General features: G+C 54.3%; 1 protein-coding gene across 11 annotated transcripts; it reads left to right on the top strand.

The window, feature by feature from the left end:
- The first annotated feature begins 567 nt into the window (after positions 1-567).
- On the top strand, positions 568-58,763 carry GTF2IRD1 (GTF2I repeat domain containing 1). Of its 11 annotated transcripts, none has more exons than XM_040532909.1 (28): positions 568-655; positions 18,613-18,741; positions 20,689-20,830; positions 23,824-23,970; positions 27,571-27,754; positions 28,962-29,272; positions 29,756-29,845; positions 30,646-30,729; positions 31,480-31,663; positions 32,695-32,720; positions 35,044-35,164; positions 38,159-38,196; positions 39,385-39,465; positions 41,101-41,190; positions 41,558-41,617; positions 42,123-42,188; positions 43,251-43,434; positions 44,353-44,411; positions 44,611-44,676; positions 45,557-45,640; positions 46,430-46,613; positions 47,264-47,292; positions 51,577-51,624; positions 54,811-54,888; positions 56,191-56,383; positions 56,729-56,766; positions 57,719-57,855; positions 58,516-58,763. In XM_040532909.1, the coding sequence occupies exons 2-28, from the start codon at positions 18,619-18,621 to the stop codon at positions 58,588-58,590; spliced, it is 2,922 nt and encodes a 973-aa protein (XP_040388843.1). In that variant the 5' UTR covers positions 568-655; positions 18,613-18,618; the 3' UTR covers positions 58,591-58,763. The 11 variants fall into 11 exon arrangements, with proteins under 11 accessions (XP_040388843.1, XP_040388839.1, XP_040388845.1 ...); XM_040532905.1 differs by having other exon boundaries at positions 41,555-41,617; XM_040532907.1 differs by lacking the exon at positions 568-655 and adding an exon at positions 1,054-1,229 and having other exon boundaries at positions 41,555-41,617.
- Positions 58,764-60,943: the final 2,180 nt, after the last annotated feature.

The following is a 60,943-nucleotide window of genomic DNA, read 5'->3' as shown; positions in this document are numbered from 1 at the left end:
CGTGCCGAGCCGCGCCGAGCCGTGCCGGCACCAACAGGTGGCGACAGGCACCCGGGGATCGGCCCCGCTGCCACCCGCGCCCTGCCCGCGGCTCCCCGCAGCGCTCTGCGGGCACGGCCGGTGCCGAGCCGAGCCGAGCCGAGCCGAGCCGTGCCGAGCAGAGCCACCCACCGCGCCCCCGCCATCCCCAGCCCGGCGGGTGGCTCAGGCACGGCTCGGCACAGCACGGCGCGGCTCGGCACGGCTCGGGTCCCCTCCCCCGGCCGGTCTGCGGGCTGGTTAATCCCGTATGTAAATGGCAGCCAATGGATGCTGCTGTTGCGCGGGGCTGGGATTAGCGGCGGGGCGAATGGCTGGCACTCTTACTGGGATTACAGAACAAAGAGCTCTCCGCGCCCGAGCAGGGCGCCCTGCCCGCCCCGGCCCGGCCCGGCCCCGGCCCGGCCCCGGCCCCGGCCCCGGCCCCGGCCTCGGCCCGGCCCGGCCCGGCCCGGCCCCGCCCGAGGGGAGGAGGCGGCGGGAGGCGGGCGGCGGGAGGCGGCTCTGCCCCGGCCCGGCCCCGGCCCCGGCCCCGGCCCCTGCCCCGGCTCGGCACGGCCCGGCCCGGCCCCGCCGCCCGCCCCCGCCCGGAGCCGCCCGGGGAGGCCGGAGCGCGGTGAGCGAAAGTTTGGGCCCTTCCCCGGCCGCCCCTCCCCTGAGGGGGGCTGGGGGGCGACGGGGATGGGGGGTGCGGGGGGTCGGGGATCGATTTTGGGGGGCGTCTGGGGAGGGCTGGGGGGGGTGGAGGGGGTGGAAAGGCGGCGGGGGTGGGCTGGGGGAGCCCCGGCACCTGGGGACGGAGCTGGGGGACCAGCCCTGGGGAGAGAGCTGGGGACAAACCTGGGACCCGACCTGGGGACCCGACCTGGGGGACCCGACCTGGGGACAAACCTAAGGACCAGACCTGGGGACACACCTAGGGACCAACCCAGGGACCAGAGCTGGGGACCAGAGCTCCTCTGCGGGTCCCCGGGCCGTGCCGGGCTCTTGCCGTGCATGGGGATGGCGACAGGGATGGGGACAGCCACCGGTGCGATGGGGAGAAAGTTCCTCCCCGGGGAGCCGCTGCCCTTGTCCTTCCAGCGCGCGGGGCTGGTGGCGGTGGGTTGATCCAGGATAAGCCGCAAATCGGAGCGATCCCATTACCGCGTCGCGCTGGAGCGAGCCCCGGACCCGGCGGTGCGTTGCAGGTAATCCCGGGTGTTCGCGGCCGAGGGTCGCCCCACGAAGCCGGGGATGCTCGGGATCGGTCGCACCCTTGTTGAGCTCCGGACGGGTGGGGATGTCGGTGCGGAGCCTCTCGTGCTGGGAGCCCCCGCTGCGGGGTGGCTGCTCCCTGCGGTCCTGCAGAGGGGCTGCAGCCGGAGGAGGACCCCGCGATGTGAGCGCCGTCGGTTCGGCAGGGTCCCGGCTCCGTAGATCCTCACCGGAGGATCCATCACCTGTCCGAGCCGGGAGAATTTCGTGCTTCTGTGAAAACCACCGCAGCGCTCGATCCCTGAATGAAGAGGCGATGCGTGGGCTGCCCGTGTCCAACTGGAGCTCTCCAGCTGCCGCGGGCATCGAAGCAGCTCGGTGTGTCCCCCGGGTCCCATGCCGGAGCACAGAACCCTTGCATGCCTGTTTGTGCCACCGAGATACCGCGCCCGCTCCTGCACCTCTCCCTTCTTCCCTGCTGACGCTGCCTCAGTGGCCACCCGGGTCCCACTGGGTGCTGCGGCCCCAAGGGGACGCCCAGGAAGGTGCCAGACAGGACACGCACCCCTGGGGACGTGCTGCCTGCCCGTGCTGGCCCTCCTGGAGGGGTTTCGTGTGTCTGTGGGGTGCTGGCGCTGCGGCGGGGCTGGTACGCCTTCTGGGCTCATGCTGGCCTTCGGGAACCAGCATGGGAAAAGGGGACACCAGGAACGCCGGGCACTTCCCACACCCCCCAGTCTGTGTCCTGGGTGGGGGAAGAAACCCCCCGATAAGGGGCATGGGGCTGTCCTGGGCAGGTCCGGGTGCCACCATGCATCTCTGCCCATGCATCGCCGCTTCGCTTCAAGCCTGGTGCTGCTCCCGGGTCTGATCCCGAAAGCAACCCCACATTTGTGCTTCTTCTCCCGCGCCGCTCGTGCCGGGGAGGAGAGGCGCGAAGGTCCCCGGCGCCTTTGGGTTTGCTAATGAGAAGCTGGAGAGGAGGGAAGGAACCTGCTCAGGGACGTATTTAGCAACTTGCCCTACAAGCCCGGCGTGAGGGACGCCTTGCCCTTGCTCGCTGTCCTGGCAGCCTGGCACGGGGAGGCAACTTGCAGGACCTCACACGATGCAAGAAGGGCCCGTTTTTAGGCTGTTTCCATCTCCCAGCACCCAGAGGACAGGCTGGGCTGTCCTGCACCGGCACCTGCATGGACGGCGCCACCTCTCAATCGAGCAGTGCTCGGCTGAAACGAAGGGAAAAAAAAACCCAAACCCCAAAACCCCAGACCATAACAGTGGTTGGAGTGATCTCCTGCTGTTGGAGCTAATGGGGGATTCCCATCTGCTGTTCCCACAGGAAATAGCTGGGATTTTTTTAGGCAATTATCAATGCCCTGTACTTCCTCTGGGAATTTCATCGGCTGCACCCTGGCGGTCAGGCTCGGTGGAGGAATGCGGAGGGACGGCGACGGGGCCCGGGCTCGTTCCCTGCCAGCCGCGGTGCGGGCACAGGACTTGGTGCCAGCCGTCCCCGTGGCAGAGGATGCATTTGCTCCGTTTGCTGCTGGAGCATAGGTTGTAGCTGGTGGTGGTCATAGTGGTAGTGGTGGACGTGGTGGTGGTGGTCATCACAGATACTGAGGTGTGAGTGGCACCACCAGAAGCCTTTCCCTTGAGGACGGGAAGGAGAGGACCTACTGGGAGCCTCTTCCCAGGATGGAGATGTCCACCAGGAGCTAAATTTTGTATTTTTAGAGTTTCTTTATTGGCAAGTTCCCAGCTGAAAGCTGTATGGAAGGGTCTCCTGGTATCTCCTGGATCTTCCCACCTGGAGGTTCATCAGAGCAGCAGGGCTTGAGGCAGAAAGCAGGACCATTTCTCAGGAGGTGAGCGGTTGTTGCAGACCAGGGCAAGGTTTCCCAGAGAAATTGCTCTGCCCAGGTGCAGCCTTTCACTTTCCACTGTGTGTTTTATTTCAATCTCTCGAGACATCATCTTTAAAAAGAGGTTAGGAGCCCTTGGTCTGGTCAGAAGCTGTGGGAGACTCCAGGCTGCGCAGTGGCTGTGATTCAAGCAGACCTTACAGATTGTGGGTTTGGGGTTTTTTGCTTATTGTTTTGGGCGAGGCTGCAGGTTTAATCCTTCCTTCTGCACCGCTTAACGTGACCCCATGGATCGAATTTGCTTTCAGCGGCGCTGGGAACCCTGCCTGGTCGAGGTCCCACCTCCCCACCGGCTGTGTCCGACCGGGAGCCGCGGCCCCAGGCTGGGTCCCACCGGCTGCGTGCCGGGACTTGGCGGGGGGCTCTGGTCTGAGACAACCCCACGGAGGAGCTTTATCAGCTGGGGAGGTTCCGTGTTACATGCAGTGCAGGTGGGAAGACCTTTATAGGGTCTTGTGTTTCCAGAGCGGTCTTGGCTCACGATCTGCTGCCAATCGTCGCTTTTCAGACGCTTTGATGGTGATTTCCAGGGGGCTTACCTACACCATCAGGAAGGCTTTCCCCATCGGGTAAATGTTATTAAGAAAAGCACTCAGTGCAAGAATTGCCTTCTTAAAAGCAGATTGCACCTTGGTGGGATTTACATTTGTATATCCAAACAGCTTCTGTTTGAATTTTCTGGCTTTTGTGGCTTTGTCTCTGCTCAGTGCTGTGATGGCTGTTTTAAGAAGAGAATTAACTTCAACTAGATGAATAGTAGACCGGCACAGACTATTGCTCTGCCTTTGCAAATTCACAGCAATCTAATCATCCTTTACCAGGACTTTCTTCCTCAAAGCTAATCTCCACCTTTCCCTTGAATTATGAGGTGCCTCCATCTTCATCTCCTCTAAACCTGCAATATCAAAGGGAGCAAACCCACACGTGGAGGCTCAGAGCCTCTCGGGAGCTACTCTACTGTTTGCTCCAGAAGCTTGAAAGGGACACAGATGGATGTCCCTTGCGTGGATGGTGTCCTGTGTGGGGTCTACAGGGGTTTGGTGCTTCGCTGAGCCACCCCAGCAGCTGGGGCTGAGCATCAGGGATCTGAGATCTGCTCCTGGAGCCGGGGAAGCAGGGCAGCTGCAGGGGGTGGGAAGGTGCCCCGGAGCTTCGGTCGGTCTGAAGGTGACAGAGGTGAAAATCCTGTGGGAAGGAGGCTTCATAACTTTTTTTTTTTTTTTTTAATATGTCTTGTACTTTCTCGCAGTCTGGTTGCTGCCAGGTGCTGCGCTTCCTGCTTAGCTGGGGGGGAGCATTGATGTTCCTGGAGAACAAACCTCCCCCCCCATGACACACGTGAGGGATTTGCACACTTCCAGGAGAAAGGCAGTGCCTGCCCCGTAATAATCAGGAGCTTCATGGTGTAATTTGTGGGGGAGAAATCCCTTTAAATGAGACGAGGAGGTGTGCAGCCAGGTTGGGGCAGGGGATGCACCATGGGTTGTGTGGTTGAAAGATAAGTGGTTGAGGAGCCCTTGGCTTCCTCCTTCCCTGACAAAAAAAAATGGAAAAGCAGAGAAACCTCAGAGCTTTCCCTCTCTCAAATGATGACCAGAAGAATTTAGAGGTGGTTGTTTTGCCCTCGCGTGGAGGATCGCGCCCTTCGGTGTGCCCACCGCATCACAGGCCCGAGTCTAGGCCGCGCTCTGAACTGTGGCCATGGCTCTGCTCCCCCACACTGTGGAGCCTCGTGGTCAAAAGGCCGAATCACAAATCTTTTTTGGTGCCTGTGAGCTGCCCATGTTTTCCTGTTGCCTAAATCAGTGTGTAAATGTGAGCTCCGGAGTGGTGGGTTTTAGTCCTGCAGGCACTCGTCATTTTGCCTTGTTCTTTTCGGCACCGGGGCTGCTGAAGCCCAGGGATTGGCTTCTGTCTCGCTCTTTATTGTTCAAGAAATACAATAAAGGAGTCTCGTTAGGTAAATATAACGATGTTACAACCCGCCATCTGCTGAAGCGCTGCGTGGAGTGGCAGCAGCTCCTCGGTGAGCTGCTGCTGGTGGGGCCGGAGAGATGTCACCTATTTGGGGCCGCGCACCTTGTGGTGGAAATGGGGTGGAGAAAGGGCTTTTCCTTATGGCTTCCTTCCCCTTCACCGGCCTGGGGACAGTTAAATCAGACTGTGACAACTGATTGCCATAGGAGCAGGATGGGCTTGTGGGGGGAGACTCCCTTGAGGGTCATCAGCGAGTCCCCCAAAAACCAGGCGTGCTGGTGCCGCCTTCCTGAGCCGGAGCCTCCGGTTTTACTGTAAGGAGATGTGCTCGTGCACCGGGACATCTCTGGGGGTGCGGGGCTCTGGGGGTGGGTGGGCACAGCCTGGTCTGCAGGGATGCCCCCGAGATGCCACCACATCTGTGGGAGCTGTGGACATGCAGCTCTGCTCTTCCCCCGCCGTCGTCCTTCCTCCCGTGGGGCAGCATCGCGGCCACTCAGGGCTGGGAGCAGCGACAGGGGTTTTGGGAGGGGGGGACACCCACGCAGGCGCTGGAAGCGCTCCCGCAACCTCCGGAGGCGAAATATGTTAGGAACTCTGCTTGTTTAAAGAGCCTTTGGGGTTTGGGGCCTTAAATAAACATCCTGGTTGGGGTTGGGGTTGGGGATGGGGATGCTCAGCCCGCGGGAGGCCGGGGGGGCAGGGAGCTGTACGGGTGCCCGGAGCCTGCGTGCGCCTCCTGACAAGGTTATAAATTAGCGCCATTAGAGGAGGATCACCGAGAATAAATCGCTCTGCACCCTTTCGGGCCATTGCTGTGCTGTAATTTCATCTCGTCTTTCTGGGGACAAATGCCTAGAAAGCCCCTGGATGAAATTACAGCCACCCAGCCCGCGAGGGGGGCACTGCGCCCTGACTTCCAGCCGGGTGTTCTTGCCCCCATCTCACCAGGAAGATTCAGGCACCCCAAACAAAGCTCTGATGGAGGAGCTGAGCACGGTTTGCATTGAGAACCCCACAGGGGTGGGAACAAGGGATTAGCAGGGTGTTGCTGCAGGGGTTTGGGGCAGGTTTTGCCAGGTGCCCGGTGGCCACGCTGGCCCCGTGCCATCGCTCACCGTGCGGCAGTGTGCCCGACCCGAAACCCCGGCCAAACAACACTGCTAAAACCAAGCAGCCCATGTGCTATTAATACGAATGTGTGGCTAGAGCAGGAGGCGGGCGACCTTTATCAAGACATTAAACATTTATTAAAACCATTAGGATTAGCATCAGGTTATATTTATTTATTTTCTTTCATTTTACAAAAACTGGAGCACGTGAGCCCCGTGAGATGGCCACACTGGTGCAGTGCATCCCCCGGCTCTGGATGGGTCCGGTGCCCAGCGCCGCTTTGCTGGAGCCAGGGGTGGAAAAGGGCGAAGGGCGGCGTTAGTTGGCTTTTTCCCACCTGCCCAAAGGTATTTATTTCCCTTATGATGGGACTGGCGACCGGGGGATTATTCTGGGCTGTGGGCGAGCTCCCTGCATCCCTCCTCGGGTTTTCCCAAGCTGCTGCTCCGCAGATTACGCGCGCTCTTGAAAACGTCTTTGTTTTCCGATGTTTGCTATTGTAATTTATGTATGATGCTGCTGCTTGTTGAAAAACAAGGTCTTTATCTCCGTGGGAATTACACCTGCATAAATACAGCCCATCAATGGCTGCGTGCGCCAGGCACGCCGTGATAAAAGCCGGCTCCGGCGCCGCAGCAGCACTGCAAAAGTTTCCCCCACTTCACCGCTGCTTTCCTCCACTCCTCACACACCCCGGTGCTAGAATGCTCCTTGAAAGCGAGCTGCTGGTTTTGTGGGCGCGCCGCCCTTTCATTTTCTTATTCCCCAGTTCTTCCTCCCCTAGCATCGTAGGTATTGCTTAGCATCGTAGGTGTTGCTTCTGCTGTTGAGCATAAATATTTTTTTGGTTCCCAGTTGATTTTTTGGGGGCGAAACGAGTGTTTTCGCGCTCGACGACCTCCCGGTGCGACGGAGCCGTCGGATGGAGCCGCGAGCACGAAGGGGCTTCTGTGGGCGGCTGCCGGCGCAGGACTATTTTTAACACAGCCGGGATTTTACCGCGTTGCCGCTGATGCACGGGAGCACGTAGGCATCCTTTCTCATTTTTAAACCCGATAATTAACGTTAACGTGCGGGCCGGCCCCGCTGGGGAGAGGCGCTGCCGACGATGCTCCGGGTTGCCGGGGACGGCAGGCAGGTGGCCGCCGGAGCCCTTCGGAGGCGCGGGTGCTGCAGGACCAGACAAGCAGGAAGGGAAATCGCTGCCGTCGGGGATCCGGCCGCGGGCGTGGAGAGCGGTGGCGGGACACGCTCCCCGTCGGCACCACCGGACGGACAGACGGACGGCTGTCTGTCCCCAGCCTCCTTGCCCTGGCCAACCTTCCCCCAAAGTGGAACGGAGGTGGTTGAGTGCATGGTGGTGTCGCACAGGTGGGAGCCAAGACGTGGGTGCCAGCAGCTCCCTCCTCTTCCTCCTCCTCTTCCTCCCCACAATTATTCGGTCGTGGTCAGGTCGGGGGGTGCCAAGCCCCTGCACACTCCCCACCTGGAACCTCACAGCGATGCCGGTGCAAAGCCTTGCAGCAAACGCAGCTCTTCTCCAACTGATGTGCTGCGGGCTTGTGAAGGGTTTTTCTTTCTCGTTTTTCTTTTTCTTCCTTTTTTTTTTTTCCCCTGCGCTAACCCGCTTTTAGCCAGCGCTGTTACAAGGCGTTTAAGCCCAGAACGTTCCTTCTCGGTATTGATTTTGCTTTCTGCTTAAATCTCTCTTTATTGCCCTTGGTATTTTGAGGAGCTGGAAGGAGAGCGGGGAGAGCTGAGCTGCCGCTTCGAAGAGTTTTGCCTTGCATGGGTGGAGGCTGAGGGAGAAATCCCTGGCGATGGCAGCTCCCCAGTCCTCTGCCTCCCGCTGTGGGGTGAGGGCTGGGACAAGCCCTGGAGGTGTCCCCGTCCCACGGCTCCGTGTCAGCCGGGGTGCATGGAGCAGGCTCCGAGGATGTGCGGGAAGGGCTCTGAAGCCTCAGGTGCCTGATGCCCAGGTAGCACCGGCACCCAGAGGAGCCGTGTCTCAGCTGGGTGAGCATCCCAGCAAATCCCGCAGCTCCTTGGGGTCTTACATAGGAGCTCAGCTCCTGTGTGGCGAGGCCGGGAGCTCGGGGCGGGCTTCGTGCCCTTGGTTCAGGGTGCGCTTTGGAGCCGTGAGCCCGGTGTGCTGCTTCTCCTGAGGAGGTCAGGAGGTGGGCAGGGGGTGCAAAATAAGGCCCAACAGCCCCGTTCCCAGGGAGAAATGTTCTTGGGGTGGCCGGCTTGTGTTCGTTCCTAGGCTGTAGTTTGGACCAGCTTTGTCCCCGTGTTCCTCCCTGCGTGGTTGGTCGTGATGGAGAGCCCCGCTCTCGGGTCCCCCAAAGAGCTTAACGTGCCGGTGTGATGATGGCACGCCGGGATTTTGCTACTAATAAGCAAATAAACCTTCTAATGAGCTTTTTGGACTCCTCCTGGCTCGGGCTGGGCGCGGGGCAGAGGGCAGGCACTGGAGACGTTTCGGAGGAGGAGGTATGGCAGCGCACAGCCCAACTACAGCCTCTTTAAATATTTACCTTCCCAGCACAAGGCTGCTCCGCGCTTCCCCGCCGCGCGCGGCAGGTCGAGGGCTCTCCAGCGCCCTGCTCCGGAGGCAGCTGCTCCGATTGCCTAATTGCTTGCCGCCCATTTAAGGGGAACCGATTAAGAAATTAATTCAGAGTCTTAGGCGGCGCAGAGCCCGATTTGAATGCTTTGATCGCCGCGGAGCAGGGACGGATGCGGGCGAAGGCGCTGCTCGCCATCCATCTGCGGCGGGAGGTAATTAAGGTACGGCTGGCGTTCGGGTGGTCACGGCTCCGGCGCGGGTTTACGCAGATGTGGTCGGGCTTGTTTATATGTAGGTTGTCCTTTTTTCTCTGGGTTTCACCCCAGAATAGCCCGGAGATACCCTCTGTCAGTGCAGGTGAGCCCAGAGCCCTGCTTGTAGAGAGGGATGCTGGGGATGGGGAAAACACTCTTATTTTTTATCGGTTTCTACAAGTTTTGTGGTGTGTGGGCACCAGGGGTTTGGGGTGGGGATCCATGCTTGGTGCTGGCCTGAATGTGGGTAACCGAGCCTCTCGGCACCGTTTCCTTGTCATCCCCACACCCATGGGGGGCTCCGAATCGGAGACGCTGCTTCGGTTTCCACTTCTCTGGGTGCTGGCAACCCGATTAAACCATCGCAGCGCTGCTTGGAAGGGAAATGTGCCATAAGGCAGGTTTGCTTTTTGCAGGATTAAAAGCAAATAAATATTTATACAGTATGCAAAGCAGGCTCGATAAGATATGCATATCAGTGAGAATTTGAGGCGGTTTAGTTTTGGGTACAAGATTAAGGGGTGTGCGTGTCGGTGCATTATGTAGTTTTAAAGGGATGTTTTCCTCCTGCTGCACAAAAATAAAAATAGGAAGAGCGAAGAGCGGTTTGCGCTTCTCGGTCCGCTCTGGTCTTGGGTTTCACGATCTCCGTGCATCCCCATATCTTTAACTGCAGGGATGGAAGAAAGCCAGGGAGAGAGGGCAGTGCAGGCTGCATTTCGTATGCAAATATCATGCTGGCCCCGTTCCTAATATTCGCTGTGTTTACACGTAAATGCAAACAACTGTTGACTTAGTTTCAACAGATAATGTGTTTCATAACACAATGGAAATTAGAATTAATCTGGAATTTAGCAGGGGCTGTGTGTGTTTCCGCCAGAGCTGAGGCTCCATGGGGGCTCGGGACGGGGCTCGGGTGATACTCAGCACCCCCAGCCCATGCTGGGCAAGGGGGGGGATTTCATTTCCCCTTTCATCAGTTCTTGCAATTTTTTTTGTGGAGTCCCTCCTCGCTCCTCTTGATGGGGGGACCCGTCTGCCACTGATTTGCCGTGCTAAACCAGCCTGAAGGCGGTCCGGGCGCCGTGGGAAGGACGGGGGTTCCTCTGCAGGATGAGTGAGCTGAACCGGCTGGGAGTGCACTCGGGGACAGCGTCCCCCGAGGTGATACGGACATGGGGTAATGTGGGGACAGCTCCTCGTGGGGAGCGAGGTGCTTGTGGGAGAAACGTCAGCGTCCGCATCCGCCGCGTCCCCCAGGGCTGGGTGGTAGCGCCCAGGTCACCTTGTCCTGGTGGTGACTCCGCGTGGAAGCATCCAGGAGAGGCCCCGGCTGCGTTTTAGGGCCTCATCCTGGCCTCCTCCGGCCTGGGGCAGCCCTCGCTGGGCTCCCAGCTCTCTCTGAGGCTTCCTCGTAGCCCCGGGGAGGAGCAGCATTGCCCAGGAGCCGATCATTTGGGAGCAGCGTCATCGCCGTCTCAGGGCGTCTGCCTGTCCCCGTCCATCTGTCTGCCCATCCCTAGTAATTTTTAGCCGACTGGCTGGCTCCCACCGGGCGCCGGCTGGAGGAATTGGGATGTGTGCTGGAGGAACTGGGATGTGCCATCAGCCACCGGCGGATCTCCGCGGGGACAGGTGGCACCGGTGGGGATGTCCCGGCCCGGAGGCGTGCGGTTTTGCGGCCGCCAGGGCCCCCGGGGATGTCCTGCCCGTGATGTTGGGGTGTAGGGGAGCCGGATGCGTCCCCGGCTGCTCCTGCTGCCCGCATGGGACGCGCAGGGTAATTGGATTCCTGCCCGGGCTGGGTGGGGGCCGCGCGCACCCGGGGCTGTTTGTGTCCCGGAGCCGGCGGTGATGCGGCACCCCGATAGCGCCAGGTAAGGGCAGGATCGCTGGTGTGGCGGTGGTTTTTGGGGCTGGGGAGGGAAGCGGGGCTCCCATCCCGATGCGCACGCTCAGCATCGCCCGCAGCTCCTCTGTCAGCTCCTCTGTGGGTCTTCCCCTTAAATAAGTGGAAAAAAGGACGGAGCAGGATTTAGGAGCAGTGTGCTCCCGTGTGTCGGTGCTAACCCCCCAGGCTCCAAATTGCTTTTCCATGTCCTGTGTGTCGCTGACGGTTGCGTGTGGGGGCTGCGGGGCCCCGAGCGTCCTTTAATCCCCGCGGAAGGCCTATTTCTTTAGTTATTATTGAGCTTATTTATGCGGAGCGGAGCCAGGCACAGGGTGGCAAGCAGCACGTCCTGTAACAGGGGGAATACTCGCTACTGAAACAACAATAACCAGAGAGCTGAAATATCAGCGATAAAATTAAACCGTAATGAGATTAGGCAGTGGCTCTTCTACCCGAGCGCGCCTCGCGTGGAGATAATTACCCGGGAAGAGCAGCAAGCACGCTGCGGGCACGGCCGCGGGCTGGGATGGGGACAAGGGATGGGGACGGGCACCGGGGCTGCTCCTGGTAGAAAAGGGGAACGGGGCTGAGCCCCGAGGAGCTGGACAAGGTGCAGACCTCGCCAAATTCACCGCCCCAACGGGAAGGCTTCGGCTGCAATTTCGTGCGTCGCTGGCTTGAAGCAGCCCAGCTCGTGTCCGGGCGCAGGAGCCGCGGCGTTTTGTCACCGGCGGGTGGGATGGGGCAACAGAAAACGTGCTGGGGCTGGGACCTCGTCGGGAGGGATTCGGTTTGGGGGTTTCGTTTCTGCATCCCCAGGCACGGGGCATCACCTTCACCCGCACGCGGGATTTGCCTTTGATGAGGAGGAAAAAAGGAAGGGGAAAAAAAATAAATCCATGTGGCTGTGTGATATAAAATCTGAGTTTAGATCTCAGTAACTGCATGGAAAACAACAGGCTTTTTATGTTGGCTCTCGGGGTAGGAGGAGAGCAGGCTAGAATAAAGATTTACAGTGTTTGGGAGATTAAAGGCCCTTGGTACATTGTTCAAATACCACGAGATTAGTTTCCAAGGAGACGGATACCAGTTGCCATAGGCACCGGGGGGCCAGGAATTAGGATTGCGATTTTTTATCCTGATCACGCAAACAGTAGCTGAACGCTGCTAAAACTCCGGCTTTAAATAACACGAGTGTTAGCTTACATACCAAGAAAGCAGAGTCTGGAAACTGGATCCCATCCTCTCCCCGCTCCCCATTGCCCTTGGCTTCTCGCAGGGCGCCTCGGCCGCAGCCGCCCTGTACCGCGTTGGACCCAGGTTTAAAAATTCGGGTGCCGCAAAGCGACGTGGGGCACAAGCCCCCCGTAACACCAGGTGTCCACCACCAAATGTTGGATTTTGGCCCCGTGTCGCTCCTGATGCAAAGCCCCGTGCGTGATGTTGGGGGGACGATGCACGGCACCGGTGTGCGCCTCCTCGCCACCAGCCAGATTTCGGCTCCTGCTCACATCACCCCGACGTGCAACCCAAATCCCTGGTGCAACCCCAATCTTAGCCCCGACGGCTCCGGGGCTCCCGGGCCTGTCTCATCTTCCTAACGAGGCTTGCTCTCTTTTCGGGCCGCCCCGCAGGAACTATTCGTGGGCGGCAGCTGCAGCGGTGCAGCACCAGAGCGAGCTCCCGGTGCCCTCTCCTAATTTTAGCTGCTGCGGGCCACCCGCTTCTGGGAAATGCAACCCGAGCCCCGGCACCGCCGCAGCACCCATCCCTCGTGGCCCTGCAACCTGGGCACCCCGCTCTAGCATCGGGTGCTCCCCATCGCGGCGCTCGCAGCGTCCCTTCCCTGCCACGGCGGCGACGCTCCGATTAACGCTTTGGGTTTCCCCCCCTCCTCCTTTTTGTTTTTTTGTTTTTTTTTTTTTCCTTCTTTAATAAATGAAGAGGCAGTTGCTCGAAGCTAGAGCTTCTGCGCCTGCCCGTCGGGAGGTTGCGGCGTGGAAACTTGGCTGCGTGGGGATGCTTGAAACGCGCGGCGGAGCTGGAGGGAGCGATCCTGCCTGGCTGCGGTGACATGGAGGCGTTATCGGGGAGGGCACCCCGACTTCCAGCCGCCGCTTTGCTCCCATCTCTCTCTTTGCCCTGTGCAGAAGCCCCACGATAATTTTCCTGTTCGTCGTGCGTCCGCCGAGATCGGGATTTAGAAAAGAAAGGTAGCGGAAGAATGAAACGCTCGGATTTTGATTTCCGTAGGAAAAAGCTAAATTCCTGCTGCGGAAACGTCTCCTGGCTGCTCACAGGAGCCTCGGGTTTGTTCTGCGCTTGTTTGCGGAGCGGGACGAAGCCGCACCGGGTGAGAGATTTGCCGTGGATTAGCCGGGGCAGCGGCGCTCCGGCTGCGGTGCCTGGGGATGTTTTCGGTTCTGTGCCGGCGCGTACGTGAGGAGCTTTTCCAGCAGGTGCCCTGATTTCTGTCGGTAAAGTAACGCAGGGGAGGAGGTGTCTCGTGGCCTGAAGCCGTTCCTCCCAGTATTATCCAGCTGGAAAGGGTTAAAGAAAACCAACAGACTGGTTTGGTTTGGGGGACCCCTCCCGGCCCAGGTGCAGGGGCTGCTGGCACTGTGGGGGTGCAGGCGCAAACCGTGCGCGTGGTCAGGGTACCCCAGACTGTGCCCGGGGGCTGTCTGGCCCCCGATCACCTTCATTTTGGGACTTTTGCGAACAGGTGTAGCAAAAAAGGTCTGTGGATGTGGGGAGAGGTGTTTCAATGGGGCGGTGGTTATGGGGCAGTGGTTGGACCAGGTTATGGGGCTGGGGGCATGCAAACCTGGCCTTGTTGTTCTCGCACTGGACACGTTGGCAGGGCTACGTGGGTACCCCAAAAATCAAAGCCCCCATGCCCTCAGGAGGGCTGCGCAGCAGCCTGGGGGTGAGATTAGAGATCTGGGGGCTTTTGGGAGTGTTTAGACATTTGAGAATGTTGATGGATGTTTTGTGACCGGCAGGTATGGTGGTTATTCGCTGGAGCTGGCATCGGCGCCGACCACGCGGCTCACCAACCGCCGGCGGGGCGGACTGTGCAGAATTAGGCGTAGGGGATTACATTTTAGCGGGTTATGGGATCGCCAGGGCGTGCGGAGCAGTTACTTCTCTGCTGGCAGGCCGTGCAGTTGGAGCCTTTTGTGAGCCCCTTCACGGTGCGAAGCAGTCGCTTGCCGGCGTGCGAGCAAGCTGCCCGTGCCGAGCAGACATCCCCATCGTGGTGACAAAGAGCGGGGCCGTGCCGCGGTGCTCCCATGCCCAGGGCAGCTCTGGTTGCATCGTCCGGCGTTGCTGCTGCTGCTGTTTGTTCCAGCACTCGGCAAAACCCCTCGCTGCAATTCAAGGCAATGCAAGTCAAGCCAAGGTTCTCATCACCGCCAAAAGACCCCGAAGTCCCCAAAATGTGTTGGGGTAGATCAGTGCCGTCGGTCGGCGTCCCCTCCCTGCAGCCAGGTGCTGCCCTGGCTGCGGCTCCTGCCCCAAGCCCGTGGGGACATCGGGGACGCGTCGGAGCCGGGGGCCGCGGGGACGGTCCCTGCGCCGGGAGGGCGGGTGCTGTCCCTGGGGGGCTGTGCCCAGCCAGTGCCATTAATTGTCCCTGCAGCTCATATCGGGACAGCTCATGATGAATTTTAAAACGCGTTTAATGATAGCTGGGGCTAATTACTTAAATGTCCTCCAGGGCTGGTGTAATTTCTAAAAATCCCCTTAAATGCGCCTGCCCAGAGCAGAAGGCAATTACACCCCGGATCCCTGCCAGCTCATCGTTACACACACGGACGTGGCTCGTGGGCGCCACGTCCCCCCGGCCACCAGCGTTTCGGGTGAAACCTCCCGAGTGACTCAGGAGCCCCAGCACCATTTTCTGAAGTCCTTTTGATTACGTGCAGGCGAATTTCCCCCAGCAGTGCTCCAACGCCTGCCCCAGGCCGTCCCTCCTCTCCCCCGGAGGGGTGAACGCCCCGTGAGCCTATCTCAAGACCCACCCTGATATATTTCTTTGAATATTTATACTCAGTATGTTTTGATATATATACGCTTCATGCAGTAAAAATGGCCAGGGCTACATTTTTATAGACCTGCAGGAAAAAAATAAATAAATCACTCGATTTGTTTAAAGCTGGTATTGGTAGGGAACAGGACGAGGAGGCGATGCAGAAAGTCCTCGGTCCTGGGCACGCGGCTGTTCCCGTCCCGCAGCATCACAGGTCCCCTGCTCGGCACGGGGCTGAGCCAGGGATAATGCCCAAAAAAGAGGTTATTGCCTTTTTTTTTCTTCCTTCTGGCTGCGGGACTTGGCTTTTGATGCCGCCGTGCATCCGTTCCCTTTGCTTGGTCCTAACTGAACCTGTTTATAATTTGAAAGTTACAACAACGCCGTTTTGTGCTTGGAAATTTCCTTTCGGGGGGGGCTGTTCCTGCTTTGTTTGCCTTATTTTGCTGTTTTGTTTGCTCGGAACGCTTTGGAAATGGTGACGCAGCGCGCCGGGCGGGCGGATGTTTATTTTCGGGAGGGATGCTGCGAGGCGGGCGCGGAGGCGATGCTCTGGCTTGGCGTGGGGATTTTGGGGACCAGGTCTGTCCCTGTCCCCAGGAGCAGGCAGAGGGGGCAGGATGGGGCTGGCTGGTGGTGGGGACGCAGCAGCACCTGCAGGAACAGCTCCTGGTCGGCAGCTGGGACTCGTCCTCGGCGCCCGGACCCCTCGCTTGGGGATTTCGCCGGGCCCCCGTCCCACCCGCAGCCAGCCCTAACTGGTGTAAGAATGGTTTACCCCAGTTTCCCTAAAGCTTAGTTTCCCTCTGAGTAGACAAACAACTTCAAGCTGTACATCTTAATTTGATTTGAATAAGCCTATCGCTTGCCATGAAGTCTTTTTTTTCCCTCCCGTTTATTCCCCTTCTCCCCTTCTAAATCCGCTGTCGCTGCTGTTTGTGACCATAAATGATTAAAAGATTTACAGGAATATTCCTCCCCGCCTGAGATGAAGACCCAGATGCATCAGTTGGGCCACATTTGTGCTTCCCCTTGGGGGGAGGCAGAGGGACGAGGGTGCTGCAGCTCGTGCTCACCGCAGGGCCGCCACCAGCCTCATCCTCTGCACCATCAGCTGCAACGACCTATCTCTAATAGTAGCAGTATATAATAATAATTAGGGCACTCGTTGCTCAGGCAATGTGATCAAAATAAGGCTGTTGTCCACCAGCGCTCCCAGGAGGGTCAAGCAGCGAGCGGTGCTGCGTCCCCGGGCCGCGTCCCTTCCCGGCGGGGCCTCCGGGCGATGCGCGGTCCGAGGCCGGTGTCCTGGCTGGGACATCGGTGGCATCCCTGCCCGCACGGATGTCGCAGCTCGCGGTGGCTTTGTGGCACCGAGCCGCTCGAGGGCTGCCTGAAGCCTGCAGGTGGCACGGCCCTTCGTCCCCCAGCCTGCAGGGCGGCGCGCTTTTCGGCTCCCCGCTGTGTTTTTGGCGAGCCTTTTGGGTCCCCTCCCCAACGTCGTCCCCGGGGACAAAACTCCGCCGTCAGCTTCGCTCGGGCAGGCAGCGCTGTTAAGAAATGTCAGCTGCTTTTAAGAGGATTTTTCTGGGTCAGTGTTGGCGTGGTGCAGCAGAAGCGCTGGCACTCATCGCTCCGCCGGCCAAAAGCGCCCGCGTGGCCCCAGCGCGGCCCCGCTGTCCCCTGCCACTGTCCCTGCACGAGCAGCCGACCCAGGGCAGGTCTGGGACGCAATTTCTGCAGTTTGGTCGTTAGCATTTCCCTAACGAGGAGTTGTCCCTGCCCTCGTTAGCCTGTTTGGTGCCCTGCTGAGTGCGCTCGTCCCTCCCGGGCACCGGCAGAAATGCCCCCATGGAGACAAATGGGCCAAACCCCACTTTTCTCCCCCCAGTTTATCTGGCACAGATTTGCCTGCAGCTAATTCCTGCAGGTCGGATGCAGGCGTGAATCAGAGCAGGGCGGTGAACCGATTCGGTTCTCGCTTTGACTTTCCGCCCTGGTTTTGAGCACGGTTTAATCTCGGCCCAGGAGGCACCGGCACCGTGCGCGGTGCTGCCGGGCGGCTGCGGTTTTTGTCTGCGCAGCAAATCGAGTTACGCGCAGGCAGCTTCATTCATATTCCTCGGCTCGCCCTGCCCGGCTCCTTCTAATCTCGCCTCATTAGAAATTCCCCGGCCCCTTTTATCTGCTCGCAGCTTCAAGCACATGATTCACGGTCTGGTTTGAATGGCTCGCCGGCGTTCTCCTCTCCTTTTGCCATCCTTTATTTGCAGCTTTCAAGCCGGGCAGTGCCGTGTAGCGCTCTGCATCTCCCCTTCCCCACATTTTTGGGTGCTGCGGGCGCGATGCTGTGTGTGGGATCCTGGTGTGGGAGCAGACAGCTCGGTGCGGGGCGAGCCCCTGCCTCAGTTTCCCCTGCAGTGTCGGCATCGCCCTGGGTCGTGTCCCGTGGGTGGACCCGTGCGTGGAGACCTGGCGCTGTCACTGCACGTGGGGCTGGGTCCAGCTCAGAGCTGTGTGGGGACACCAGGTGTTGGTACTGTGGGATGGGATGTTCCCCGTGCTTATCTCCGCCACCTCATCCCAAGTGGCTGGATGCTGTGGCGTGGCTCGAGCCAGTTCAATTTTCCCTCTTTTTTCCCCGCTGTACACCGAGGGATGGAGCTCCTGGGGCTCAGCTCCTTTTTGGCTGCAGGGTCCCTGCTCCCACTGGCTTTGACCCCCAGGAACCCAAACCTTCTCCTGAGCGGCTGTTTGGGTGACACCCCATTGCCTTAAACCCCTTTGAGACCAAAAAAAAAAAAAAGGAAAAAAGAAAAAAAACTAACGAGACTTTTGCTTTCTCCCCCAAACTGAGCTTGTTGGTGATGACCGAGGTGAAGGCAGAGCACCCCGTGGCTTTGGTGCATCCTGAGGACACCTTTGGGTGCCAGACTGTCCCCTCGGCGTAGGGAGAGCCCCTGGGTATGGGGAGCGTGGGGTGGCTGGCACGGTGTCCTCATGGAGACATGTGTGTCACCCGCTCCCTATCCGCTCAGCATCCTCCTGTTTGGCACAGCCACGACCCCCTTTGGTCAGGGTGTCCCTCGTGGTGGTGACATCTGCCCCGGGATGTGTCCCAGGGCTGGAGGTGACCCCGCTGGATCAGCCGGTCCCGGTGCTGCCGGGGCGCTTGGCGCTGGCGCCGGGGTTCAGTTACGGCTTGGCAGCGTGCGCGGTTATCTGCTTTTTCTGCTCCTGGCAGGGATGAGATGATTCGCACGTGGGTGTCTTCCGCATGCCTTTGATTTTCTGCTTCTCCTCTTGCTTCTACCCACCCGCGTGTGGGGTGGCTCCACCGGAGAGATGGGGCCGGGGGCGTGGGCTGCCCCAGCCCCGTGCCGTGCCTCAGTTTCCCCTGGCATCGTGGTGGTGCCACATCCCTGTGCGTGTCTGTGGGGCAGGAGGGACCCAGGAGGAGCAGCAGCACTGACAGCAAGCTGAGTGCTTGCTCAAAACCCGTTTTTCTTTTTTTTTTTTGGCGACTTTCATCAGTTTTTTTGCCGTGAGGGGCACGCACCGTCAGCACTCCTGTCAGTAACACAATGCCTTTTTTTTTTTCCTGTTTTCAGGTGAATATGGCACTGGCAGGGAAGCCTCTAGACGTGACCCTCAGCAGCTCCAGGCCTGAGCAGTGGAATATGGTTTTCCCCCAGAAAGATGAAATCATCACCAGTTTAGTGTCTGCCTTAGACTCCATGGTAAGAGGCCGTGGGCACCAGCGCGCGGCGTCCCCATCCCCTCCCTCCCACGTTTGCCATTTCCACCTACTGAAGGCACCGCTGCAGCCCGAGCAGGGCTGACAGCCCCGGGGCTTTCAGGAGAGGGCAAGGAAGGAAAAACCTCCATCACGGAGCCGTCACGTTCCCCTCTGCCGCGGTAAAGCCCGCGGAGCTGCAAAATGCAGCACGCGCCCCGTCCCGACAGCCTTGCGGACGGGGATCAGCCCCAGCTCATCCCAGCTGCGCCTTGTTTCCCCATTAATATTTATGTCGGTGTCAGCTGAATGTAGGGGCTGGATTGTTGTTTTTTCTTTCTTGCTGTTTTACCGATGTTACCGTGAGCTTTTACACAACGGGAGAACAATGGCTTTTATCTGGGAGAACAAAGAAAATAACTTTCATATCTTTTGACGTAGAATTCCCGGTGGAAGCCTTGCATAAGTCAAGCACGCTTACATAAACAAGATAACTGTTGGGATTAATTCTCGTGGACCAGAGCTAATCTTATTTTTAACTGCGAGTGTGATCAGGAAGGGAAAGTGCATGTGTGGCAACAAATACCTAATAAAAAGCAGTGTGCTAAGTAGCCCTCCCCTTTAAAGCCCAGCAGTCAAGGTATTCACCTCGAGTGCATCTTCAGCTCTGTGCAGGTAGGCATTTTTCCCCCAGACAGCAATTTCCTTCTTTTTGACCACCATCACCACATTAAAGAGCAGGTTCCCTGGAGCTGACGCACCCCACGTGGCTTTGATGATACCCGTGCGTGCCATCCTGTACAGCAAATCGTGGTGTCATAGTCGGGTGCCTAATGAATGCACGTTCCACAGCCTCCGAGCCTCACCTCCCGCTGTAGGTTTCATAGTTCCTTCTTGCACGTTGGGCTTTTCTCTCCCCCATCCCGGAGAGGGAGGGGGGAGGGTGAGCGAACGGCTGTGTGGTGTTTGACCGCCAGCCGGGCTAAACCACAACAGCAAAATACTTCAAGTTATGTTGGGTTCTTGAAAGGAGGCTTCTAAAACCCGTATATTTTGGTGATGTGATTAAATACTCCCTTCCTGAAGAAGCTGAGCAGGAGGTAAAATGGCAGATAGAGTCTGCTTTAAGCCCGAGTGAATCAAAATCACTGTAAAAACATGTGGGGGGACTGGGAGAAGGTGGTGGCTGTGGTGGAGTTTGGTCCATGGGTAGCTGCTTTCCTGCTCCATCCCTGCCTGCCCTCGACTCGCAGCATCCTCCAGCTCACTGGGTCATGCTTTGGGTCACCTGCACTCACTGCTTGTCATCGCTTAAGGATGGAAGTGGGAAAATTCCCGTTTAAATTCCGAGCCGTGGCTGGTGTCCTCATGGCGTTGGTGCTGTGGCTTTGGGGAAGGGACTCAGGCTGCGGGCACTGCATAACAATCATAACGAAAAATAATAATAAAAATGCATATACACGTGTGTTATGTATAGCAGGAAACACACGTTACATAAAATGGATTAATGGAGGAAGTTCTTTTCCATCTCTTTAATGTTTTGCATAACTGTACAAGAAGAATCACTCGGCTAATCCAGACTTTGACCATATTAGTGTTCTGTAGCCGAAATAAGATTCCCGTGCTCCTTATTATGTTAGGGTTGGTGGAAAAATACAAGTCGTTGGGTTTGCTTTTTTACCAGGGATGTTTTCTTCTAAAGAAATACTATGAGATGGTTACTTTTAGGGGAGGAAAAGTAGAAGCGAAATGCTTTCAAACCAAACCAGCTGCTTTTTGCATATCTAAGCCACGTACCTTTATGGAGTCGTAAAGTTGCCAAAGTGTTTATAGAGTAGTGGGTGCCATAAAAACCATCATATTTGGATCAAAACAAGAATATCATTGATGATGGATGCGGGTAGCTGACGCGAGGCACCGCTCCGGCTCTGACCCGGCCGCGTCTCCGCAGTGCTCCGCGCTGTCCAAGCTGAACGCCGAGGTGGCCTGCATCGCCGTGCACGACGAGAGCGCCTTCGTGGTGGGCACCGAGAAGGGCAGAGTCTTCCTCAGCGCCAGGAAGGAGCTGCAGGCCGACTTCCAGAAGTTCTGCCGTGAGTATCCCGGGTGGGAAGGGGGAACGTGGTGGGGCGCGCTTAGCTGCGTGTGCGGGCGATGCGCTCGGGTTCCTTAATTGTGTGTTCAAAGACGCGCCAGTTGCAGGAGCTTGGTGCTCCGTTAGCTCAGGACCCCAAAATTGCACAAAGAGGCTGAGGCTGGGGGAATGGGGTGGATGGGAGCCTTTTTCAGGGATGGCACCTCATGCTCTGACTCCTTTCCAACGCATCCTTTGGTCAGTGAGGTCTGGGGCACGGCCATCTTGGGGAATTAGCAGACATCGGTTCTTCCAGGGAACAGCCAGGAGCCAAGGGTTTTCTTCTGCTTTTGGAAAGACAGGAACAGATTTGGGGGACTGGGAGTGCTGTTTGTGGGGATGTTTACTTTTGGGGGGCCAACAGAAATGGAAGGACACCTTGAGTGTCCCAGGTGCCACCACCCACTTTGCCCGGACGTGCATACGCTGTCCTATATGTAGGCCCTACAAAAACAAACCGAGAGGCTAGGGGAAGGCAGGAGAACCTGTGGTTTGGCATCATCCCTATCAGGCCAGCTGGAGCTTACCCCCACTGGTGGGAAGGGAGGTGGTTTTGGTGGCGCTGGTGAACCCCAAGCTGGGGAGGGGTGGCCCAGAGCCGATCCGCTGGTGCCCAGTGCCTGCAGCGAGCGCGGCCACCACGCGCGGTGGGACGTCAGTGGGGGCAAACAGCCTGCGTCTGCGTGCACACATGGCCTGGTGTTGATGGAAACCATATTCGTGCTTAATCCGTTAGAGAAATTGCCCAAGAACGGTTCATCCTAGTGAAAACATGAGTGCTGTAAAGCTGCCAGGGTCACTGTCTGCTTGGATGATCCGTTGCACATGTGCCGGGCGAAGCGGCACTGCTCGCCCGGAGCGGTCGGATTTGCAGCACAGCTTCCCCGAGCGCCTCGGCTCTCCCGGCCCTGCTCCTCCGTCCTGCTGCGGATGGGAGGCTGACATTTCTCCCCCTCTGTTTGGAGCCAGCAAAGCTGCCTGCAGTTATTCTCCATCTTGATGCATTTCATTCTGTGTGCAATTTTTTTTTGAACAGAGGCATTTCAGGGAAGTTTCTGGGGGTTCTGGCTCCCCACCGCAGGCAGAAGGCAGGAGAGAAACTTAGTGGGCAGTGCAAGGGAGCAAAACCTTTAAGTTAAAGACAAACTGTGTCACCCCACAGCTCTCGTTAGCTGATGACTGTCTGCAAATCTCACTTTTGGAAACAGCCACAAATGTTCTGCTCGGTGACCTCCAGCTGTCCTGGGGCAAGCCTAAAGGTACCCAGGCGCTCAGCGTCGGGTCGGAGTTCCCCTCGCCTTCCGTTTAATTTACACCTTTGTGAAAATGGAATTGTAACATCTGGTACAAACCATGAAATCCTGATGGTGGGGTTCTGACAAAGCGGCTGATACTCGAGACAGGGTGAAATGCGATAACTCTGTCTTGAATTATAAATGGCCGAGGCTCAGCTCCACTACATAAAGCTCTTACAACTGGCATGCATCGTAAAGCATCCCTGGAAATGCCTCTGATTTATAGTCTAGCTGCCCCCTTAGAAAGGATCTGAAATAATCTAAACCAGACATCACCGGGAGATGTAAGAAGCCTCTTATCTGCCGAGCTGTGCTCCTCCGGGCTCACAGACCTCTCTCGAACGCTCTCGTTTATCTGGAACTCTGGCTCAGCCTTTCCTGACGCACAGGGGGACTTTGACAATTATAAAGATTGATGCTAATGGAGGGGTGTTTGCGCCTCGACAGGAGGGAGAGTCTTGGAAGGTGTGAATTTGGGTGGATTTCACCATGTTTGTAAATTACCCAGGGTCTCCTCCCCAGCAGCGTCTCAGTGCCCCATCCCTCTGGCTTCTTAAAAATAATAAATAAATAAATAAATACATAGGGGGGGAATTTAAAAAGGGTCAGGGTAGCAGGTGGAGGTCTCCACTCAAGTCAATGATGGGCGGTCGAGACACTTTGCAGCAGGGAAACGAGGTGCAATGTGAGAGCAGGGACGAGGAGGGACAGCGTGGGGGTGACATGGGGACACTCCCCAAAGCCACCCAACAGTGGCGGAGTAATGCGTACAGTGATTTGTTTTAATTATTATTATTTATTCTAAGTCACTTGTGCCGGGTATCAGGAGAAGCAGGACACGAGCCAGCTCCCAGAGCTGGGCACAGGGCAGTCACCTGCCCTCGGTGCCGATGTCCAGGCAGACGTGGCCGTCCTATTTCTGTGTCCCCGTGTGCCAGGAGGGGTGGGCGAGCTTCTCCTTGAGCACCCACGCGGCAGCCAGGGCTGATCGCTGGTGAGAGCCTGTCGAGGATGATGAAGGAATTAGTCCTTTGCCACTGAAAATCCCTGGTGAATCGGTTTAGCTAGAATGGCAATAATGCACTTGTAGTGTTTAATTTTCTGTGCATTTAGAGACGCAAGGAAGTCGTTGCCGAAGATATGCTTTATTTGAGGTTTAATGGGGGAAATTAGCAGGAAATAGCTAGTATTACTGAGGTACGTGATGCTGAAGGGTAAAAAAGCCTCTGAGAAAGGCGGATTTTCTTTTTTCAGAGAGATTGAAGGCTAAGCAGATTGAAACCAGAGAAAAGAAACACACTGGCCAATTAATCACAACAGCGTCGGCGCGGCTGGGTGTGTAAAATGGGGGTGCTAGGGCACACGATGGCACTGCTGCCCGTGCCTGCACCTTTCCCTGCATGTCTGGGGCTGTCGTGGGCACCCCTGCTGCTTAAAGGATTTTGCTGACACCGGGGTCTGGCAGGGGGTCCAGTGCCTGTGGGACTACGGCTTCGTGCGTTGGGTGGGCAGGGATGTGTGCTGAAGCAGGCGGTGCTCAGCCAACTGGTTTCGTCGTCTCATGCGGTCACTGCCAGGTGCTTTGAGGCTGCTGGTGGTGTTGCCCGTTGAACCTTTTCCCACCGCAGCATCTCCCTTTTCTTCTCTCCGCCCGCAGGAGTCCAGCAGCGGAGGGAGCAGGACGCAGAGGCGCAGAAGAAGGCAAAGGAGTGCGGGCGAAGCGTGCTCAGGGTCTCCCCGGACCAGGGATCAGACGTGTACCTCCTCAGGAAGATGGTAGAGGAAGTGTTTGATGTGCTTTATAGTAAGAACCTTCACGATTCCATTTGGGGATTTGGATGGCCCCGGGGCTTGCTGCGCTGCCAGCTCCAGCCCGCCTCGGCGAGTGTGCCCCTGCCCGTGGCTTTGGGACCGGTGGCCCCCAGCACGGTGGCACCTGCTGATGTGCAGGGTCTGCACTGTGCTGAGAGCAGGTCCAGCCACTGCCTCGTCCCTTTGCAGGCTGGCAGTGAAAGGGGCTGTGCCCCAAACGTGTAACACCATGTGCCGCAAAAAAAATCTCCCCTCTTGGGGGGGGGACCCTCCATCAGGCCAGCTGAAGGCTCTGCCGAGGGCTAAATGGGGTTCTCACGTGCACCTTCATCCCGAACGCTGCCTTACAGCATCTCCTCACCAGCGCGTGTCGGGGCTCTGCAGCGCCTCGCTCTCCCCTTTCCGTGGCAGGCCTGCTTAAAAGGAAAAAGATGACTTTTCTCGCAGGCGGCCCCACAGCCTCAGCTCCGTGAGATGAGCTGGTGCCATTCCAGCACATGCATCATCCCCAGCAATAAAGCTTCTGCAATTAAAATGTAGATGACCATATGGCTGCTGCTACGTAGCCCAGTGGGTTGCAGAGCTCCCTCTGGGCCCAAGCTGTGGATGCTGGAGCTGCGGCAGTGCCCACTCCGCGCTCAGGACGTCCCCGATTGGGGATCTATGGGGTTTGCTCGCAGCATTTTGGGTGTTAGCAGTGAGGATCAGGCTCCTCGTTGTTGTACAGCTCCACGTTTCAGCGCCTGCTCCTACCTGCACGCAGAGTTTGCTGCTGTTTATTTGAAGCTCGCCCCGCCAGTGTGCACTGCGGGCTTTGCAGAGGGAGGGGAGGCAGCATCGCTTCCCCCGGCCAGGACAGTTGGGATCAGAAGCTGAGGTTTTCTAAAACCACTTAAAGAACTTGGATGAGGTATTCCCATTAAAGGGGGTGATCAGATCCTCTCGCCGCCTTTGAAAGGCTCAGCCCAAGTCATCAGGAAAGGGAAATGCAGAAAAGCCAAGAGAATGAGCCGGGGCTGGCGTTGCAGCGTGGACAGAGCCCCACGCTGAGATGCAGGCTTCGTTTTCCTGCTGCTGCAAGAAAGCTGGCCTTTAAAGCCTCCGGGGAATATGGCAATAATCCTTATATAATGTAAATACCTATTATATGAGAAGTTTGACCAGGGTGCATTGGCATGGTGAGGGACAGACAGAGGCCAGTGTGTTAGGGCGAGTTTGGAGATGCAGTGTGCAGGGTTGAGGCGTGGTGAACGTGTGCGTGGGTTTAACGCAGAGCCCCAACAAGTTGGACACATCCCTGAGCAGAGGGGTTTGGCCCCGGCGTTACCACACAAAGATGTAATTCTGGCTTTGCTGCTAATTCAGCCGCAGGAGCTGTTTCCATCCCCACACCTACCTTGAGTCTCCATCTAGGGAAATCTGCCGGGCAGATGCTCGCCCTCGGCAGCTGCTCGCTCAGCAGAAGGAGCTGTGGCCTGGGTAACATCTGTTGATCTGGGGGAGAAACGCAGCTTGCCAGCAAGGCAACCGATGGAGCCATCATTCCCGGCGCACCCACGGTCAGGTTTTGCACTGGGGCTGTGATGGGGCTGTGCTCGTGTAGGGAAAATCCTCTGCTGGTTGACCAGGGAGAAATAGCGCAGAAGACAGTAGGTGTCCCAGGGTGATTCTGTTCCTAATACCGACAGGAGTGTTAGAAATTAGCAGTTATCTGTCTTACTCTTTTTTTTTTTTTTTATCCTTTCAGTTGCCTCCCATCAACAGGGATTGGAAACAAAAATCTTAGAAAATGCTCAGTCAAAAAGATCGCATATTCCCTCCAGAGCTGGGTAATCTCCACACCAACAGGATGACTGATTACCGCCGGCTTCTATTAAACAGGCATTAATGATGATTATTGTCTCTCTTTAGCTAAACCATGAGCCTCTGCGTGGCAGCGCGAGGCTTGGTGAAGGTCACTTTGACAATAACACATTCCCCATAAAAATGTGTTTGGGGAGTTGTCGAGCTCTGAGTTGATAAGGAGCTGCTTGGGCATGGGGAGCGTCTCCCCCCGTCGCAAAGAGAGGCAATGGTGGGAGGTGGAAAGCCGCTAACACTGGCGCATCGAGGCAGGGAAGCTGCCGGTGCCTTCCGAGCCTGCAGAAAGTGTTCTTGCAGTGTTGTGGTTCAAAGGTTTGGTTCGAAACTTCTGTTATTGGCTTAATTAAAACATTATCCATCTCGGCTATAAGGAACCTTGATGGCTTGTGCAAGTCACACATCATTAGTTATCATGCTTTGCTTCAAAGAACATGTTGAAGAAATCACTTTTAATAAGGACTTGCTGACAGTGCCACAAGATTTCCAGGGTTTCTGTAAGATCTTTTGTGTTTATTTTTATTTATTTACTTAATTTTCAAAGAGAGAAAAAAGAAAAGATTTTAAAGAAAATCACCAGTATAAAATCCCAACACTCTTTAAATGTCCCCCAATCTCCCCTGCTCGGTGCTGTGGCCTGGATGGAGACCCCATGGGACTGGAGATGGAGGAGCGAAACCTTGCCACGCAGCCAGATGTTGTGCATCTGGACGCTGGTTTGCCAGACGGGTCACATTCATGCACGACTGTTCCTTCTGCTTCGTGCTATGAGCACCAGGTTTATTTGTTGCAGCTAGTTGGGTTGGTTTCCAGAGTAATTGCTCAGGAGAGAGCAGCTCAAGGGGCTTGGTGATTTCCCCCGAAACACTTCAGCAGGGCCTGGTTTTCTGTCTTGTCTGGGATGCAGGCTGCCTCAAGCATCCCAGCTGTGGGGACACGGCCTCTGTTGTAATTTTAGAAAATCTCCGCAGAGCAGCGATGCTCTCTGGTCAGCATTCACTGCTCAGGAAGGGTTTGCTCCCATTTGCTCCCAGCCTTTCGGGGAGGTTTAGCTATCAGAGCTACCGGTTGTGTCACCAAGCCAGCCCCATGCATCTGTGGGATTTGGGGGCTGATGAAGGGAATGGGGCAGTTGAAAGTACTGATGTTCACTCTGCCTTCCAGTTGGGGAATGAAGGGAAACTGCTGGGGGTTTCTTCTTATCTTTCCATGTGCCATGAGGCTGCCTGACAGCAGCAGGGCTCAAAGTGCTTTCTATTTTTTTTCCAAGAGGTAAAATAAGGAAAAAGACTGAAAATTGCAGAATATTTCAGTAAACATGAGATAGAAACCTGCATGAGCCCGTCATCCTCCTTTGTCAGCACTTGGCTACCTCTCCTCTTGCTGGCGACCAGATCCCTCGCTGGCACAGGTCCACTGGGATGCCATGGGTGGGCCAAGAGATCCCAGCGAGGGATTTCACTGTGCAGCCCCAGAGAGGAGACGTCTGCTTATCAGCTTTTGTGAGATTTTTATTAATTAATGCTTTGAAAGTGCTGAAGGTCCTTAAATGCTAAGCGCAGAGGTAGGAGACGGCTTCCTTCACCTACCTAGCCTAATGGCGTCTCCATCGGGATCTCATAGCAGTGCCCATGGTCGCGGTTTTGCTCTCGTGTTTGCTCCTTGAACCCCACCTGGCTGCAGTCCAGAGGGTTGGGGGTCCCTGCCCTGTGTAACTCTGCCCCTTCCCCAGGTGAAGCGGTGGGGAAGAGCAGCGTAGTCCCCTTGCCCTATGAGCGGTTCCTGAAAGAGCCGGGACTGCTGGCAGTGGCCGGCTTGCCCGAGGGGATCAGCTTTAAGAAACCCATGGAGTACGACGTGAAGTCCCTGATGGCCATTTTAGAGCACAGCCACAGCATCCGCTTCAGGCTAAAAAGGTAATTTCAGGGATCCCGGCAGGGCTGGAGGGGGGCGAATCCTTGGCGTGTTGGCGCATGTAACGCTGGGGTGGGGTGGGGCTGCTGCTGAGCGGAGCTGTGCTCTCGCTGTAGGAGGGCCCTGCCAGAATTTCAGCTGCGGTACACTAGGTGCTTCCTCGCCTCCAAAGAGGTTTCCAATGTAAATGTCGCAGGCTCCTTCCTAAGTGTTTTTGTGCCAGATGACGAGGGAGGCTGGGGACATCAGCGGGGCGAAGTCCCTGGCTGTTGGGACTGTATTGTCACAAGGGGCCTGTCAGTTTTGGATGCGTTTCCTCTGAGCTCGCCTGAGTTGAAGCACCTTGGATCAATTCAGAGAAATGCTGAGCACTTGCAAATACCTCCTTTGAAGGCTCAGCACTTCTGGAAAATCAGGCTGAGATAGCTAAAAGTAGGACACTCAGAATTTGAGCTGTTTGTGTAACTGTGGCTGCCTGTCTCATGTGAGGCATGTGCGCTTCCTTGCTACGAAACGCATCCTTGAGCTGCCTGAGGTCCCAGCTGAGCATGCCATGAGTCTTTGGTGCTGAGAAGGGCAATACAGTCGATTGGTGACAGTCCCACAAATTGTTTTACTCCTTGGTGACAGTCCCACAAATTTTAAGTTTAAGGAGTAAAACAACTCCTTAAACGCACCAGGCCACGGAGCTAGATGGCTTTGTTGGAGCTATAAACATTTTGAACTACCATAAGACTGATCTGCTCTACTTAAAGAAGAAGAACATGATGCAGATGCCTGAAGAAGCTGTAGAAGGCTAGGTGGCTGCTGTAATTTTTGAAACAATGAGTAAAAAGAAGCCAGGCAGCCCTCAGTGTACACCTCAGGGTGTCCCCTCCCAGGCATGGCCCATCTGAAGGCTCTCCTGTCTCCTTCCACATCTCTGCTCATCCAGCTAATTTATCCTACTCTCGTCTGCCCTGAACAATGGCAGATGATGTGGGCAACTTCCGAAGCCTCTGTCCCCACAGTTTTGGGCTCTGCACACCCCATCTTTCCCCCACCCTTGCTTTAAGCAGTTTGCCCCTTCCCAGGCACAGGGTGTTGGTGGCAGGAGGATGACAGCTCCCGGCACACATAGGCCGCGGTGCTCAGCGCCCAGGTCACCGACAGTGCCATGGACCTGAAGGAACCTGTTTTTTCCTCTTCTTCTCCTTTTCTTCCCTTCAGGCCGGCGGACGAGCCCAGCAGAGAGCTGAACCCTAGCGTAGACTTGACTTGTACCTCCCTCGCGCCCAAGGGCAGCCGGGACGCTGGTGCCAACGGCCACATGGCCAAACCCTCCGGCCAGGACGCTCCCTCTGCCGTAGCCGTGACCAATTTCTTATACGGTGTCTCGCTGCCTACGCAGATTGCCGTGGACCTAAAGCAAGAGGTGTCCTCCGGTCTGCACGGGGCGACCGCGGCCAGCGAAGCGCTGCTGCCCAGGCCCTCAGGAGAGCTGAAGGTGCCTTCCTCACAGGAGTACAGCGACTGCTGTGGTAATAGCCTCGAGTTTGCTCGCAGACGAGGGCCTGGTGCGAAGCCCCACAGAGCTGAAAGGGGAAAGATGGTTTTTTGGGGGGCTGGGTTGGGCTGTAGAGCGGCCTGCTGAAATGTGTGGGGTGTGTGTGGCCGGCAGGGTGTGACTGGAGGTTGGACCCCAGGCTGTGACAGCACAAATTGATAACAAAATTGGCCCTGGTGCTCATGCAGCCCTCGCAGAGATGAGGAAGCCCCTGTGGCACCGTCCCAGCCCTTCCCTGGGTGCCCTCTCTGGGTCTGGGGGTGACATGGTGTGTCCAGGACTCCACAGGGTGGTGAAGGGGAGGGTGGATGAAGGAGAGCTGGTGGGGGTGAGGGACATGGCACAGCTGCCCAGCCCTGGGTCGTTGTCACTGGCGGGGACACGTAGGAGCTTGTTGAGGTGCCCAAAGCATCATTCAGGCTCTTATCAGCCCTTTCTCATCTTCCCTCATGTCCAGGACAGAAATCGGCCGTCTCTGGGGGCCCTCTTATCCAGAATGTGCACTCTTCCAAGCGCATCCTCTTCTCCATTGTCCACGACAAGACAGGTCTGTGTCCCGCCTCAGAAGCAGCCATTGGGCACCTCTTTGGGAAAGGTTCCCCCACCCGGCCATAAATAGTCTCCATCTGTCCCCGTGGTCTGCAGGGACCCTGCAATGCCACCACACAGATGGCAGGGAAGTCCCAGCCCCACATTGTGCCTGGGGAGCCAGGGCATGGCTCGGGTGAGGCTGTTTGCCCAAGCTGCCAAGGGCAAATAGGCGCCGAAAGCTTTGCGTGGTTTCAAAACAACTGGAACCCGCTCACCCCGGCCTGACTCTGCTGCAGTGCCCAAGGCAGGATCAGTGCGAGGAGGAGACTCTGCCACTTCCCCACCTCAACCCCACCCCAAGCACGTGCAGCCTAGAAATGCTGACGTGTCTATGCCAAAACCCTTGCCTCTGTGCTTAAAAAAAAAAGAGAAAAAAAAAAGGTGGGAAAGTTGGGAAAGAGAAGGTATGAAAAAGCTCCTTTGTGAAATTGCTGTGCCTTTCAAATGTTTGTTTCAGGTAGAGCTTGCTCTATCCCGGAGGGTCTTTCATTTCAGGGTTGAGATGTTTTATGGGGTCATTTCTCAGGAATCTGTTTTGCACACACACAGCTGCAGAGGAGCTTGCTTCAGGCTGGGGATGGGGAAGCCCAGACCTTATCTGCCAGCCTGGCAGAATCCGCTCAGGAAGGGGGAAATAATTATTTTTTAAAGCAACAAAGTCTTGTTCCTGGTTCTCAACACTTCGCGCGAGAAAAGTGCATCTGCTGTGTATGAACCATATGGAAGTTCCTTATTTCTTATATTTTGTTTTGATAGATAAGTGGGACAGTTTTATAAAAGAAACTGAAGATATCAACACCCTTAGGGAGTGCGTGCAAATTCTGTTTAACAGCAGATATGGTGAGTAGGAGTTAATATCCCATTATGCATCTGCAGCTCTTGTGGTTTGCATATCATTATATAGCAATCATTTTTGTTCCCTAACACAGCAGCAGGAGCCATATGCTAGAGCTCCCTTCTCTTCTTAACACGTTTAGCCCAGCAGCTCCCAGTCTGGGTGTCTGTTGAAGGTTATGTCAATATTTCCATTTGGAGTCCCTCCGTCAAGGAATTTATAACTTGGACGTAAAACAGCCTGGCCTGGAGCGTGGCACGGCCAGGTCAGCACCCGCTGGCACTGCGGGCAAGGGGGAGTGGTCGCATGCAGCCATTTTAAATTAACGTGGCAGGAAAAAAAAAGGCAGATCATTGCTATTCCAGCTGCTTTTTGTCCACTCACAGAGCTTATGAGCATCTTTGGTGCTGCCCTTGCCACGGGCAGCACTTTCAGGTTAGGTCCCTGGAGGTTTGGGCTTGGGAAATGGCTCGCAAATGGGCTGACAGGCTGGGGCTTGTTGCCTGTGACATCCTCATCAGGCCATATAACTGGGGTTTTATGTGAGCTGTGTGACTGATAACCTATATATGAGCTGTGTGACTCGCGAGCTGTACAGCTCAGAGACCTGCTGCGGGCCAAGCAAGAGATAAGAGAACAGGAGGCACACGCTCTGCTTTTCACACCAGCCGGAGTTCAAGCCTTTTCACCTTCATTTTATCATTCGCTAAAGAAAAAGCATGCACTGAAGTGAAAGCCATGCGTTCACCTTTCAGCTGAAGCCTTGGGGTTAGACCACATGGTCCCCGTCCCGTACCGGAAGATCGCGTGTGACCCCGAGGCGGTGGAAATTATCGGCATCCCTGACAAAATCCCCTTCAAAAGACCTTGCACCTACGGCGTCCCCAAACTCAAGCGGATACTGGAGGAGAGGCACAACATCCACTTTGTCATCAAGAGGTGGGTGGCGAGGTGGGAGGTGTCCTCCCTCCATGAGAGCTGCCGCCTGTCAGGAGCGGGCTGCTCTCAATGCAGTCCCCTGGTGTTAGCTCGGCACCGATGTGCTCAACGTTAACGGGGTAATTACAGCACATTTGGATCGCATTTTGGCTCGCTCACAGCACATTTGGCTGGTTGGGTGCCCTGGGAGTGCTCCGTGGGGACACAGCCATCCCCCTGACAGGGCACTGCACGTGCCTTGAGGGAACCGGGAATTTAAGCTCTGTTCCCTCTGTGCCCCAAGGGTTTGCTTTTACACCCAAAACTCATTTTAATCTTCTTTATGGAAAAGAGTTAAACAGTTATTGTACAGAGGTAAGTAGGGAGGTTTCCCTTCCCCACTGCCTCCTCCGATTTCCATCTCTTTCCCTTTCTGTGAGCATGCCACAGGGCTGTCTGTAGCACCGTCACCCTGTCACCCTGCTGTAACCCCATTCGGACATTGCGGTTGCCTCACTGAGCATTTCGGGTGGCAGCGGGGCCCTCCCATCACAGCACAACCCTCAAGTGACATTTGCAGGTGGGAGGAGTGGTGTCTGTGAGGAGGAACATCCATATTTACTCCACACAGAGTGATTCTCCTCCACCTCGATATTTTGAGGTGCTCCTTTGTGGACATCCTGTGTACACAACCATGAGGATGTGTCACGTACAGGCAGGGTGCTGGGTCCTGGTCACTGCTTTTCTGCTGGAGCGGGAGGATTGGAAGCTTCTGCTTTGGTCCCATCATCTTCTGGTAAAGCCAGCCTGTAGCAGCCTCATTTAATAAGTTAATTAAATGAAGAGAATGACTTATACGCAGATTTAAAGGTGCTTTAGTTAAAAAGCATGCAGTGTGAGATTGCTTGGTTGCACCACAATCTGAAAGGCTTTTTTTAGGGAATAAATAAATTGACTATTTTGACTTGCTTTAATGCTGTTTGTAAATAAAACCTAAAACCCAGTCATTAGAAGCACCTATTTCTAATCCTTTTTTTTCCTTTCCCTTCTAGGATGTTCGATGAGAGAATTTTCACAGGTATGTTCTCTGTGCCTTTTGACTTATTGCCTGCAAATTGAAAGATTATCCAGAGGAGCAGAGTTGAAATAACAACATCTGTAAACAGCAATAGCGCAGGACACGCCGTTGTGCTCAGTGGGGAGAAGCCCAGGCTGCGTGCCATGCCTGGGGGCGATGCGATTGCCTTTGCCCAGGACCAGAGCACTGTGCACCCCCAGAGAGTGGTTTGAAGTGGGGAATACGCGCGGCACAAGGCTGGGTTGCTCCCTGCACCCGACTGAGCTTCATCTGCAGGCAGCACATGACGTGTTTCCGTGCTTTTGTGAGGGAGAAAAATCGCTGCTGGGTTCTTCATTGGTAAATTATCCTCTTTCTTTTGTCTGGAAGGTGCTAGCATCATCCAGTCGCTGACTGGTTTTAGAAGAAAGATGGCAAAAATCAATCTGATCAGTGACAAAACCCCGGGGGGATTCTTCTGCTTTCTTTTCCCCACACTTAATCCTGCTCACTGGAGATGGAGAAGCCACGTTAAGTGCTTCTCACTACATCAGGGCAGGTGTTGGGGGGGTCCCAGCTCCCTCTTGGGGCAGAGGGGAGCTGGCTCCACGTCCCAGCCTGGGAAGTTGGGAAGCTGCTGCGGGAACGGCACTGAGCGCTCCGGGTTAATTGCCCAGCCCTGCTCCCAGGTGTCCCGGGCTGGGCTCGCAAGTAAAGACATGTTTGGGGTTTTCCTTTCTTTCCGGGTGCTGGCGGCGTCCCAGACACCGCCTGACATCTCCAAGGGATGGATTAACCCCTGTGGCACTGCAACAGCACCCCAGGGGTGCTCACAGAGGGAAATTCCAGCAGAGTCTGGAGGAGGTCCCACCTCCACGGGTGGTTTCTCTATCTCCAGTCCCATTCATGATTTTCTTTGCTCGAGAAAATGATTTTTAAACTATCGCCCACCCCTAAGGGATGGAGCTCCGAATTGCTTCTTGGACGCTTGGATTTTCCTTGCAAATCCATCAGTTTGCCTGATGTCTTGGGGGAGGCATCGCGCACAGCCTGACAGGGGGGTGATGGAGCAGCTCCTCCCTGCCCACGCTCGAGAGCTGCTGGTGGAAAGCTCCATGCTGGGAGCTCGGGGTCACTTGGCAGGGAGGTGCAAGTGGAAATGAGGAGACTGGGAAGCAGATCCAGCACGGCTGGGGCGGGTGGCAGCCCCCCTCTTCCCTGCCTGCTCCCTGCAGGGCTACCAGAAGCAAAACACATTAAACCTGTCTTTCTGCGATTTGTGTCAGCACTTCTGACTGTGCAAAAAAAAGCATCTGCTGAGTCAGGAGGTGCCATTTTTGCAAAGACACTTTTTCAGCGCAGAGCTGTATTTTAACTTGCCGACTATAAAGCATCTCAAAGCTTCCCCATACAGTTTTACTCACCCTTTAATTAAAATACCCACCACTGCTAGGAAACCTATTTTTGCTGCTCCCCTGGGTAGTAGCTTAAGGCTGGCTTCGTTGCTGCAAGAACAAGATTTGGTCCGTAGAAAGCACAAATTAAGAGGAGCCTTTTGGACTGTCGGTAGATAAATAGTGTCTTTACGGCTCTATATTGCTGCTGGTCCTATTGCCAGAGCCCTGCCCTTCCATGCAGGCTGGAGCCTAAAGGAAAAAGGCTTCGTTTTCCCAGGGACAGGATGTGTTTTGGAAGGGAGGGGATGTCGTGATGGTGCTTTGAGACCAGCCAAGAGCCTTTTGCAGCTATTTAACAAGACACCTACAAGATTTCTGCAGCCTGGCGGCATAATTTCATTCCCTCCTTCCCCCAGCACTAATCCTTCAGTTCTTCCTTCACCTTCCCTGCCTGATTTTCATTTCCTACCCTGTCATCAGATCGCTTGTTTCATCTCCAAGGTCATTGCTGAGGCTTTGTTTCAGCTCCTTTCAGGCTGCTGAGGGAAACGGAAGGGAAAGGGGAGGTTTTGCAGGGTGACCCGATCCTTGTGCCCCCCCTGCAGCACATCCTTGCTCCCGAGCTGCTTCCCAGTCCCAGCAGCCAGCCCCTTCGCGTGGTGCTCAGCAAGGTTCCCCAGCACACACCGAGTTTTGCAGGGGTTTAATCAAGAGCTGTGCTATTATTTTGACATGTAAACCCAATTTAAATCTGCACCTTTCTCTTTGCAAACAGACAGCTCTTGAAAACCTGTCCCTCACCCCAATTTTAGCTCTGGGACTAGAGAGGGAGCACGTGGAGGTGGAGGAGCTGTGTTGCTGCGAGTTTACCTCTCAGGTTGCTAATTCTGGTTGCTAATTCTGGTTTTGTTTTTAATTCCAAACCCGCCCTGCGCACCCGGCACCAGGAAGTAAATTTACCAAAGACCCAACCAAGCTGGAGCCCTCCAGCCCCCCCGGGGAGATCTCCCCCGAGCCGCACCGCGGGGCCGTGCTGGACCTGGCGGGGACGTCGCAGGCCGGCAGCAGGTAAGTGGCGCTTCGGTGTGCCTGTGCCAAAATGGCAAATTTGGAGTCACTGTTTTTGTAGAAAAGTGGTGAAATCGGTGCCATGCCCGGGCAGGCTGGCATTATCTGCAGGAGCGATCTCAAGTGTTAAAGCATGGCCTAAGGATCCACCCTCAGCCAGCAACAAAACAAACCATCCTGCTAATTAAGTGTTATTTGTTTATAAAGCTCACTAGGAGACTAATAGCGGATTAACCAACGCTTAATAAAGGTGGGGTTGCAGAGTTCAGCAGGTCAGTAGGGTTTTTGTAAGTCTCTGCCTCTGGCACGACTGGCAACCGGCTGTGCCATGAGGCTGACGGGTCTGTAACGTGCCCACAGCACCTATGGAGCGTGTGGCTCTGCTCCCCAGGCCGTGCTGGGGGATCAGGCAGATGTTATTCTCTGTGTAGCCCCAGATTCCTTCAATTTTGCTTCACCTGACCAGGAGCAACAATGCTAGCCCCAACATTTAGCTCCAAACCAAGTTTCCTGGGGTGCCTTTCCGCACATCCGTGTGGGCACCACCAGCTGCAGGGGGTTAGGAGGGAGGTGCAGGAGCTCCCCACAAGCCCTGCACGAGGTCTCGCTGCACATAAGCCATTTCGGCCATGGCTGCTGGACCACATTTCAGTTTTGCCAAAGGAGGTGGCTCCACGGGTGAGCAGGTTCACTGTGGATGGTTGTAGAGAGGCAGAGCCAGCTGGAGGCGCGGGCAAAGAGTGCTGGCTGGGTTGGCTCACTTGGCCCAGGTGTGGTTGATATACTGGCCGGTATTTTACAAGGGTTGAAATGATCGGTGCTAGCCCCAGAGGAGAGCATCCCCAGAGGCTGCCCCGTGCTCAGGGGGCAGCTCGCGGGTGCTGTGCAGGAGAGGGGCTGGCTGAGTCATCAGGCCCCGCCGGCGTCAGCACAGAGCTCGTACACGGTGATTCATCTCCTCCCGAGGCAGGAATTGAAAGCTGGTTAGAGGAATCACACCCAAGTGCCCGTTTCTCCCCCCAGAAGCCATGAAGGGTCTCCAGGTGAGAGCCGTGCCCTGAGATACCTGTGTTACGGCAGGGGAAACCAGGCTGGCCTGAATCCAAGCACTCCACTGGTGGTTTGGGGCACCTGTGGCAGAGGGGGAATTAAACTCAGGTCTCCAGAATCCTGCACGAGGGCTTGGCCACGAAGCCATTTTTTAGCTAGCTCTTGCTTGCTCTCCACACCGTGCTGAACGTGGCTGGAAGCATTTAGACTTGGAGAGCAGCAGAGTGTCACAGGGGTGTCAGGGAAAAGTGATACTGCAAATATCGCTGGTCCCCAAGCACACTGCAGGGCTGAAGTCTGGCCTGAGGCTTCTCATTTTTCTCTTCATTTGTTAACATTTGCAATTAGGACACTTTTAATTTTTGCCACAGAAGATTTCACCGCGCTGATAAATTGGTGTGACTGAAAACAAGCAGGCGGAGAGACGGGACGAGGGGTGCTGAGCTGGTTTCTGCAAAGCAGTAGGTAGAACACCAGCTGCTGCATCTCTGTGGGAGCATCCCTGGTGCCGCACCAGCCCTATCTCAGCTGCCATGCTCCAGCTGGGACCAGGCAGGGGTTGCGTGGTGCAGTAAAACCGCTTCAGAAGACTTTGTGGAAGAAAAATAGGTTTTGTAGGGGCAGTTTGTGCTCAGCCAGGTTTGGATGGCACTTCCCGTGGTGTTGCTGGGACATGGAGCATGCTGGGCTGGGCTGGGCTGGGCTGACCTCATTCTACTGCTAAAATTCAGGCACAACCTGAAGATCATCCTGGGGTCCCTTTCGAATCTATCAGACCTGTCCTGGTTGTGTCTATATGTGCATCATTCCTGGTTTACGCTGTGTGCATGCACATTGAATCAGGCCACGTTCCCCAGTTTTCCATGCTCTGTGGTTAACTTTTAGGTCCAACGGGAATTGTGAATTCCTGGGGTGGTGGTGGTGCTAAATGGGCTTTGCTCTCCCGCAGGCAGAAATTAAATCTCCCAATGCATTGATCACACAGACCTGCAGGAAAAAATATGTGTGCTTGAAAGATACTCAAATCCTGCTTTGTTCTTCCTGCAAATGAGAAAAGCTCAGTTCCCTGATAGGAGCACAGCATTTCCATACCTGTGGTCCACCCAGGTCAGAGTCTAGGTCCAGGGCAGTGCCAGACACTCCAGGGTAACACACCCCTCCTAAAGACATCCTCCTAAATTTCCCTAGTGAAAGCTTGACTGTGACCTGAGCTGGAGAAGTTTAAACCCCTACCCAAAGCTCCAATTTGATATATGTTGTACTTGCTAGACAAGACATCCTTTTTTACCCATTTAAGATCTGTCCTTACAGCAGGACTGGGGAGAGTGTTTCAAGAGCTCTCCTGGATCCCTTCACCGTGCCCGTACTTTGACGCCATTGAGTGGATTTAGGCGAGTGAGGAGTGCTTTTGAAAATCCCCCCTGAGCCAACAGGGATGTGAAGCCTGCTCAGAAGGGTTTCCCTTCCCTCAGAGGACCAGCATTATGGAGGACCGCGTTCTCCACTGCCATTCCTCATGTTTTGCTGCCAAAGTGCCATGGTTGTTCTCGTTTAAGAAAGACAGGAAGAAAATCCATCCTGAGAATGCAAAGTGATCTAATTTGGATGCCGAACACCTTGCATAAATTTCTAAGCGTGTGAAGTTAACTGTAGACACAAGTTTGGGATAGTGCCCAGTATCCAGGGGAGAAAGGCTTTGGGCAGAATAAATATTTACCAAATCAATTGACTTTTTTCCTCTCTCCCCGTTTGCTTTTGCTCCATGAGTAACTACATTGTAATGAGGCTTAACGCACTGCTCTCTGCCGTAATGGGATGGGGTCTGTGAGGTTTGGGACTGCTGTTAAACCCCCTCCCGCTGGGATGGGTCCAACACACACGTGGGTTTAAGCTTTCCTTCTGATTGCTTTGTTACTACCCCTCTTGTCTGCCTCTCCTTTCCAGGTCGGAGAAGTGCAGTGTTTCTGAAAGCTGTGAACCAGGTGAGGAACAATTCATTTTCTCTTGCAAAACGGCAATGTTTTGGGGTGGAATTTTGTGCCACCCCAGGAAACGCGAAGTGCCCGGTGAGGGGGTGACCCCCAGCCCTTGGGCAGGGCTGACTGCACATCCAGCGCGAGGGGTGTGCTGCACGTGTCCTCCTTGCACCGCGGGCACAGCTGGCCTGCCGTGCAGGGTGGTGGCAGTAAAACCCACCTAGCAAAACAAATGCAAAGCTGGGGAACAAAGCCATCCCCCTCCTGCTGCATGAACAAAATAATTGTGGGTGAACGCCTGGGAACACAGGCTAACCTCGTTGTGCTTCTGAGCAGTCTGATAGCCCACTCGGATGGGCAGCTGGGATAAATTCCTAGTGAAAAGCCACTAGAGAAGTTGGCTGTGAAGTACCTTTGAAGTGTGGCCTCAGTTATACAGTTTCCCCACAGGGCACTCCTGTGGGATTTTATCTCCATCTGATAGATGCAGATACAAAGGGTCTTACTCTGTGACCCTCCAATTAGATCCAAAAAGCACGTAAATTGAAATATCAAGACTTAAGCACGTGCTTAAAAATGATGCTAAATGAAGTCTTTCATCTCCAAGTTCCTTTCCACGTGAAAGCTGCCAGGACTGGGTCACTGGACGTCAGCCGAGCGGCAGCGATCAGCTGTGTCGGTGCTCTGACCACTGCCAACAAGAAGGAAATGTTTTCCCCAGGCTCAAACAAATTCCCCGGGATTTTTCCCTGGTATGAGGTTGCTGCACTGCTGCCTGATTCACTCGGGGGCTTGGACCCATTTAAATGCCACCAGATAGGCAAAGCCACTCTGAGTGAATTAGTCCTACCCGAAATGAAGGAAAATTTGTCTCGAGATAAGTGCCAGCCCAGCTGAGCACGGTGGGACAGCCTGTGAGCATCGTCCAGAGCCTGACGCAGGTCAGATATTAGGAGAAATTTTTATACCAGAAGGGTTGTGCAGCATTGGAACAGACTGCCCAGGGACGTGGCTGAGTCACCATCCCTTGAGGTCTTCGAGGAACGTGTAGGTTCAACTTAGCAGCATGGCTTAGTGGTGGAGTTGTCAGTACGAGGTTAAAGGTTGGACTGGATGATCTCAGAGTCCTTTTCCAACCTGAATGATTGTATGATTCTACGCTGGAGATTGTCTTTGGTTGTCTTTCCCCCTTAGGTACCTCAGGAGAGCTGGGTGGGATCAGGCAGATCAAAATTGAGCCGGATGAGCTGGACATCATTCAGATCACAGTTCCAGGTAGGCGCTGGGGTCCTCTTCACAGGGAGTGCTGCGTTGCGCTCTCTCAAAGTTTAGCTTGGAGAAGATCCACTTGTGGGTCATCTCCCGGTGCAGGCTGTCCGCCTCGACGCTTGCACCGTTTATTTCTTTACTGAAAGTCATTTTAAAGGGCGTATCAGCAATCGGCTGGGTTTGCTGCTTTCCTTTGGGTGTGGGCTTGGAAGATCCCAGATATTGAGTGTGGGATCTTTTGACAAGGCACTAAATTTAGAAAGCCAGCCTGTTGAAGAAGAGATTGTAAGAACAAGTTTTTTTTTAAAGCATTTTAAGCACGTGCTGAAAACATGTTGGATATGGCGACACTGGTGTGTTTCCCCACGTTTCTTCCTGGGAGAGGTCGGTGGTGATACATGGGGACAGAGCTGGGGACAGAGACCGAGCAGCTGGTGCTAGAGTGCAGCTGGGAGCCTTGTTTCCCCAGGAACATCCATTTCTAGAGCAGCTACCTGACCTGGGTAGCGCACCGACTGGTAGGACAACGCTTAGAGCTTAATGAGTGGATAGGTAGCACTTTGCATTTTCAGTGTGCTTTACAAACATTAATTAATAATCTCACCAGAATTAGGGCAGCAACACGACTCCCAACATGCCCGAGTGCGAGCGATACTGGGAGCAGCAATGATGCCGATCCCCGTTGCACCCAAATTGCTGCAGTCTCCATTGCACCCAAAGGCACCGGTCCCCTTATGCGGGTGATGTTCTGGGAGTCGCTCCAGGATTATCGCAGAAAGGATTTAACGTGTGGTTACTACAGGGGATGGAGAAAGGAGTGAGGGCTAGCGGTAGATCAAACGTTTTCATTTTCAACTTGGCAGCTCGTGGAAGAGAAGAAAGTTAAATGCATGGTGAGCTGGCAGTGCGGGGGAGGAGGAGGTGTTATCACTTCTCCAGAGCCAGGTAGATCACACTTGAAGTCTGGAGTCCACTTTTTATTGCCTTATTTGAAGGTACAGTTCAGTCAGAGGGAGTACAGCTTAGGGCAATGAAGATGATTAATAGAAAAGAGGTGCTCATGTACAAGGAGAAATTGATGAAATTTGGATTATTTATCCTGTGAGGAGAAGATTAAGAAGTGACCTGATTGAAGTATTTAAACTAGCTAAAGGTTTATTTAAAGCTAAATTTGGATAGCTCTTTGAGGGCATCAGAGAGTCCGGTATTAGGGGATACAGGTTTAAATTAAGAGGGCATACGCATATATATGTAAGGGAGACTTCAGGAGGTGTCATTTCAGGGAGGAAGGCAGCTTTAGTGGAATGATCTTCCCAAGGTGGAGTCGTTCAGTCAAGCAGCATTAACTTTTTAAGCTAGAACTGAGTGTCCAGATGGAGTTAAGCCAATTAAATCATTCTGAACCATTTTTGCTCTTCACCTTCTGCAGAAGTTAGGAAGAAACTTTTGCTCTTTCCCCTTGGTCTGAGAGGTCAGGTGCATTTTGGGGATGCTGCAGGCCACGGCGTGTGGGGCTCCCACCTGGACTGGGGATGCCCTTAGAGCAGTCCCTGCTGATGGGCCAACCCCCTCTGAAACCTCTTTTTGGGGTTGGTGCCCCTCTCCTTGAAAGAAAAGCTGCCCGTGGTGTGTTGTCCACAGACCGATCACCCACTTCAGATGAGATGCACGACCCGGTGACCACGCACATGGCCTCGGAGGAGTCGAGCTACATCCTAGACGCAGTAGCAGGTGATGGAAATGGCACGTCCAGGAGACTGGATGTCCCAGTGCATGGAAATTCATGCATGTATCAGAAATGAGTAAATGCGAGCCAAGATGATGGGGTCAGGACCCTCTTCCAGAGTCATGGTCTCAGTTGGGCTGGCTGGGAGCTCTGGTAGACAGGGGATGCTTGTTGGGTGCTGCCATGGCATGACCAAGGTTTTGGGGGACAGTGTGACACTGCCAGCCTGAGCCTGTGCTTGGGCAGGGGCTCAGAGCTCAGCGAGAGGCATGGGGGTCGTTGGGTGACGGTGGGGGACCTGGAAGGCTCCTGCTCATATCTGGTCTGGCTTTGCTGGTGCTGGCCACTGCTCACCCTCCTCTTCCTCAGCAGGGACCGAGAAGGGGCCCGGTGAGGAGTCACGGCACGAGGAGAAGCAGATGGAGGCATCAGGTGAGGTTCTGATGAACCCGGAGCATCTCCAATAATTGCAAAGTTTGGGAAGTTTAGACGGACACGGATGTATTTTGGGTTGTGTCTGGTGTGCCGTTTACATCATCTGCAAAGCATCCAGCCACCAGAAAGCTCCATGCAGAAGGGCACCCCTGTATTTTGGGGATGCAATGCTCAGCTGATGTGTGCTGGTGACTGGAGCAGATCCCACCAGTGCCACCTCCACGCACGAGCAGGTCTCCATCCTCCCCTCTCGCATTGGTAGCATCTTTTGCCCAGACTTACATTTTCCCTATTTTTCCTCCTTGCTGCTGCGCAGCGGGGAGATTAGTGCTGCATCCCTGCCCTTCCTCGCTCAGGGCTGAGTTTGGAGGCAGCTGCCACAGGACCAGCTCTGGCTTTGGAGGCAGGACGAGCTCACGAGGGCTGCTCACCTTCGCTGCATGTCGCTTGCACTGGAGGCAGCGGATTTCTCAGAGCATCTCTCCTTTTATTTTTTTTGCAGATGGTATAGGGGACGTTTTAAGTCATTTGAGGAAACAAGTGGAAATTTTGTTCAACACGAGATACGGTGAGCTGGTCATCGACATGTGTGTGTAATGCCAAGTGCTGCCTTCGGCCACGGGGAGCTCCTAATTGCTAAGAAATGTCACCTACCATTTCCAAACCGGTTGCCGAGGAAAGGTGCAATCTAATTTGTTCATTTGCTGTCTGCCGGGCTTGTGAACGCATCTGAAGTCTCCCTGGGCCTCGTTATTGCAGCTCTTCCCCTTGGCTTCCTCGATGCCTTTTTGCTGGCTGCAGCCCAGGGTTTGTGGCGGTGACCTTCAGCCTTCCTCCCGCAGAGATGGGGGCTGGCAGGGCTGCCCAGCACTCGTTTGAAATATCCAAGAGGGTTTTCCATCCGTCTGGGCTGTGTCGTGGCCAGGAGGGCTGGCTGGGTGCAGGGGCCAGCACTTGGCGTGCCCTGCCCTGGGGGCACACACCAAGCATCCCATGCTCCCTCCTCCTCGCAAGGAAAGGCAAAGAGGTCTGCTGGGGAGCACGCTGCAAAAAATAACAAAAAGCAGGTTATTGCCTGCTTTCGGTGCCAAAGGATGCGTCTCCTAACTTAATTAAGTTGATCAGGGCATTCGGAGTTGCAGAAAAAATATGTATTTTACCTCCCACTACTTTATATAAAGGTTACTTAACTCAGGGAAAATGCAAGTGAGCTTATGTGCACCTTGTGAGCTGGCAGAAGGTTTCTCTGCTGCTGGGGACAGAAGGTGCAGCTCTGCCCGTGCGGCCCCAAAATGCCAGAGGCAGAGCAGTGAGAGCTGACATCCCCTCTCCTTGTGTGGCCGAGGGTTGGCCGTGAGGTCTGGGCGTGGGGTCCCCGATGCAAACACTTGCAGCTGCGTCAGGACGTGTTACTAAGGGCTGGTCACATAAAAGCAGAAAACTCAAATGAAAGTCCTGGTGGCTGCCTGGCTTCATGCCTTGACTCCCATCCACCTGCATCAGGCGGACAGGACATCCCTACCAGCATAACCAGAAAAGTCCCCAAAACCTCCCCAACCCCCGCTGATGTATCGTGTCTCTGCTGCCTTGATCCAACGGGGCAAGCTAACGAGACGTGGTCCTCCCGCAGCGAAAGCCATAGGAATATCGGAGCCAGTCAAAGTCCCCTACTCCAAGTTCCTGATGTACCCCGAGGACCTGTTCGTCGTAGGCTTGCCGGAGGGCATCCTGCTGCGGCGCCCCAACTGCTTCGGGATTGCAAAGCTGAAGAAGATCCTGCAAGCGAGCAACAACATCCAGTTTGTCATTAAAAGGTGAGGCAAGTGGAGTGCCCGTCCCGCGGGGAGGATGCTGCAGCTCGGAGCTCTTGCTCCTGGGGACGCGGCCGCGATGCAGTGTCCTGGAGAGCACCCATCACTTGGTCACCATCAGTGAATTTCTTTGATTAGAAGCCATCAAATGATGTGGCCTTGGTGGAGCAGTCCCCAAGGAGTCAGCGGCGTTGCTGTTGGTCTCTCCCTTTGTCTTTTTGTTTTGAAAGTCACCTTTGCAAGGGTTTGGCCTTAGGAGCAGGGAGCACCCAAGGGTGCCAGGCATGGGGCAAGGAGGGGCTGGGCGCCCCAGAGGGTTTTCCTGCGTGCAGTGGCTCCAGCCAAGGTCCAGATGTGCACATCTGTGTCCCAGAGGGGTGTCGCATGCTACAGGCATCAGGCAGATGCTGTCCTTGCACTGAGGGGGTGTCACAGGAGCTGGGGGGAGCTGTAAGAAGCCACTGTCAACATGCAGCAATGGCGTTGGGAAAGAATCCTGCAGAGATGGGTTTTTAAATGTCTTTAGGTATCTTTGAGGGTTTCTCACCCAAACAATGACAATTTCGTGTGCCAATTGTATGTTGAAAGCAGTTAGGCAGGCTTTTCCTGTCCCCGAGACACATGCAGGACCACATCTCATAAAAGTTTGTAGGCACTGATTTAAGCTGCTCAGCCAGCGCAGGCTTAATCTTATCCCATGGAGTGTTACACGGGCTCACTAAAGAGGCTGTCAGCATGAAAATTATTTCCGAAGTTCCCCTGCTGTATTGCAGGAGCTTTAAAATTGCATTAGCCAGATATGTTTAGTGGGTTTGCGGCTGGAGGAGCGTTATCCTCGGTGATGGATGGAGCAGTAAAACGTTGATGGCTTTGCTGGATGGGGGCTCGCTCACGCTGCGCCTGCTTCTCGCTCTTTTCCAGGCCAGAGCTGCTGGCAGAGGGCGTTAAGGAGATGGCATCGGACAGCCCAGGAGCCAAAGGTAGGCTTCAAAGCGCCATTAAGGGCAGGGTACGAGAGGAACAAGGGCATTTCCCTGCTGCACATCTCGTGCCGTCTCTCTCCACCTCATTTTTGGCCCATGCAAAGGCAGCCGTGGCGTTCAGCGCTGCCGAGCCCAGCCCTTGTGCATCCCCTCGGTGGTACCGCAGGTCCTAACGCCTCTGTGTCCCCTGCCCCAGCTGCCGGCGAGAGGGACTGCAGTGACACGCTGCTGGACGACGCTGTGAAGAGGCAGGGCTTCCAAGGTGAGCCCCAAGAGGCCTTCGGGACGGGCCTGCATGTACCGGGGGACTTTGGGGAACATCCCGTGGCCACCACAGAGCCCTCGTGGCAGGGGCGTGGAGGCTCCACCTCATTGCATGGGGGAAACAGATGTGGAAAAGGAGCTGCCATGAGATTTTAGGGATTGAGGGACTGGTAGAGGAGAGAATCAAGGATGGGAGGGAGAAAAGGAAAGGAGACAGGGCGAGAGAGAGGCAGTAGACAAGCTGGAAGATGGATGCGCAGCCAGGGGCAGGTCCCGCAGGTCCATGGGAGAGCCTTGAAGTGCTCTGGATGGTGCCCTAATTAAACAGCTTTGCTTATCTCGCCATCTGACCTTGCGAGACACATAATTAAGCCTTGTAAGATTCGGGGTTTGCATTTTTTGTGGCTTTTTCCACCCGGGTGATGTTTGTACAAACACCACTCCCACCACAGCACATCTCCAGCGTGGGGTGCATCTTTCTGGGGCAGCTCAAAAAATCAGGGGAAGGAGCAGCCACGGAGAGCCCCTGGCTTGTTATGGGCGAGTGCTGCCCCACTCGAGCAGTCCACAAAGAGGGATGGAGGCTTTTAAAGGGCTTTGGCTTTTCAGGCAGGGTTTTGAGCGTGCTTTATTTTAACGCTGCTAATTATCACAACTGAATCTTCGATTTCATGCAGCTTTTATTCTTAGCAAACAGGCAGGGGAAAAAAACATATTTCTGTTTAGATTATTTTTAAGGACTTTGAATGGCCTACTCCAGAGATTAGCTAATTGCAAGATAAGGACTTTCCTATAATTAGAAAATCGTATTACTTAAAAGTCACTGAGTGCCTTTTAATTTAACAGCAGAAGTCCATAATTGTTTCTTTATTTTACAGAAAATTATGATGCCAGGCTTTCCAGAATAGACATTGCTAACACACTGCGGGAACAAGTCCAGGACCTGTTCAATAAGAAATACGGTGAGGAATCGGGGTGGGAGTTATTTTCATTCCCCTCTCTCCCCTCCCTGATTTTTTGCCCCCATCCCTCCCTCTCCCCCACCACGTCCTTGCTGGGTGCTTCCATTTGTCTCCCCCTTCCCCTGCGGAGCGGCTGGTGTTTTGCTGGGTGCCCGAGGATGGGAGTTGCTGTTTCCCAGGGAGGGGAACAAGGTCTCTGCCGCAGGCGCTGGCTGTGTAGGTGGCTCCCACGCAGAGCCCTTTGTGCCGTCCCTAGATGGGCTTTTCCATATTTTATCCCCCCTCGGTGCAGAACAGCGATGGTGATTTCATTAGCGGAGCTGGAGAGATTTGTCTGAGCGCCTAGGGATGGGGGTGGAAGAGAATAAGGGGGGGCCATACAGCAAGTGCTTGGATGTTAGGTACCGTTCTTCCCATCTTTTAGGGTCTTTTAGGGACACCTTCTTGGGCTCTGCAGGGTATCCCCATGCCCTGCCCACCCAAGCACCTGCTGTGTATCATGCAAGGCAAGGCAATGCCTTTATCCCGTTTTCTAGATGGGGTGAGACTTGCCCAGGTTCCCCAGGACCTGCTCTTCATCAGCCAGCAAGCCAGTGTAATTATTGCCAGGCAACCCATAGGCTCAGTCCTACAGCCAGACATCAGAGAGGGGACAGGGATGTGAAGTTATCTCCAAATAATGTCCCCAAGCAAACACCGGGGTTTGGGTGGGACTGGGGGTGGAGCCAGAGCCACGGTCAAGGCCACATCCCTGCCATCCTGCACGCTTACCTCTTGCTTCTCTTCCAGGCGAAGCCTTGGGGATCAAATACCCCGTACAAGTGCCATACAAGCGGATCAAAAGCAATCCGGGGTCGGTGATCATCGAGGGGCTGCCCCCCGGCATCCCCTTCCGCAAGCCCTGCACCTTTGGCTCTCAGAACCTGGAGAGGATACTGGCCGTGGCCGATAAAATCAAGTTCACAGTGACGAGGTACGGCCCCCAGAGCTGCCTGCACCCTGCGGGCAGGGGGAAAGCGGAGGGAGCTGGCACGGTGCTGCTGTGCCCCAACCTAAATGCACCGCAGGCTCCGCCAGCCCCTATAAATGCAGCACAGACCTCCAGCCCCAAGACAGCAATTCGACTGGCAGTTAATGCTTTGGAGTGGGTCATAAAATGGAGCCTCCTCCCGCTCCTTCCTCCCGCCTGCTGCCCAGGGAGGAGGTGGGAAGGGGCTGAGAATGGCGCCGGCAGGGCTGCAGCCCCCAAAATGGCTCTGTGGGAGATCTCAGGGCACCGGGTGCGTGGGCAGAGAAATCCCAAACAGCTTTTCTAGGACTTGAGGTGGGATAAAAGTGGACGGTGTTAGCGCTGGAGTGAGAGCAGAGAGCCGGGCTCCTGCAGCAGGGGGACACCACTCCATCAGCAAGTTCTGCAGCCAAACTGGGGGGGCACCAGTAGGGAAGGGGAAGGCACTGGTGCAAATGGGTCGGGGAAACAGGTTCATGTGAATCCATCGCTCTTGCTAGGCCATGCTGCGTGTCTTCATACCCACAAAGAGCGTGCTGCCCAGAGCTGGGAGTGTGGGGTTCATTCCTGGTGACGTTTCATTTGAAATCTTCTTTTTTCCTTCTTTTTTACAGGCCTTTCCAAGGACTCATCCCCAAACCCGGTAAGAGATGATGCCTTTTTGCCTAAGCAACGTGTTGGCTCGGTGTTTATTATTGGGCAGGGAGCTGTGTGGTGTGAATGGTGCGCTGATTTTATCAGCTGGAAGAAGGTTGTCACCGACCTTGCTTTCCTGTGTTTCCCATTTATTTATTTTTTGCCATTATTTGATGCATCTGAGGATGTTCCCCCAACCGAGGCAGCTGGCCTCAGCTTCATGCAGTTGTACTGCTGCTATTTCCTTCAAATGACGGCGTTTTTAAAGAGCTAATCTAGGGCAGGAATCCAGGTTCTGCATTTAAGAAAGCACACGCTCCTAAAAGTAAATACCTTGCAATTAGCTGAGGGTTCACCAGCAGGGTGCCAGGGAGGGGGGAGCGCTGCGGGACCCCCATCGGTCTGCACCGGTCTGCAGCTCCGTCTCTCCCTCCTGGGCTCTCTGGAAAAGAGCTGCTGCTAGAAATGCAGTTAAAAACCTGTCTTTGTTTTAAATGTCTGCAATCACAGCCAATGGAAGAGCACAGATGGGTGCAAAAACCGTTGTCGTCTTTATTGATGGCTTTCCATTTCCTTGGCCAGCCTCCACGGAGATGGCACAATTTAGGGAAGAAAAATATGACAGAGAGGAAAACATTTGTATGGCCTTATTGGGAGCTGCAGAGAGGTGGTAGACTCCAGAGACGGCTCCGACAAAAGGAGGTCTGTCTGCGAAATTGGGAGCAGGGGCTGCGCAGCACAATTCCCTGCCCGGCCACGTCCACGGAGAAGTCCCCTGAGACCTCCTCAGGCTTTGGGTCAGCCTCCTTATCTCCTTATCAGCCTCCTTATCTCGCGTCGGCCGGATCTTTAACCGAGCCTTGGGTGAATGCCAGTTTAGCAGAACGTGGCTTTTCCGGGGGATCACAGGGACGTAGCACTGGGGCGAGCCGAGGGCGGGCCCGCTCCTCCAGCCCTTCCCGTTCCCCTGCCGTAACCTGGGTAATTGCGTTAGGAGACACCGATCTGACACAAATCTCACCGTTAGCAAAGGAGCACATCAGAAGGCAAATATTTCAGCCTGCCAGCTGGCTTGGAAATGCAGCGTGATAAATAGAGATGTAGAAGAGTTTGATTTTATTTTCCATGCACATTTTTTTTCCCTCCTTCTCCAGCTGAACGTTCGCACCACGGGTTTGCCCACGCTAGCACAAAATCAAAGACGTTTTATTCTGTGTATTGTCTTACCTAGAGGGCTCCGGAGGAGGTCACGGCATCCCTGCCCCCCAAAAAAATCCCCACTGACAGCAATTAACCTCTCTCCTGCTTTTCCATCGTCTCACACCTCGGTGGATGGTGGCCACGCAGTGGCACATCCCTTGCGTTTCCTTCGATTGCTTTTTATCTGCCTTAACAAAATTAATGATTTCCAAATAGCCATAGATCAAAAAAAATTCAGATTTAAGAGAGGTTGTCATGTTCTTTTTGCCTCAATCTTTTGTAGTGAAGTCCTGCCACATGAAATTAAGACCAACAGAAGTGCATGCTTGGCATTAAAACAAAATCAATGAACATCTCTTTTATTTCACGGAGGAGCGGTAAAATAAAAGCAATGGCTACTCCCAAACAGGAGGGTATTGCAAAGGCACCTGAAAGTCAGAAAGCCCAGGAGATGACTTTAATGATATAAGGGAGGTTACATTTTCATGGCTCATCTTGGCCAAAAGTGATGTGAAAAATATACGTTTTAAGGAAGAAAGGAAATTGAACATAAACTTTTTTAATAAAAAAATCACTTTGGTGTGATTTTAGTTGGTTTAAGCTGAATTAACAGCATTTCGTTTGCTTTAAGCTAGTTGTGCACCCTCCGCATGGCAAATAACTGCCCAAATAACCGCAGGGATGCAGGGGAGCGGGTTCTGTGTTGCTCTCCTAATTTTAGGAGAACCCATTTTTTGAGTGCAACAGAAACAGATAAATTGATTTAAATATAATGCAAGTGCCTGGCGCTCTTTTTCTCCAAATTATCTGTAATTTCTCTGCCAAGATGCTCTCTCCCTTACAGCTGTGGGGATGAGATCGGCCGATGCCTGTGTGCACAGAGGTGCTCTCTGGGCTCAGAAGAAGGTGTTTTGGAGAATGAGGCCATTTTGGGGAAAAGCAAACCCCGAGGTGATGGGGAGCCGTGGGTGCTCCCCCGTGTCCACAGCAGGCCAGCATCTGTAGCGTAGTTGTTCAGCACGGGTTTCCAGCTGCCTTTCAAGGCTCAGCAGCGGTCCTGATGCTGCTGGCACAGCTGCCAACACCTTATCCACGTGCTGCTCCCTGCAGCGAGCATCCCTGTCCCGCGGGGATGCTGCACCAGGGGCTTGCACCCCTCCGCACCCCAAACCAGGCACAGCGCAGCCAGGGGGCCGGGGTTCCCACGCGGCTCTGTCCCCTCTGGCCTCCAGAGGCTGGCATTTTGTCTTCCAGTTCCTTTTCTTCCCACTGCTGTTGTCTGCTCGGTGCAAAAGACCTTCACACTCCCCTTTTGACAGCAGAGCGATCCTTCTGCATTCAGACAGAAGTGGGGGAGCAGGGGTGAAGCGCGAGTGCTACAAACACAGCACTTAGCCTTTCTTTTCTTCTGTCCTGAGGCACAGAGATACAAAACAGGCTTAATTTGAGCCTTCGAAAAAAAAAAATCAGGCATAAGTAATCTAGCAAAAAAAAAATATCTTTCTGTATGTTAATTTTTATGTGCTTTGATTGAAAATGTACACCAGCTCCATCTGTCCTATTCCCCAAACTCCCCACCACCCTGATAGATTATTTCCCACACTCCAATTAATAAAGTAGGGCAGGCAGTGTTCTTTAATTAAAAAAACCACACATCCAGGCATCCTTTTTTTTTTTTTTTTTAATCACAAGAGCACAATCCTCCGCAAGACTTTGATGAGATGTGCCTCACATTGGAAACTCCGAACCACAAGAAAAACAACGAGAGAAAAGCACTTGGATGCAGCAGGAACCGGAGCAGAGCGTGGCTCTCTCCATCCCCACGGCTCCCGGGCAGCCCCACATCCCTCAGCCCCCTGTTTAAGCCCCGTGAGAGCCGCTGGGTTGTTGTTCCTTCTGCTCTGCCTTCCTTTATCCAGGATGACTTATTTCTTGTTTTACCGTTAAGCTGGTCAGCGTTGTTAGTCTGAAGGTGGAACATGGAGCAGATGATGGTGTAAACGGCTGTGTGGCTTCCAAGCCTGTTTTAAGCACCTCTGTGGTTGGGATCACCGTGATCTTTGCTTTTTTTGTTGTTGTTTTTTCCTCCTTTTCTCTTCCACGTGGTGCACACAGCATCCCCACATACACGAAGGCAGTGCCATCGCCCAGCCGATTCCAGCCTTGCAGTTCCTTTGCTTTGCTCCCGCTCCTCACAGCCTCATGTCCTGCTGTGGTCTTCAGAGACCCCCAAACCCCTTTTTTTCTGCACTTTGCAGGGAGCCGGGCGCTGCCTTGTCCTGGCGGTGCTGCGGCACATGCGTGCTCCGCACACGAGAGCAGCGGCCGTGACCCTGGTGGGTGGCTGAGCACACCTGGGTTACCAGGGCAAGAAACTCAATTATCTTTCTTAATCAGCCTGATTTAATAACAGCACCTTGACATCTTCACCTGAAGGTGAAAATGTTTGGCTTTATTTTATTTATTTCCAAATAAATACAAATTAAAATATACTTTATTAGCTCCCAGACCTGCCTTCGCCCCCTGCCTGTGCTCCAGCACCCCGACCCTTCTCCCCAGCGGGTTTCCCTTGCCCGTGCAGGCGTGTCCCATCTGCATTTCTTCCTCTTTGCATTGCACATTCACCAAAATATTTTGTGCAGTGACTGCTTTCCCGGACCTCCTTGAACTGTTTGCTTTTCTGCCTCTTTTGAGGGGTGTGATGTTGCTCCTCTCTGCACTCAGCAAATTCGGCGGCGCCCCCCGTAGCTGCAGAACTAACCCAACTCCGCTTTGCTTCCCGTCTGCTCCAACCTTACGTTTTCCCTCCCTCCCAAGTGTCCCCCAGGCTCTTTAGGGGCACATCATAGCCCCGTGGGATGCTCGGGGCCTTAGGCACTTCCCCAGATCAGCCCCTGGGCCGTGCAGCCTGCCCAGCAGGTCAGCCACCGCCAGCTCTGTGCCGCAAGGACTCGGGAGCAGAGCAACCTTAGTCGGGACAGCATCGCCCTGCGTTTTGCTTTTGTTTGTGAACACAGAACCAAGCTGTAGCACTCATTGCTCTCTTTTTCTTTCTCTCTTTTTTTTTTTCTTCTTTTAACTTGCGCTGTAGCCCCTAGACGGATAACGTCATTGGAAAAAGCGTACGCTGCCTTGAATGGTACGTAGCTCAGTTGGTGCATCGTAGATGGTAGCAGACAAGAAATGCACTTGCCTATTAATGTGGGAATGAAAATGCGTTAAAACTCCAAATTTCAGGTATTTTTTCCTCTCTGCTGTGTTTCCCTGTGACACCAAGCCCGGAGTGGTGCAGGCTGTGTGCACCAGCCCTGTGTTGTGGTGCTGATGCTCTCTCCTCCGCAGGGCTGTGGCCGTCGGTGCCAGCTCTGCTCGAGGCACGCCGACCTGACAAGTCACGCTTAGCTCATCCCCGTGGCCCAGCAGTTAATGTGTTAAAAGGTCCCCTGCCATTCGCAGTGAGCACTTGCACAGATTGGGGGCTGGTTTTTTTTGGGGGGGCTGGTTTGTTTTTTGTTTTTCTTTGCTTTAACACGCTCTGGGCACTGGTGTGCAGCTGTGCAGGCTCCAAGGATTTAACGTCTCTGCTAACTTAGGAGCAGAGGAGCTTGCCTGGTGCTTGCCTCAGCGGAACCAGGCTTATTCCCAGCATCTGGGGTTCTGGCCATGTCTGGTTGCTCACCGCGTGCTCCTGCACATTTCTAGTTGTGCTTTGAGAACACGCAGAGGCGGAGCTGCCTCTGTCTGCGTTAACCCCAGGTCACTGCGGAGCAGCCGCAGCAATGTTAGCGGGTCTATTCCGGATTTACACTGGTGTCACTGAACTGCACCCTGAGAAGATTTGGAAGGTGAGGAGAGGTGCGTGTGTGTCCTCTGGAGGCTCAGGGCCAGATCCTGACAGCCGTCAGCACGCTGATCCCAAGCCCAGTGGCGTGCTCCATTGAAATCAGAGGGATTGCCCCAAGGAGGGGCCGTCTGCTTGCAAGGGCAGCGGGTACCAGGCCGTGGGGACATAATTTGGGCAGTGGTCACCTCCTGGTGGACATGCTGGAGCACCCGCGTGTTCAGATAACGGCGGGGTTCATTCATCACCTGGGTTCGGGGTGCGGACACCCGCGGTGCCCCGTGAGCATCCCCAGCTCGTGCCTGGGCTCAGTGCAGGCGTAAGCGTGACCCTGCTGAGTTAATTGCTAGAGGCAGGGAGTCCTGATCCGGTGATAAAATAGCAATAAGCACATTACAGATTTGGGGAAAAAAAAATAGTCAACTGGCTACTTATTTAATTAAAAAATAATAATAAATTAAATAGATAGCACAGATTTGAACCCAGCAGCATTCATAAACCTGCTTTTTGTTCAGGACTTAGCACATCCTTGGTGGCATGTTGTCCCAAACCAAATGTCTAAGGTAAAGGTAGATCGAGATCTCTCTTGCCCAGGGGTGGTGGGGACACAGAGGATGCAGGGGCAGGTCCCTGGGAAGCAGCACCGCAGGACGGAGCCTCCTCTCTGGCTTCTCTGTTACGCATGCTCAGTTCCAGCTTTTTTGTGGCATTGGCTTGTGTCCCCGGATGGGAATTCGGGAGCGCTGCCCGTTGCACAAGCCACCACAAGGCAGAAAAAAAACCTCGGGATTGTATTTCTGCCAGTTGGGTCTCCCGGGGCATTAGCGGAAAGGAAAGAGCTTCTGCATTTTTCAGTCTCAGAGGAAAATGAACCAAGTGAGAACAACGTCATTTTGATGTTTCTTTGTCTGCTACCATCTATACCTCCATGCGGGTGTGTTCGTACATCCCAGCAACTGAGCATAAATGACAAGGAAGTCACAGAGGGAGCCCGCAGGGTTTGCCCCCGCCAGCCCCCTTGCAGCAGTGCCACGGCCTCAGGAGTGGCATGGCAAGCAGACGTCTTGTTTCTTGAAACCAGAGGTCCTTGGAGATGTTTGTTTCATTTTCTTCCATTTTACTTATTTTTCGCTCCATCCCTTTTGAGCTCCTTTTGTCGCCATTTCTGGATCTGAAGCACAACTTGGCCCAAAGGCTCCTTCACAGAAACTTCTCCCCTTTGCTCCCAGTTATGTCTGGGCATACAAAACTGCCGTTTTCAGGCTCAGCAGCTCGAGAAGAGGCTTTGCTGGGGCCGTACCCTGGGGCAGCAGGGCACTGAGATGTAAGGGTGGCAGCTTCCTCCCAGGACCGAGCCCTGCAGCAGCCGAAGCGCGTAGCTCCTGCTGCGAGTAGCGGTGCTGAGCGCCAGCCTCCAAATCCCCTCTCAGGGAGGCAGGGACCCACGTGAGGTTTTCCATGCGTACATAAAACAAAATTTCAAGCCACGTGATTGCTCAAAATCAAATTAAATAGCCCCAGACTGCGGGCAGAAGATGCTCAGGTCCTTCACAGCTGTGCCAAGGCTCGCAGCGTTCACCTTGGTATTTTAAATAACCTCCCCTGGGCAAAAATACGTGACTTGAGCATGGCAAGCTCGCTTCGTGGAGGTGACGTCTCTGTGATTCCCGTATTTAAGGAGCCGAATTAAATTCCCATGTAATGGTGGGCATGCACATCCCAGCTCACCGGCATCTGCTTTAGAGCAGCGGGGACCAGCTCGGTTTGGCTGGGAAGGCGGCGCCCATCCCTGCTCTGCCCAGCTTGGGTGCCGTGGTCCTGCCTCGTGTCCCAGGGTTGGGGGGGCGAGCCACACAGAGAGGTGGAAAAGCTTCATTTGGGCTGCCCTTTATGTCTGTGGGGTGGGAAAGCATCCCGGGGAGCAGGTACCGCAGACGGTCATTTTATCCTGGAGCCCCCTGAGGATGCTGAATAGCTGGGGAAAAGTCTCCTGGCACGGGCATGTCATTTGAAAGGAGAGAGCGGAGAAGAAACTGGTTGGCGTGATGAGGATAATTAAAAAAGCTAGTAAAGCCAAGCTGATTATATGGCATATTATAAAACAATACTGTACTTAGGAGCCCGGCTATAAAAGCGCTATCTCATTCCTTGATATCACTTGTGGGAGCATTTGTGGCGCTCAGGGCCTGAGTCTCCATTGCTTTGCATATTTTGCAGTCATTTCCAGCACCGCAAAGTGGATGTAAAATGCTCTCAGCCATGGAAGCGCGTGGCAAATGCAGATTTGGCAGCATTTTATAGCTACCGCACGCTGCTCTGAAAGGTGACGGAAGGTGCAAGTGAAGAAAAGCCGCGTCTGAGGTGTCCCCGCGTTGGGCTCGGACGGAGGGGTGTCTCGAGACGCAGCGCCGTGGCGGTGGGGTGGGTTTTCCAGGGGTCAGGAAGAAACGGGAGGTTTTATTCCCTGACCTTTTTGCTTTGCAGATGAGGACGACGCCAACAGGCTCGGAGAGAAGGTGATTCTCCGAGAGCAAGTGAAAGAGCTTTTCAATGAAAAATACGGTGAGTCTCCCATCTGCACACAGAGCAAGGCGAGTTTGTTTTTGCTGACAGCAGCCGTAGTTAAAATTAATTAGGCTGAAGGGCTCTATTTATAGGCCGAGCACACGGCAGCCTGCTGCAGCACAGGTTTCCTCCCGCTGCTTCGCGTTGCAGCCCGTCCCCGGGGATGCTCCCGCGCCTCGCTCCCGCAGGTGGGACCGTGACCTTCTTGTTGACAGCTCATCCTTGGAGCGGGGAGGGAGGAGGGCGAAACGCAGCCCAGGAGCAGGATTTGTTCAGGCTGCCGTCAGCCTTTGATGCGTTTTTGATGCGTCCTGAGCTAACGTGAGCCGTGGTGCGTGCCTGCCCTGCGCCAGCCTGCTGGAGCTGCGGCAGAAAAGGAGGTCAGGAGGTGGAGGGAGATTTGCAAATGCCCTTTGCGGATTCCTTGTGCTGCCTGGCGAGCCCACCCATCCCAGCTGGTCGTTGGGAAAAGGCGTCATAGGAAAATCAACTGGAAGTGGGGAGAAATAGGAGCTGGGGTAGGATGTAAATAATTGCTTGAAAAAGAAGGGAAACGGCCAAGTGATGGCAAAGAGGTGGGGAGAGAGGCTTGTAAAACCCTGACCAGCACAGAAGGGAGGGATGCTTGCTGTTCCCCAAAGTGCAGGAACTAAAGGGGGACCCAGAGGAATGGGCAGTGGGCTTAAACAACACAGAAGGAAGTACTTCTAATGCAGCATGCCATTAAATTGTCATATTTTGCTGCCATAGGATGTTGTGGAAGCCAAAGGGAAGAAGGAATTCAAAAAGTGGGCAAGAGCAGTTCCTGCAGCACAGGGCTCCTGGGGGCTGCTGAATGCAGCATGCTGGATGTGATCTCCACACCCCAGTGACCCCCCAAACTGCCTAAGAGAGCCGAGGAGAGACGGATAAATCCCTCTCATTTGCCCTGCTTCTGCATCCTCCCATGCTGGTGCTGGCCCAGCCACGGGCACGGTGCTGGGCTCGCTGGGTGCATGGTACAAGCACGGCAGTGGGTGTGCTCTGCACTGAGCAGAGGTGCTGGGGCCGTGAACCAGTCTCCACGTGAGGCTCCTAGAGACCAATGGAGACCAACAGTTTAGAGGCAGGCAATAAATTGGACAGGCAGACATGAAACAGCTTGGTGGGACGTGGCGGTGCAGCCCCACAGCAGGTCCGCGGTCATCGTGGCATCTGTGGGTTCCCCAGCTCCCCGCAAGGCTCTTGATCCTTCTGTTGGCGTGGTCCCGAGCCCTGTGGGGTAAAGTCGGTGCGGTGTCCTCTGCTCTGCCCTTACAGGAGAGGCTCTGGGCTTGAACCGGCCCGTCATGGTGCCCTATAAACTCATCAGGGACAGCCCCGACGCGGTGGAGGTCACCGGCCTGCCGGACGATATCCCTTTCAGAAACCCCAATACCTACGACATCCACCGGCTGGAGAAGATCCTGAAGGCACGGGAGAGCATCCGGATGGTGATTATAAACCAGCTCCAGTAAGTTCCCCCAGCTCTGCGGCGCAGAGAGGTTTTAGTTGGTTAAGCATTGTCCCAGCCACTAGTCAGGTAAGGCCCCATGGGGCCACGTACCCACGAAGGACCTGTCCCATCCCTACCACCTGCAGTCCTGCACCACAGGTGGTGCTCAGCCATTTATCGCCTCTTTCTTGAACAGTTTGAAGTGCTGATGTTGGGAAGGGGCATGGCACAGGGGCAAGGGGATACCATGGGGCAGATAAGGGGATGGCCCTGAGACCCAGCTGAGTTTTTTTGGGGTGCTTCCCTCCAGAGAGTGGGGGGAAGGTGCTTGCGTGCTCTGACCCCATGTTTTCTCTTACACAGGCCTTTTTCTGAAATCTGCACTGAGGCCAAACAAACAGGTAAGGGCTGAGACATATCCATGGCTTTCCCTGCAGTGTGGCAGAGAATATATGGGCAAAATGGATGGGGGGCTGTGGGGAGGCATTTGTCCCTCCCGCATCCTTCTGGAAACAGAAAAGTCAGGCTCAGTGTTGGCTCAGGAGCAAGCTGTCATCTTAGATGATTGTATTTCTGTGAGCTGGCGAGAGACCTGTGCCATTAGACTCAAATTTTCATCGTCTTCTGGAGGATTTGATTGTCCCTTTCCCATGAGCAATTTATTCACTGTGAGCAATTTATTCGCTGGTTAAAGCCCTTAATTTCATCCATCGTTTATCAGTTGAGCTTCTAAGGAAACAAGGTTTCTGTGATCCCTCCGAATGTATTTCTCTCTCTGCCCTATCCTCCACAGTAAATTTCATTTAATCAAACGTGTCAGAATTAGCAACCCAGAGATAATTAGGATCCGGTTAGTTTTTTGAAAATAGGTGGCTAGGTAGGGGAGAGAGATCTGGCAAGCCTGCAATGTGAGCTGATGGAAAATGAGACAAGGAGAAATTTTATATGCACATATATAAGTGAGAGTATATCACATATATATGGGTGTATCATATATGGGTGTATCATATATATATATAGGGGCATATTGGTGTCAGAGCTGGCAACATCACAGCCCTGAAGCATTCAGCACGGGCACCGTCTGTAGGCTATCGGGCTCTGCGAGGGCTGGAGTTTGGGATTCATCCATTTTGGGGATTTCCTTAGCCCGTGCCTGAGCACCATTGGCAGCTCCGTGCCAGGTGGCGGAGGCAAAGCCCATGTCACCAGCCGCAGCACGGCCGTGGCTGCGGGGATGCTCAGAGGGAGGAGAGGTGGCAGCTGCAGGAGGCGTCCCCATGCCCGAGGGGCTGCGCATCCCTCGGCCACGCTCACAGGGCACAGACACCTCATTTCTCCCCTCTCTCCCGGCAGAAAAAGACAGCAGTGTTCCCAAGAGGAAGCGGAAGAGGATCTCCGAAGGGAACTCGGTATCTTCCTCTTCCTCATCTTCCTCCTCCTCCTCTTCCAATATGGAGTCCACGTCATCAACAAATCAGATCTCTCTTGTGGTAAAGCCTTCCAAATATTAAGTGGGTTACTGCCTACCTATCTTTCTGCTTCAGGATGCTGCTCTCTGCTCTCCTCGAACCGTCACCACTTCCCTCCGCCCGACAAACCCTGTAAAGTGTGACGTTAAGTGGCACAACCAGGTTTGGCGAAGGAGCTGGCGCAGCTTTGGGGCTGCGTTTTCCTGCCGGGCTTGTCAGGGGGTGTCAGCGGAGCAATGCTCCCAGGGGCTCCCCCGGACCCACCCTGCCCCAAACGCAGGTGGCGGTGGCACCATGGCCCCGTAGCACCTCTCGGCAGGACCTGGCATCCCCCCTCCAGTCCCTGTTCCGGGCGCGATGCTGAGCTCCGGCACGCATCAAAACTGCAAAAAATAGGAAATGAGATCAGTGGAGATGCATTCAACCTGTTCTCCCTCAGGGCTTGGCTTCGGTTGTGGATGATACCAAACGCTTCTTAAAAAAAAATACACAAGAGAAATATAAACTTAGAAGGTTTTTTGTCAGGTTTGCTGGTGGTGTTTTGTTTTTGGGTTGGTTCTTTTATTTGGAAAGTGGGAGCAACTGCCCGTGTCTGAACATGTCAGAGATTTGATGTATGCATGTTTTTGTGTTGTGTCCTAACAGAGACTTTTGCCTTCTTTTTCTCTCCCTCTCTTTCAGCAATGGCCCATGAACATGTACATGTTAGACTATGGTGGTCTAAACGTCCAGATCCCAGGACCTATTAACTATTAGACCTCAATACCGAATAAGAACCTCAAATGAAAGAATAAATAAATAAATGTAATTTATGTAAAAAGTGTATATTCCAATATGTATCAATGCCTTTTAGTTTTTCCAATGATTTTTACACTATATTCCTGCCATCAAGGCCTTTTTAAATAAAAATAAAAAGTGTTGCCTTGCTCTTAAAAGTACTTTTTTTGTTACATACATTATTGACAAATGGCAGTTGTAGGTAAGAGTAAGTGCAGGAGAGCACCTCTGGACAGACCTCCTCGTTAGCTTTGGCTGCTGAATAGGATTTTTAGCATCATCAGTGTTTGAAACCAAGAGGTTCGACACGCTTTGATGATTCACTTGCCACTGATGTCTTCAGGTTTGAATCAAAGGTGTAAAAACTTACGGAGAGCTGCAGGAGGAGCAGGACCAAATTGCAGCAGTGAAGTCACAGAAGCAATTTTGGTTACGTGCATTTAACTGTCTTCTGAAACGGTGAAGTTCTTCACTATCCGTGATTTCCTACAAGGCTTTGATGCCTTCTGGAGGGAGGAAAGCTCACGAAGTGAGTACAGGCTGCTCTCTGATGCTCAACTGGTTCTGTGTCGCTGGACCGCAAGCTGCAAGCATGTGGGAGAGCCCCGTGGGCTGCTCTGTGCACCATGCGAACCAGATGATGTAACCCAGTAAACTGAGGGATGCTAGTTGAAATTTTCACAATTTTACCTTAATTCTGCTAGCAGATCTTGGCAGCAGAAGCTGGTGTCGCCGATCACCGTTATTACCGCTGCAGGTATTTAATCGGTGCCTTGTGTGTGCTGAGAGCTGTGCTCAGGTGAGATGTTTCCAGAGCAAATGCTCGGTGGTGTAAGGAGCCAGCGAGCAGAAACATCTCTGTGCAGAAGTCGGTGCCCCAATACCCACTGCCCAGCCCAGGCTCCTTGCAGGCTCCAGGACAGGTCACAGCGTTTCCCACAGAGCAAAGCTGCTCCCCGAGCATCCAGATGTGCTCCAGGAGGAAGAGGATGGTATCAGATGGAGAGATCAAATTCATGATGACTTTAACGAGTGTAACGTGCTGCTTTATTTGTTTTATGGGTTTTCAGTCTGCCTGAATCCTTGGCTTGCCGTGCCACCAGAGGATTCTGAGCGCGGGTGGAGCTGCTTCAAAGCGGCTGCAATTTTATTTCCTTCTTCTTGACTCGCATTTGCTGTGGAGTTAGATGCAAATGATCGCATGAGATAATAAAAGCCCAAACAAACGTAGGAGAAGGCACAAAGCCAGCAGCCTAAAGAAGGGCAAAGAGCTGTATCAGTGACCCCAATTAGACATACAGTTTGACATCTGAACAGTCAGCAGCAAAATCTGAAGTCTTTTATGTTTCTGCCTGATGCTGAGACCCGTGGCATCTCCAATTAGGAAACAAAGAAACATGATTCAGAGGTAAAAATACATTTTTTCTCTTCCAACATGTCTGAAAGGGGCTTACTCACAGATCAAACCGCCCTGAGGAGGTGTCTCCTGGGAGGGCACGTTCATTATATTTTGACTTTTTTTTTTGCAGTTAAAAGGCCTCATTCATGACCACCGAAGGCGGCGGAGAGGCTCGGTAATGAGCGGAGGTCTCCGGTGCTGCCCCAACCCATGGCCGTGAGCAGCAGTGGGGCAGGCTCGGGGCGGGCTGTGGGGCTGGATTACTGAGTCGCTGCTGAAGGCAGGGGCATCCAGGCAGCCGAGTTAAATTAGGGCACCAGAGCTGCACTGGGGAATAATGACTTAATTTGGAAAGCTTAATGCAGTCGTAAAGGCTAGAAAAGGTGGGGGGAAAAAAAGGAAGGTGAGAAGGGAGATGGCAGGGCTGTTTGTTTGGTTTTCCCAGCCGGGTGCATTAGGGTCCTGCTGAACCCAAATCCAGTTGCAGCATCCCCTGCTCTGAAGCTGGCTAAATTGATTAATTAATTTGGGTTCCCCGTGCCCCAAAACCCCACTCCACAGGGCAGCTCGAGCCCTGCCCAATGGGGCAGGATGCTCTGTGGCTGGCACTGCCGCCGTGTCCAGGCTGGGTTTTGAAGCTGCTGGGTTCAGGTAACATTTATATTTTTGGGAGTGAATAGCAGTCTTTTCCGCTGTAATTTCAGAGGGTTGTAGGGTCACAGCACCTCCTTTTCACTGTCCGGGACCGGAGTAGGAAACTCCCACCACCGGTGCCTGCTCTTGCACAGGAACCAGCGGCGCTGACCCTTCCCACTGCCAAAACACCGGATCTCACTTTATTACTGTTTTCCCTCAGCCGTAATTCCCCGAGTTTCCCTCCCCTTGATCCTCCAGTTGCAGGGTATTTTTATACCCGGTTTTTGTGTGTAACGT

The sequence above is a fragment of the Cygnus olor genome, chromosome 20, assembly GCF_009769625.2.
Source record: "Cygnus olor isolate bCygOlo1 chromosome 20, bCygOlo1.pri.v2, whole genome shotgun sequence".
Taxonomy (NCBI): Eukaryota; Metazoa; Chordata; class Aves; order Anseriformes; family Anatidae; genus Cygnus; species Cygnus olor.
Note: the sequence above shows the minus strand (reverse complement) of the source record. Positions and strands in the feature narration are given on the sequence as shown.

Excerpts from the sequence above, each read along its gene's own strand:
- GTF2IRD1 (XM_040532900.1), top strand. The coding sequence starts at position 8,991 with ATGCGGGCGAAGGCGCTGCTCGCCATCCATCTGCGGCGGGAGGTAATT. Across the intron at positions 30,730-31,479 it reads TCTGTTTAACAGCAGATATG|CTGAAGCCTTGGGGTTAGAC; the intron begins GTGAGTAGGAGT and ends TTCACCTTTCAG. Across the intron at positions 39,466-41,100 it reads CATTCAGATCACAGTTCCAG|ACCGATCACCCACTTCAGAT; the intron begins GTAGGCGCTGGG and ends TGTTGTCCACAG.